Raw genomic sequence first — 69421 nt, 5'->3', positions numbered from 1 at the left:
ACATTTTTCTTCGTCCACGCTGTTTGCTAATGTTAAGATTAGAATATGAACTGTTGATCAGTGAGTAGCCTCTACTCTGGAAGCTGAAATGCAACAATATTCTATCTAGCTATCTAGCTATTTGAATTGCTCGAAACGATATAAACTCGCTCAGCAATGCTAGGTATACTATCAAATTTGGTATGTCTTCTTAGTACGCTAAGGAGATTATTCTAGGTAGAAATATTTATGTGCTACCATACCTGTGGAGAATTTTGTCTTAATGATCTTGCCCTCGGCCAGGCAAATCTGAATATCTCCATTGATTTGCCAATGTCTTGAATCTCTTTAAAAATTGTCCTTGATATTATTAGAGAATGCCATATTAGGGTTATTATTTTCTCCAAATCTCATTAATTAGAGGAAATTTTGTCCAACTCAACTTTTGATTCTGTAGCCTTGTGCCATCCACATGTAACTATTGTTTTTAAAAACAGGTCAAGTGCATAAATAAGACTTAACTTGCTTGTGGTCGTCTGGATTTTTAGTCAAAATAAGACTCGATAAGATAGGATATTATATGAAATCCGTGGATATTTAATCCACTGTTTGATGAATTGCAGTAATAAAACGGGAAAATTTCATTTTGGTACCCAAAGTGGGGGTCTTTTCTCAATTTGATACCCAGAGTGGACATAGTCTCAAATTGGTACCCAAAGTGCCCATTCAGTCTCAAATTGGTACCTGGGTTCGCTGGCCAGTCAAATGCTCATCGGCCGGCAAGAAATTTACTGTTCCGGCTACCGGAATAGTATTTTTTTTACTTTTTAATTTTTTTTTCTTTTTTTCCTTTTTCTGTTTTTTTTCTTTTCCTTTTCCTTTTCCTTTTCTTTTTTTTCCTTTCTTCCCTCCACCGGCCACTGTGGCCGACGTCGGGTGAGGGCCGCCCTCGCCTGGGCGAGCGAGGGCCGACCCTCGCCGGATCTGGCAAGGGTCGCCCTCGCCGGCGTCGGGCGAGGGCCGACCCTCGCCTGATCTGGCGAGGGTCGCCCTCGCCTGCGTCGGGCGAGGGCCGACCCTTGCCGGACCTTCTTCCTCCGTTCCAAACCCTCGGAAGGAAACCAATGTGCAGAAGGAGAAGTCATCGTTCCGGTGCGAACATGGACTCGTACTTCGTCGACCGCAAGGCCGTCCAGGTCGAGGATGTCTTCCTCGACTTCCTCAAGAGGTAACCCCTTCCCCTTCCCCATCTCCCTTCCGATGGAAACGGTTTCTGCTTGCGTCTGTCGATTCACGATGAGGGAACAACATTGCGCAGCTTTACGCTGGATTCGAACTCGAGGAGACCTCCTTACTACTCGGCGGAGATCGATGCGATGAAGGCTAGCGAGTCCAGCACCATCTTCATCGACTTCTCCCTCGCCCTCGCCTGACGACGGCGAGGGCAACCCTCGCCCTCGCCGGATCTGACGAGGGTCGGCCCTCACCCACCCAGGCAAGGGCGGCCCTCGCCCGACACAGGCGAGGGCGACCCTCGCCAGTCCAGGCGAGGACCGCCCTCGCCCGACACAGACGAGGGCGACCCTCGCAAGATCCGGCGTGGGCAACCCTCGCCCTCGCCCTCGCCGGATCTGGCAAGGGTTGGCCCTCGCCTGGGCAGGCGAGGGCGGCCCTTGCCCGACGCCGGCGACCTCCGCCGGCCACGGCTATGGCCGGCGGAGGGAAGAGAGGAAAAAAAAAAAGAAAAGGAAAAGGAAAAGAAAAAAAACAGAAAAAGGAAAAAAGAAAGAAAAAAATTAAAAAGTAAAAAAAAATACTGTTTCGGTAGCCGGAACAGTAAATTTCTTGCCGACCGGTGAGCATTTGACCGGCCGGCGAGCTCAGGTACCAAATTGAGACTGAATGGGCACTTTGGGTACCAAATTGAGACTAAATGAGCACTTTGGGTACCAATTTGAGACTATGTCCACTTTGGGTACCAAATTGAGAAAATGCCCCCACTTTGGGTACCAAAATGAAATTTTCCCGTAATAAAACCATACATTTTTACATCCTATCATGTCCATTGTTTGGTATGAATGTCAGATCAGTGTAAATGAGCCTAAAAATTGCACAAACAGAAATGGTAAAAATCTCTCACAGTACTCTTGCCTACTTCATTTTTAGTTGCTTGTTTTTTATTATTTCTCCCTCTCTCTTTTTTATTTCTTTTCTTCTTCCTTTTCTTTTCGCCCTTCCATCATTCTCTAATAAAATTTTATTAAATAGTAAACTATACTAATATACCTAAAATACTAAAATACCTAAAATATGTACTAAATATAAATACTAGATATATATTTATATATTGAATTTATATTATATTTATTTTTCATATTTTTATTTTTTATATTAAAATTCAAATAATTTTATATTCAAATATTGTGTTAATTTTATTAATTTGAGAAGTTTGTTATTTGAGAAAAAAATAACTTTTATATTATGTATTTTAAAAATCCTCTTCACCTTTATCCCACCTCTGCCATGAGATAATTTTATCAGGGCTATATCTCTATCTCTCTTGTATCCAATTTTATCCTATCTTGGACAGGAACCAAACATAAGATAGGATAAATTTTATGTTGACTACCAAATGCAGCTGGTCAATTGAAGATTTGAGATTTTATTTTTGTCATCAATTGAGAATTAAGCTTTAAAGGCCCTAATCAAGGCTCAAGCTCACCCATGGTGAAATTCAGGTGTCGGAAATTCAACGTGACTCCCACGTGGAGTGTTCGATCAAACGTGGACTCGCTCTTTAATTTTGATGCGGACAAACGAGCCATACAACACTAAAGAATACAAATGAAAGCATTTTAAATGAGGAACGGTGAAATAAAACCTACTAGGATTTATGCGGCTCGATCAATATATCATACTTCTACAGGAAAAGCACTAACAAAGTTCCACTATAGCTGATGGAGAATTATACACCTCAATGTTTCGTCAAGTATTCTTCACGACCAGTTACAACTAAAATCATTTAGCTTATCTTACAATTTCTTATATAGAACTCTCCATAACTCGTAATGTGAAGCCATAAGCACTCTTGAAAGTAATATGTAGTAAAACAGAACCCTCTAAAAATTGCCTAAGAGTCAATCGGGCCACAGCCCCCACACTTCTTGTTTTCTTTAATAATACAAGGAGATCAATGGACCAACAATATAGTTCAGTCAATAGATCATTATGAAAAATGTAGGATTCATAGTTGAATGTAATTTTATTGGGACAATTTCACCCGGAGTTTTAAAACTCGTCATGATAGTATATTTAAATTCTGAAATTTTCATTTAGTTATTTGAGTAAGCTTACATAAGAAAATGTGATTGAAGAATTCTCTTGACTTCTTCAATCTTCTTTGGGCTAAAAATGTATGTGACATTTTTATTTTTATTTTTTGCTTTTTCCGTCCGACATGACGCCATGTCAAAGTTAGAGTAAAAACTAACACGATTGAAGACTTAAAAAATTAAAAAAGAGACTGAAAATTAGAACAAAGCCAGAATGAGATCACAGGGCATAATATGGAGCGGCGGTGTTGCACTTTAGAGGGTGAGGGCGGACGACCCTTGTCGAGGTCATAGCAAAGGCAACCACAAGCCGGCAAGGGTTAGGACTCTCACGCCATGTCAATGTAAATGAACCTAAAAATGGCACAAACGGAGATAGTTAGAATCTCTCATGACACTCTTTCCTACTTCATTTTATTTGCTTATTTTTTATTATTTTTCCCTCAGTTTTTTTTTTCTTTTTTCCTTTTCTTTTCTCCCCTTCCATCATTCTCTAATAAAATTTTATTAAATAATAAACTATACAAGTATACCTAAAATATGTAATAACTATAAATACTAAATATATATAAATATATATTGAATTTATATTATAAGATAGAAAGAAATTCGAATATATAAACAAAAATAGGAATAAATAAATAAAAATGTTGTTATTTTGAATATTTAATATTAAAATTCAACTATTATTTTAATTTTATTAGTTTAAGAAGTTTGTTATTCGAGAAAATAACTTTTATAGTATGGATCAACCCACATTTATCCCACCTCTCCAATGAGATAATTTTATCATTTATATATCTCTTATATCCGACTTTATCCTGTCTTGGGCGGAAAGCAAACACAAGATATGATAAATTTTATCATATCATGAATTTTATCCCTACTACCAAATGTAGATGGTCAATTGAGGATTTGAGGTTTATTTTTGTCATCAACTGAGGATTTAAGATTTAAAGGGCCTAATCCGGGCTTGAGCTCACCCATAGTGAAATTCAGGTGTCGGAAATTCAATGTGACTCCCACGTGGAATGTTCGATCAAACATGAACTCGCTCTTTAATTTTGATGCGGACAAACCAGCCATCCAACGATAAAGAACTACAAATGAAAGCATTTTAAATGAGAAATGGTAAAATTATACACCTCAATGTTTTGTCGAGTATTCTTCACCACCAGTAACAACTAAAATCAGTTAGTTTATCTCACAGTCTCTTATAAAGAACTCTCCGTAACTCATAAAGTGAGGCCATAAGTACTCTTGAAAGTAATATGTAGTAAAACGGAACCCTCTAAAAATTGCCTGAGTCGAACGGGCCACAGCCCCCCACTTCTTATTTTCTTTAATATTAGAAGGAGATCAAAGGACCAACAATATAGTTTAGTCAATAGATCATTGTGAAAAATGTAGGATTAACATTTGAATGTAATTTTTATTGGAACAATTTCACCCGGAGTTTTAAAACTTGTCGCGATAGTATATTTAAAATCTGAAATTTTCATTTATTTATTTGAGTAAGCTTGCATAAGAAAATGTGATTGAAGAATCTCTCGACTTTGTCAATTTTCTTTGGGCTAAAAGCGTACGTGAGATTTTGTTTTCTTTTTTCTGTCTGACGTGACGCCATATCAGACTTAGATGAAAAACTAACATGATTGAAGATTTAAAAAATCAAATAAATAAATAAATAAATAAAGAGATTGAAAATTAGAACAAATCCAGAATGAGAATTCTGGTGTAACGACCGCCTACCATCACATCACTATCACTTGATGTCCCGCGAACGAAAAAGAAAACAGATTAAAAAACATCAATCAGAATTTTCGTCATGGAAAAAGTCACTCATGAAACAAGCCCTCGCGCACATTCACCTTCCATTTGCATGCATGTTTAACAATCATCTAACCAAACGAAAGGAAAAGAAGAAGAGAAAAAAAGAAAAAATCAAAGCTAGGGCTCTCTTCTCTAAATCGATCCGTAGAGAATATTCACCGAGGGATCTTCACGACGTGAACGAGCACGGTGATTGAAGGCAAAGAAAATATATACGAATTATCTCGGACGGCACATCTCGCTTTCGCCTAAGTAGGCATGTGCCCCCCACTAAGGGCTTTTCGCATCATCGCGGAGCAATATCGAGTGACAATATAAAAAAATAATTAAATAAAGACAGTGTTTTGATTTTGTTTTTTTTTTTTCGCGAAAAATGAATAATTTGAAAAATAGCATCCTAAAAACGATTGCTTGTATCGAAATGAATGAACCAAAAAATATTTCCATCGTGCACGAAAACATATACACACAAGTTGTTGCAAATAATGCAAATATTTTTGCATCAACTAATTATTACGAGCGATAAAACCGATCATTTTCAAGAATATACTTTCTGGATCATTTATTTCCCGTGTAACAAACGGAGCCTTTGTAGGGGGGACTCATTTCAGTTGCCGACGCATGAATTTGAAACAATCGTGCGTAAGGAAATATAGCTGTGGGGTTACTCGCGATCTTTTATGTTGGTCCTAGCCGGGATCGATCTTCCACTTTTTCAGAACTGGTATCGAATTTGGTGTGCCTACTACGATATGTCCTAGGCAACGTAGGCCTAATGAGTCCCGGTGCCCAAATCCGCTAGCCGGGATTTGGTTGCCGGTATCTTATGATGTTCGAGACAAGATGGTACATGCGCGTACGTGGAATTGGGGCGAGGTTGATTGGATTGACTAGGACTTACACTCGAAGCAAAATTTCAACTCGGGCATTGATTTCCTTCGAGAGATTCCACACTAGGGTTTGGATACCTTCATGATTTCCCGTTTGCATGGGAGGATCTCCCTGACGTCATAAAAAAAAAACTTTAGTAGGCAATCGGTTAACCTTATAAACAAATCGAGCTTATAAGAGCTTAATCGAATTTTTCAAAATTCAAATGTAAGATTTTACGCGGATTGTGTAGACCACAAACCTTTAAGAAAAGAGACGGGAGAAATTGTCCGATCAGTCCTGAATATATTATACGGATGCCGATTTAATCCTAAATTTTTCAATTTCTTCAATTTTGTTATAAATCTCCACGGGAAAATTTCAATGTAGACCTTCCGACCAATTTCTGCCGGAAATCGTGGCAGTGTGCCACAGAGGAAGGTTAACGATTTTCCGGTGAATTAAACGGAAGGGCTACATTGGAATTTCGTGCAATGGTTGAGGACTAAATTGTTAAAATTGAAAAGTGTAAAACTAAATTGGCATTTGTACGATAAGAGTGTGTTTGGTAACATTTCTGTTCTCGGGAACAATTTCTTCTCAAAAATAGCTTTTTTCTATTTGTATTCCCTGGACGAGTTTTTGAGCAGAAGAACGCGTTTGATAACTACACAAAATTTCTATTTTCTGAATAGAAAAGGAATTAAAAAGTGTTTGATATGACCCTAAAAAAATTTTGTGACATAGAATTTTTTTTAGTTTTTCGATAATTTTCTGAGATTTTTCTAATATTTTGATTTCTTTTCTTTTCTTTTTTTCCTCCCTTCTTCTTCCTCCTCTAGCCAGTTGCCAAGCCTCAGTGATGGCAAGTGACTAGCTAGAGACAAGGACCTCGCCGGCCTCAGGTGAGCCTTAAGTTGACCTCGCGATGGCTAAGCGAGGTGCCTCGCCAACCATCGCCAAGGCCGAGCGACTAGTTAGAGGAGGAAGAAGAAGGAAGGAAGGAAGAAAAGAAAAGAAAAGAAATGACTTTGTTTTGAGAAATTGTTCCCGGAGATAAAGAAGTCGATTGTTTTTTTACTTCTTATTTCTGTTCTAAATCTATTATGTGGCCACTTTTCTGTTCCGGAGAATAGAAAAATTAACCAAAGTTACCAAACAGGTTTCTGTTTCGGGGAACAAAATAACAAAAAAATGGAGAATTAGGAGTGTTACCAAACAGGCCCTACGACTTCGTGCGAAGAAGTTTCTTATCGACAAGTTGTTTTTTTTTTTTTTTTCTTCCTTTTCATTTTGTGAAAATCGGAAAGAAAATAGCGGGGGGGTGGGGGGCGGTGCATGTGCATGTGCATGTCCACAACACCATCCCCCATCAGTTAAAACGCTAAAAACACCAACGAATGGCCGGCCAAACTCCACGATCCGACTCTGGCCTCCTCTTTTCGAGGAATGTTTTACCCACCATCATGTGATGGCCCATGTAACATGTAACCAACCAGTGCGCGGTGTGCTCTGTCTTTCAAAAAATGTCCTTTCTCCCATAGTTCTCACGAGGGTCCCCTCCCCTTCTCTTGATATTCACTTTTCACCCCCCCAACAAATCCCAATATTTATCTTTCTGTCACGTCCTGACATTGAGCATCCATACTGAACGTGATGTACTCGTGCAAGTTGGGATCGACCGGAGGAAATTCAGGTGAGAATTAAGAACGTGATTTACTCGTGCAAGTAATAATCTAGATTTAACACTTGATGAGGGATGATTAATTTGACGATAAGCATAGGCCGCGGCAGTCGCCCAACCGCCGCCGCCGCCATCTTCATTGCTCCAACGATGCCTCGTCGTCGTCGTTGTCGATCCACTGTCTTTGTCGCTCCCCCATCTTTGTTGTCGGGACGCGCTAAGGTCGCTCGAGGGCCACGACATCGGACCTACTCGGTTGGAGGTGGGGTTGCAATGCTGCTCGAACAGAGAGAGAGATATATGTCTGTTGCCTAAATGGACGAAGAGGACAAGCGTTAAAGACAGCAATCGACGGGCGATACTGCCGGATACGACAGCCACGGTAGAGGGGCAGTGCTGAGAGAGAGAAAGGCAGAGAGAATAGGGAGAGGGTGAGTTCGATTCTCTCGCGTGCTTAAGCTAAGTTTACGTGCGCATGATGCATATCTTTGTTACTCCCATACTGAAGGCTTATTCGGAGAGAATTCTCCGTTCAGCGGACCGGAGGAAGATACGATACATTAACACGGTGATTACCGACACCCGATTCACAAAGAGATCACGTCGAGTCCGCGCTCGACAACCATTCATCGATTCCTAAGCCCGGAATGGCAAAACAGGAAAAAGAAATCGACAGAAAAGATTGATGAGAGGAGGAGGGAGGGGGCAGGTTTTGCAATTTCCAAGAAGTAGAGGGATCAGATTCTCAAGAACCGGGTAAGAATATAGATCACCTCATCCTCGCGTGCTTTCAAGAATCTGGGGAGGACTGGGGTAAAAGAAAAGCAGTCACATGGCGGATGAAATCGGCGATGAGGTCAGTCTCAGTGGATGATGCCCCCTTCGTGCGTGGGCCTCCGACCTGATCGTTACCAGACGTTCGTTCGTACCGTCCCTGCTCCGTTGCCCGATGGGAATTCTTCCCCACCCCTTCCCTTTTCCTACACGTGAGGCGTTTCTGTCTCAGATCAAGGACATCATCTCTCAGCTTTTGTTTACGTCCAACGTTACGGCATGGACCTTTGTCTCGGCGCAGTTTGTACGTCTGTTTTGCGAATTCGAACCGAGCGAGCGACCTCCGGTCCCCGAGCTGCGCGGGCAAACCGATCATGTCGAGCTTTGTTTTGAAGCTCACTTTCAAGTTTTCGTTTTGGTTCTGGTTTGGGAGGATGGAGGGAGGACCACTGAGGCGAATACCTCTGTAGTTATACACGTCCTGATAGTAGTAAAGTAGCTAGGTCCTCAGAGCAAATGCAGTTTTTGATGCCTCATGCACATTTAAACTCCCCCTGTCGTCCAGGAAAATGGTCGAGTTCATAAAGGACGCGGTTCAAAGGAATTCAACATGTCAAATGGAGTCGTGGTCGAAATATTAGTTGAGATCAATGTTCGCCATCTGTTTCATTGTTGCAGTCATTAAGCCTGAAGAGAAATTGCGCACGGCCCTATAAGAACCGGCAAAAACGTTCGAATTAACATATCCATAGCAGAGGCATCTCATGAAAGCGACTCGATAGCAGAACCTCTAAGGGGACATAACTAATGTTATTATTGACGACAAGGCACATCGCACCGTCGAGCCAGTAAACGAGTGCATCCCTAATCCTTAGCAAATCGCCGTAGTCGACTACAACCGCCCCGAACCTCACATTACACATAAGAAGGTCGCAACATGGAAGCGAGAGAGAGAGAGAGAGAATGAGCTTAGTTAGGATAGTGATTGGTGTCTGATAGGGAGAGAGGTCTCTTAAGTAGCCACCCAACATGGCTTGGGCTTCCAATTCATGGCTGCACCTTCCTTGCACCTCACCATGCTTGGCCTCAAGCACTTTCCGTTTCCGATTTCACCCCCGGCAAACCCGCCATTTCCCTCCATGCCCTTACCTTCCTCCTCCTCCTCCTCCTCCTCAAACTCTTCATAGTCAAAGTCTTCTCCTTCCACCGTCACATTCACTTCTTCTTCTTCTTCTTCCTCTGCCTCCTCACTCTCTGCCTCCACTTCCTCTTCTTCCTCGTCCTCGTCCTCCTCCTCTTCTTCAGCTTCGGTTTCGGGGGCATCACTCTCCTCCGAGAAGCGAACCCTGAGACGGCCGTGGCTCCTCTCCACTTGGAAGAAGTTGCAGGGGGACGACACCACCACCGCCTCCACCACCAGCCTCCCCCCCTCCCGGCGGGACCGCACCTCGACCCCCATGGAGCCGCTGACAGACGTGAGTGGGGGCGGGAACGAGCGGCTCTGGCTAGGCTTCTTCCTCGCCGGCTGAATTGCCGGGCGATGGTAGCCGTCCCTGCCTCCTCCGGGCGAGAGGAGCGGGGCATCGCCATCGCTGACGTCGCTGCCGGTCTCGCTTCCAAGCGACTCGGTGCACATCTCGAGGCTCCGGTCGCTGAGGAACGAGGAGGAGCATTTCACGAGCGGGTGGACGTAGACGGCGCCTTGCTCGCCCTCGCCCTCGCCCTTCTCATCCGCGTTGGCGAAAGCGTGCAGGAAGCTCCGGTCCGCGGCATCAGCGCCCGGCTGGGCCTCCGCCGCCGCCGCCGCCTTCATCTTGGCCGCGGCGTCGGAGTCGGCGGACGGTCTGCGCGGGGCGAGCTTGAGCCTGAGAACGCGCGGCTCGACGCGCCTTGACTCGAGGCATGATTGCAGGCCCTGGCACACGCTTGAGGACATTTGTTCTTGTTTTTTTAGAGGCTCTGTTTTCTCCTTATCCACAAAATTACTTAGTCTGGTTAACTGATGGAAAACTAGAGCGCGAGAGAAACAGGGGAGATGCAGAGCAGGCCTTGTGGTTGGAATCGGGTTGAAAAAAAAAAGGGGTTCTTTGGACTTATGTGATGGAAATTGAAGTAAGACAGCAGGGCATTCTTTAGAGAGAGAGAGAGAGAGAGAGAGAAGAGGTGGGTTGGGGAAAGTGAGGAAGGAGTGAACATGAGAGAGGAGTGAAAGGGGGTGGAGGCTGAATTTATAGGGTAAAAGACGGGGAGGGAGAAGGGCGGTTGCAATGGAGCTCCCTTTTTGTCCTGTTGCCTCTCCAGCTCTCTTACCATGGTCCATGGTGAATGGAGGAGGAGAGAGGCTGAACATTTCATGGTAGCATTCATCTATGTGTTCTAGCCTATGCTGTCGAGTAATCACGACGACCAAACAGCTCATAAAGCGAGTATCTCTCCACTAGATTTGCCACGGCTCGAACCGATCCTTGCTTGTTAATCGACCCGAAGTGAGTATCGAGGATCGCGACCTTTGCAAGTATGATTCGTTGCGGGAATCGGTAGATATGTCAAGTGAATTTAAAGAGTTCGCGCAATATGAAATTATCGTAAAGGTAAAAGGGTAACTCTAACAGTATACAGGTTTTGATCTACCACCTTAGACCGGGAGTAGTGCTACAATTGCTCAGAGCATTGTTTGGTAATTGGGTTTGTGCGGTGGTAAAGCGGGAACATGATGAAGGTGGGATCAGTTCTTTTCTTTTCTTGGAAAGAAGTGGGGTTAAGAAAATCAAAAGGAAAACAAAACCAGCCTTCGACAGAACTTGCCGCTTGTTGAAAATAACTTCGAGGATTCCACATCAATTCATCTATCAAACCCAAATAGTTACCATGAGAAAAATTCTAGCAGTGGTGAAATTGTCTGCTGTTTTATTCTTCTGAAGGTGGCAGAAAAGTTAAAACTAAGCACACCGATTAATTAATGAAGTTTGAAACTTTATAAAGTGAACCTCTTTTGCTTTTTGGTTAACTTAAGAAGTAAAAAAAAGGACATCGCGAGAATGAGCAGTGAGGTAGGAATCTCTTTGGTACGGATCTAAGGGAGTGAATTGACCCACCTCTTTTGACCGTTGTAGAATAAGGGTCCGTTTGGTAAGTTGCCAAATAGTGAAAATTTCTGTTCTTTTATTTCCAAAATCAGTTTGGGAACATAAAACTGTTTGTTAAATTTTTTGTGCCCGGGCACAAATTTGCAAAAAATTATTCCCAAAATCAGTTTTGAAACAAAATCAAGAAGCAAAAAAAAGTAGCTTCTTGATTTTGGAACAATTTTTCCATTTCTGATTCTTCTTGGTTTTCTTCTTTCTTCTTGGTTTGTTCTTCTTCTTCTTTTTGGCCTGCCGCCGGCCGCTGGCCACCGACGACCAGCCACAAACCAGGGCCGGCGAGGGCGTCGCGGCCCTCGCCACCTGGGCAAGGGCGGCTTGCGGCCGTGACGCCCTCGCCGGCCCTGGCGTGTGGCCGGTCGCTTGCGCTGTCGACTAGCCATGGCCAAGGAACGGAAGGGAAAGAAAGAAAAAAAAAAGGAAAAAAAAAAAAAGAAAGAACTATTTAAAAATTCAAAATATTATTAATAATTAATAAAAAGAAATTTTGTGTAGTTACCAAACACATTTCTTTTCTTTTTCTATTCTAAGAATAGAAATTTTGGGCAGTTACCAAACCCCTTCAAATGCTTAGAAATTGTTCCCGGGCACGGAATAAAAAGGAATCATTTTTTAGCAGAATCAGTTCCCGGGCACAGAAACGTCGCCATGAGCACCCTAAACCACCTCTCTCTTAGCCGCTCTCTTAGATGGGTGATCCATAGAAATGATCACAGGACAGGCTCGAACGAGGCTCGAAGGTTGTGCCTAACGTGTTGCCCAATCCTGCCCGCTACATAAAATTTACATAGAAGTTTGCACGCTAGGTCGGGCTAGGCCTTGGCCAAAGTTGGGCAGCCAAGGCTTTCTCATGTAAGAACGTTGCTTGAGCGTGTCCATTTACCTCTAAGGCTTCGGAGGGCCAACCCCTCGTCAACCACCTCTTGTACACAAACTTTACCCATATACTAGTTATTTATACCGTGTTTTACTTGGGGTCATGCTCCCATTTCCTATTTTTTCCTCAATATCTTAGACGAGAAAAAGGTGGATGTTATTCATATATTGATCCATGCAATGGCTAGATTAAGCATGGAGAATTGAAAACTTTGACTAAGGCTTATCATTTTCCACGTACAATCTTGGTAAGAATGCCTGTTTCGGAATTCAAGTGTTTTATGGTTATGAAAAATTGTATGTACAACTGAATCGGCAATCAGGGCAATAGGCTGATAACAATTTTAGAAAAACAAAATTTTATCTTAGGCTATAAAGTTTTTTTTTTTTTTTTTTGGTAATCGAGATGTCCGGGCCAGCTTGCGCGCACCTCGACTATTCCTCGCGGGAGATTAGCACAGCAACCCACCGCCATGGCCCCCCACTTAAATCACAAGTGCTTAGCTGGGGAATCGAACTTGGGACCAGTGCGCCTAACCACACAATCGCAAGTACGCCCTAACCAACTGAGCTACCCATAGGTGGATTCTTAGGCTATAAAGTTTGTAAGTCGATAAGGTAATAAATTTTTTATTAGCCTAATAATTTTATGCATGTAAGTGCATTCCGGGTACAATTGAATACTCTAAAATTTGGCAGCAAAGCCAAAAAGTATATTTTGTTTATTTTTAATTATAAACAAAGAACCCCTTAAGTTGATTAACATCTACTGTATCTTCATTAAAATCATTCATGTGATTAATTAATGTATCGTTTATTATACTAAACAATGAAACTTCCTGGCCAGTACCATCGGTATCATTCTTTTAGAAAAATTAACCATTTCGTCCCTTTATCAGCCAAAATAATTGTAATAAAAATGCATCACACCATAGAGGGATGATTTCTAATTATGCAGCTATAGGTTTGCATTCTTACCCAATATCGAAAGCGACATCTCAACCGCCTCATGACATCCAAGTTAGAGGGATATAAATTGAACAGGGCAATCGATATACATCTTTTCCCCATAGCCCCGAGGCCGTGCCTAACGTATATTACAAAGATAAATATCTTTGACTCGAACGAAAGATAATAGGTTAAAACCATAGAGATTATTATGTTGCCGAGAATTTGTTTCGAAGGACTCTTGGACATCCACAGCTCAATCATATATTTCATACTGCCTCGAGAACCGACATTAAATGTTTTTGTCATGTCAATGAGGGCCGATGAAGCATAAATTATAAGGAGAAACTTCCAAACCCTAATTACTATACCCATCACTGAACCCTCATCTAAATTAACTCTCTATTTTTTTTGTCAACTTATGTTGGGTCGCTATCTCATGGTCCTATGGATCGAAACATCAGATTAAATTAGCCTTCCAAATTTAGTCAAAGACAAAACATTAATTAACGTAGGGACCAGAAGAATTACTTTCTTGATCCTACACACCTGATCATAGGTCTGACCACATGCCTAGGGGTCGAAAACCGTACTTAGAGGGGGCAAGCAAAGCCAACTAGCAACGCGAATGACAATGGGGAAAAAAACTTAGATTTGGGCAACGAGTCCTATGTCGGAAAGAAGACAAGAATCTCTCTCCCCCCCTCTCTCCTTTAAACCAAACATCATGTCATACACCCTCTAAACCTTCTCGTTTCCTAGCATGAAATAAGAACTTCAGCTCAAAATCTATGTACCGTATATACTGTCTGCTGCATTGGGAGCTAATGCACTGATAATGGACTAGCTTAGCTCTTTGGCCCGACAAGACTGCCATGTGAAGGTAGCAAAAACTCCCTGACAGATTTCTAAGTATAAGAAAGTGGTTGCACCCCCATTGAGCCAATGAGCACTTTAATTTCCATCTTCGTATGTAACTAAAAATGGGTCAGGTTAATACGTCTGCTGGATTACCGATATCGTATCGAATCTCGGCCATACATCATTGACATGTGAAACTTTAAAACCGTGATCCAACATTGTTAAACTATAAAGACATGATGTCGTCGGGGAATGATAGACTGTCAATTTAAAAACATCCACAATAGAACGTTTAAAAGCACCGACCATATGCAAAGCGAGCCATAAGTGCACTCCAATGTCTAAGAATATCTCTTGCTTTTTGGATGAGCCAGTGCATGAAGTTTCGCCACATTCTTTAAATAATGATGGGTCTTATGAGGGCATAATGTAACTTAAATTCCAAAACTTGCACAGCATTCTATTAAGAGCAAAAGTTATGAGCATGCCCTCGTTCTTTAGCTTTATTGATGTCTTTTTTGAAATAGAAAATTTCTGTCACCTGATGTCTTAATAGAATGCTGTGCAAGTTTTGGAATTTAAGCTAAATTATGCCCTCATAAGACCCATCATTATTTAAAGAATGTGGCGAAACTTCATGCACTGGCTCATCCAAAAAGCAAAAGATATTCCAAAACTTGCACAGCATTCTATTAAGAGCAAAAATTATCAGCATGCCCTTGTTCTTTAGCTTTATTGATGTCTCTTTTGAAATAGAAAATTTCTGTCACCTGATGCAGAATGGCTAACTAAATGCCAAATGTGTACAGAACAGCTCATTAGTTGAAGATATTCAAAGCTTTGTTTATCTAATTTATGGATGCCAATGGTTATTAAAGAACATAAATTTCCCACTAACAATGTTGGGCACATGGAAAGTGCATTTTGTTCCCACTTCCAAGCAGCTATGCAGCTAGTTTGATATTCCCAATTTTCAAAACCAAAAAAGTTCAAGAATTGCTTGGACTACACACGTGTCAGCGTTATGAAATAATCTCAATCGAGTTTGGTCGTGAGCATGACTTGGCCACGGTACACCTGACACTATTTCACGGTCCAAATCATCAAAGATATATGTAATCCACATTGGGATTGCCCTTGCCCTTGTGGTAAAGCTGTTCTCATGCTTTTGACGAACGAACTGATGGCTGTCGTTTCGATTCTTGCCTTGGCTAACTGATATTAAAGTAGGGGGTCATGCTGATGGATTGTTTTTTATCAAAATCAACTGCATAGATCAAAGACCTAAACTTAACTAGTACCTAGAGTTTATAAGACGTTTCATGAGCCTCCAAATAACTGAATCTCTGTGCCGGTACCCCTAGCTTATAAAAAACAATCAGCATCTAACTTCTCAAACCATCTAATATCGCATTCGAATTCCGAAAGCCGAGGGGAAAGTACAAAATTATACATGAAACGAGTGGAAGTTGCAAGTTCGATCATACACTTCCTAGTGCATTTAGTTTTGCTCTCCCATTTTTGTTCTTGTCTTGATTCTACCAAAAACAGATGGTGCTTCGTTTGTTTATGTTTCCTATGCTGCCCATGGTGTATAGTGCAGGAAACAAAACACAGGTGTTTACTCTCTTTTGTCTTATTTTAAACGAGGTATAAAGAAAATATGCAGCCCCAGCAGATATATAGTTGCACCGAAGTAACTGGAGGGACCTGTCGAAGGAAGTATCATTATACAGGAGAAAAAATAATTTCTATAGATGATGTAGTGAAATTGAACTAGCCATTTTGTAGGAAATATATTGGAATTTAGTTTTACGAATTCTGATGTAGGCCTCTTTTTTTTTTTAACATGATTGGTGTTATTTAATAGAAAAATAAGAAGTTAAGATATATATGATCAACGTTATACACGTTCAAGCAAAATGGTTCTTCAAGTTTATGTATTGTTCTCTCGGAACTCAAGTTCGAGTTCGAGGTCTACTAAGCACGAGCTCAAATTATAGCTTGAGTTCCGCGCAAACTTAGAGCAGAATTTACATTCTGGTGATCAAATGGAGTCGAGTCAAGCTTTAGCGGATCATATATAGTTTAATCGAGCTCGACTTTTCAAGCTTACATAGGGTATCCAGCTTTGAACGTTCGAGTCGAACCAAGGGCGATCAGCGAACTACATCGCGTCAGCGCGACTGAGCTCGATTACGCCCATTGGTGGGAATTAAAGGGCATGCATGTAGTGTTGAAGAAAGTGAAAGGAGATTGGGTGCTTTTGGAGGGTGAAAACAGTGCAGACAGGAATATGTGCCTCTCCCTCTCAGCCCAGCCCTGGCCACCAATGGTGCTTTCACAATCCACCTTTTGCTTCTTTGCTTTTGTCATGAAAATTAGCCCAACCATTGGAAAAGGGAGACCCTTATAGACTAAGGAAAAGGGACCTTTTTCCTCTCTTGCCACCGTCTCCCCCTCTTTGGTCCAAGATAATGTGACTAAAGTTGGGTCTGATAACTCATTCCATCTTCTCCTTTTCTTTTTCTGTTCCCTTTTTTTTTTTTTACCCTTATAGTCCATCTATGAAGAAAGAAGAATATCTACAAAGGCCTGCATCGATACCTAATTGCATACAGACCCCATTTGGATTTTGTTCAAAGAACCTGCAAAATTTTGCAAGTTAGTACACTGTTGATCCCAATCTTCTATTTTGATAGAGTCCAATTACCAAGAGAAACGGACTGACAAGAGCACCTCTCACCAAAATGGCAAAGCATCATCTAACAATAATATAATATATAAATAATAACGGTATTAACAATTATAATGATACTGATGATAACAACACGAACAACAATTATTAATTATTTTTATCATTGCTGTTGTCATTAACTATGTGAAGTGGTCAAAGTGCTTGCTTGCAGTTCTCTCTCTCTTCTTTTTCCATGTTTTTTATTGTCTGTTCCCGAGTTGCAATGTTCGGGGAGAAAGGTGGTGGCATCAAATTCATGGCCTACACAGCCTACAGGACATGTCGAGAATGCAGCATTTTTTTCTGTTTAGCTTTTGACCACCATAGCTTAGCTTCAACCTTTTCCTTTCGTGTTTTTCTACTGATATGAATATGAGGGATTCATTGAGAGCTCTACGTTATTATGCAGACATGTCGTGACATCAACGGTCGCTCCCTTTTAATTGCAAAAGGTAAAGGAGGGACACAAAGAGACCAAGCACAAAGTGACCTTTATGGACGGTACATACAAATTTTTCGCAACCTCCGCTTTTCCGAATGGCGTCCGGACGTGGAGAAGAGAATCTCTCCATCGTGTCCCTTGTTTGTTTACGATAGCGATACGCTAAATGATGGGATAAACTATTATCGGTATTTGAACATGAGCGAGAGAATGTCTCTCTCGGTGACTACAAATTTCGAGAGACGGGCCGCCATGTTCTCTGTTTTTTGCATGCTGACGATTACATCTTCACGTAATTGTTTTGGTTTATAACCCAAGAAGAGGCCTAATTACAAAAAAAAAAAAACACCAATTTTAGCTTGAGTGACATGTCTAGCCCGAAATTTTTTTTGTCTCGTTAAAAATCACTAACTTTCACTTAAATTCCAAATCTTGCCCCTTTGATTTGAGAATCGTTAATTGTCCAACGTGATTATTAGGGATGAGCATGGTTTCAAGGTAAAATCTAGAACCAGAGAATCGGACAAGTGGGTCCAAATTATATAGGGTAAGTTCCAAGTTCCAAAAATTGATAAACTTGTTTCAACGAGTAGGTTCTAGTATCTAGGTAAGTAGAACTTAGAACCTAAAACAAGTATTTGTGTTTTTCCTGGTCTATGTCTTCGTGTGATCCTGCAATATTTTATGATATCTGATGATGAGTGTATAATTTAAAACTGCTAGTCTGTTCTTCCAATTTATGACTAGGACTCTTACTTTGTTAATGTTTTATATTTTTTGTGTCTAAATATAAATTGTGATCAGTGCATTGTAGCAGCAAGTGATGGTCATTGAAAGTGAATTCACTCCAATCGTTCAAATTATAATACAAGTGGAACCTAGGTAGACCCTGAAATCGACCTTAGAATTTATGACAGGTGAGTACTAGGTTTCAAAAAATGAAGAACCTGTTTTAACGGGTAAGTTTCGGGTTCCAAGTAGAACTTATACGGAACTTGGAACCGTTCACCCCTAGTGACTATTCCACCTCAATAATAATTTCACGTTGCTTGTAAGCTAGATTTAAAGCAATATTTATTATCTTTTTTTCTAAGCCACTCCTTCACTTCACTGGCAAGTAAAAAATATCTCCAGATTGAATCTCTCCGGCCGGCCTCCACCGTTTTGCCATAATCCAAAGTTGTAAACCACCACCCATCGAGAGACGCCATGTATGAGATTTGCCAAGCTCATGAGTAAGAACTTTTTTCCTGAAATTTCAAAGTCTTTGTCAAATAGACATTAGCATTTAATATATCGGGCTCTAACGATTGACATTAATAAATGGATTTGTTGGGAAGTATAGTGAAGGAGATTTTAAAGTCGTATCTTGCCAAAGTGCTTGTAACAATCTACAAGATCCCAAGCTTCAATTAATGGGAGCCAGATTTGGGACTCGAGTAAAAGTTAGTTATTTTTATTGAGACAAAAAATAGTTCGGACCAGAATTATTGCTCAAAATAAAATCGGTGCTTTTTTTTTGAATTAGCCCCCCAAGAGGGACATAAATCGTTAGGAAGCAAAAATAGGGTGTAAACAATTCAAGCCAAGCCTACGTTATTAGTCCTAAGAAAGAGTCGATGAAGTGCCAAGCAATAGCTCGATTGGACAAGTTACTGGTGTAGCTCGAGCTCGACTTCCCTCGAGCTTCACGTAAAATTAGGGAAGTCGAACTTAAGTAATCATCAAGTCGAACCCGAGCTACTAGCAAGTAGGGTTTCGACCCTGCGCAGGATTTACTCAGCTCGTACAAATAACCTGATGCAGCTTCAGGTTTGATGCATCAAGGAAAGGCTCGTGTAGAAAGGAAGACCGACAGTGAATTTGTGTCCTGCCAATCACTACAATGATTCAAACGTCTCATGCTGGTCGATAACTCCCTCTCACTAGTAATGACGACGTAACAAAAACGAGTGTTTTGCTGTTTTATTTATGCAAATATTCAGAAACCACAATGTCCAAAACCAATTTCCTTGAACATTTCAATATATTACATGAATATGCTGATCTTCATACATTCAGAAGGAAAAAAAATTACACAGCGGAGTAGTTCTTGAATGCAATGCTCAAATACACTGGCCTAACTTCACTTCACTCCTGTAAAAAGAAAATCTACATCTTCGTTGCAAATCGTGCCCCCCTCTCGTGTCTCGAAATGTGGCAAACAAAACCCGGAAAAATCTCATGATGTGTGAAGATTTTGAATTTCTACTTGCAGCATGCGAAGTCTATCCTGAACAGCCGACAGTTCATCCTGCATTTTTAATATCTTATCCAGTCTACTTTGTGCTGCCTCTTGATGAGGCTTGCTGATGTTGTTTATGAAGTTCTCCATATTCATGACGGTATCGAGGAGATCCTTCTGCATGGCCTCTTCAAGATCGCATGCCAAAGCATCAACAGTCTTGTTCACCTTATTCACCACCGCTTGCCTGCGGGCCGGGAAGTTTGAAATTGCTAATAGCCTGTCATTGAAAAATAAGATTAGATAGAAGATAAAAAAAGGAATAGAGGACTACAATAATTTCAGAACTTCTGTTTCAGCCAAGAAAAGATGAGTTGCAGACACACGACAACAACACCCAGATGATACAGAATTCAAAGGCAGGGACATCATTTTCACGCTATCCAATTCAACATCACCCCTCTTTATCAGTCCATGAGGAACTACCCCCAACTCATTGATACTTAAATACCAAAGTCCCACATTACCACTTTTCTGAAAGAAGGCATTGATTTTTCAAGTAACGTCGCAATCATCCATACTTTGTAGTTCAAGAGCTTTATGAGCTGGGCATGAGTCAATAGGAATGCCTCGCATTGAGTAAACGTTACTTCATCTCATATGCAAAAAAAATATATATAAAAGTAAAATATAACTAACATGTGTATCCGCAATGGAAAGTCCTAATAGAACACAAAATTTTCTAAATGCGGGAGTGGCAAGGAACTTAATCTACGTATGCCTTTCTGAGATTAGGTGGAAAGGAACTTCCAAAGCCACATTACAGACAAAAAATGAGGTGCAAGTGATATTTTAATGTTCGTGGCCGAGTATATAAGAGGGACAAGAGTGGAACATGAACTGTCAATCACAACAAGGTGCCGCCCACATTGAGAAGAGAGTCAAATGGAACTTTGAAAAAGAAAGACTCAGATTTTGAAGACAATATATAAATGATGTGGTTCAAATTGGAAGGAGATCCATTACCCGCCAGCTGAGCAAAGGCCAAGTGCCAGAAGATCTTCCAGAGTTGTAGGTAACACAGATGTCAACAGGGAAGCAGACAACCCTGCTGCTCCTAGCCCACCAAAAGTCCCCAGAAACTGAATCAAAGGCATATCCCACATCAGCTTAAGTGTATGGCAATGTCAAATAAAATGAAGAAAATGTTCTTTCTTACGGTCAAAAAATGAAGAGAAACAAATGTTAAATCACTAATTTTGTGACATATCTAGTCAATTAACAGGTATTAAATGTCAAAAAGTTTTTAGGAGAGGAAAGGAATCCCAGTTTAATTAGAGGGTATTTGCATCTGAATCAGGGAGGTTCTCCAATAGGAGAAAGAAAGGTTCAGCAAACTGATTATGGCGGAACTGCCATAACAAACTGATTACTAGGGAAACTTTGAGATATGCTTCCCTGACTCTGCATATCCGAGAATAGTACATACCTATGCAGAAATACTAATTACATAGATTCTGAACAGTCAGTGATTAGATATGAATGAATTGAGTACCAATTACACCGCATTTTTTCAGGTGATTCATAAGAACATATAGCACTTGAACAAAAGGAATTGCCCACCAAATCTAGCAGTCCAGTAGAAAAAACGATCCTTAAAAAAGGGCATTGGCATAGATGAATAGCACAACACATCTAACTATTGACGTGATCCAAGCTAAATTTCCATTTGCTTGGCAAAAGAATGTAATACGAGTAGTCGCAACAACCCATTCATGCAGGTGTTGAGCTCAAGAATAGTGGGAAACAGAACTCACCACTTCTCGAATTTCTTGGTCGAACGTCTTAGAAGCAGAACTGGCACTGAAATTTTCTATGACTTCCAGACACTGTTCATCTAACTTCCGCGGCAAGTCAAACCTCTCCAATGTCATCTGAGTGTTCGAATATACTAACGATGGCCATCTTTTTTCAAAAGATTCCCTGTAAAGCCTGCCTTGACTGTCATTGCTCGAGTGTAACCAACTCACATAGTCTATTAGAAGTTTCTACACAGTAAAACATCCAAAGCACACCAATAAATGCTAATTTGAACCAGCTACTCCTACATAAATAAGTAGAAACAACGGCAGGATATATGTATGCTTTACTTCATCGTTAAAATAGTACATTAGTTAAATTACATGAGATCAAGCTGAAAAGCCGGCACCTAGATCTTCTTAGACTAAAGAATTTAGAATAATTAAAAAACTAAAAGATAGATGATCCTAACAAAGAGCTGAAATGTATTCTGTGATCTAAAGGGATCCTCAGCAGAGAAGATTTAACTTACATTTGCATCGAGTAGAGCAGGGCCGAGTATGTCATTTTGCACCCTAGAAGTTGCTGGCATTGTAGCTGATTTTTCTCCCTTAAAAACATATGTTGCGACAAGATCTAAATTTGATAACCGTAGGCTAGATTCAGTCAGCTCCACAACACGTGCTTTTGTTGTGTCAACCTGCAATGTGACATACGGTACTTATAACAGAAGGAATAACATGATAGGGTAATAAGAAAGATGGGTTTCTGTGGGGGTACCAGTGATAAGATTTTTCTTCTCCAAGAGATGCTATCTCTTTCCATTTTCATTGCATACTCTTTGACACTACTAACTATGCCAAGTACGGTGTTCATATCCTGGTTGGCATCTTCAAAGTCTTGTCTCAGAACAGTTTCACATGAAGAAACTAACCGCTCAGCAATTCCAATTGGTGTTTCTAGTTTAAGCTTTATTCTTTCCATTCCCATGCTTGTTGAACCATCTAAGAAACTGTACAAGAAATTCTCGAATTTGTAAAAGCTACCGACTCTCCATCGAGAATCAGAGACCAACAAATTTGTATACTCTTTGGCACTCTCATAGGAAGCCGAAAGCTTTGATTCAAGAGCAGATCGTGCAGATATAGGATATAATGCCACATTCTCTGCATTAAGTAACTTCTGCACATTTTCACTGATGAAAGACATAGCTTCCTGAAGCTGCTCCAGTAGCATAGTAAAAGTAGTCCTCAATTAGAGAAGCATAGATTTTACTAAAGTGTCACTGAAATTAAAATAAATAAATGCATAACAAAAAGTCAAGGCATTGAATGGACATTTATACCTCAAGATCATTCTGATAAATGTCAGATTTATTCAGAACAAAGACAACTTTCTTCCTCCATTGCTGAGTGTACCGGAGGAAAGTTACCTAAAAAACATGAACAAAGCATCAAGTCAGTTATTGTTGCAGACTAACATTATAAATAAGTATCTAGCTGTTAAAGTTGCTAAGAAAGCCATTACAAAAGACTTATGAGAAAATGGATGTGCATATTACAAAGAATGACAATGACTAGAGAAATGATTATCAAAAGCTGAAATGGCTAACATAAGGATCTATCAACCGACCAGAAAATTAGATATATAGAAAATAAATGGGCACCTTAGTGCGATAAACCTTGGTTTGTTGTTGTTTCGTTGTTACATAGACAATAAATGATCAAGTAGTAAGTTAAGGATGCTGAGAACAGTACACACAGTACAGAAAACTAATTTTCTTACAAAGATCTATCCCAACACTCTCATTGACTTCATTCCTGAAAAGCTAACAGATCCAAATGACACATGCTATTTTCCACACTGCAAGGAGGAGGAGGTTTACTTGACCCTTCAAAGAGCTTGTTGCTTTCATAAGATGCTATAATACCATGATCAGAATTTAGAGTGACTATCGTCTCCTACATGACTCACAGACACATCAGAAAATTAATTCTAGAACCAAAGTTCAAACTCATCAAAGACAATCATGACATCTTTTTTCAATGCAATGATGAACTGTACGAAGAAAATTACTTTATCTTGAACTTACCTCACTTTCAGTCAATGGACGATCAGCAGAGATTACGAAAATTAGCAAATCTGCACGAGGTATAAATTCCTCAGTGAGGCGTTGCTGTCTTTGGAGAATCACATTTGTTCCAGGAGTATCCACAATAATCATCTGCACACAAAATACATGGATAAATTAGTTTAATGAGGTAAATAATAACAACTGTGAATTATTTGATGAGATAAATAAATCACAATTGTGTGAATTTCTAATTAAATCACATGTCCGGCATGGTAATGAGAAAAAATACACCAGAAAATTGTGGACTTTTGGTGGGTGGAGGGGGGTTCGGGTAGCACTGGTGCCCCCTGCCACCAAACTTTCTTTAATTATCAAGAAAAAGTTTCAACTGTATACTTGAAATTTCAGTTGAGATTTTTCATCACACACACACAACCTAAATTCTGCGTCCCTCATTCCACAAGATCTGAGATAGCTGCAACATTAAGCGTTTCTTTCTCAAACAATCAAACCAGCAGCTTTTCCTTTTAATCAACTGCTCTTTATTTCCTGATCATTGACATCTGATATCAGAAAATAGATCTTGATTTCTCTCAGATTTCTTGGAAAAGAAGCTTTATTTTATATAGTTGGATTTTGAAACGATGGCCCAGGGCACTTCGTCAGTATCCAAAGGAGGAAATATTACAGTTTTCGATACCTTAACTTTTCTTGTAAAGTGTGTAATTAGAGTTTTGAAAGTGAAACTTTCTTTACAAAAATATGCTTATTACCTTATTCATTTGGCAGCCACGAAGATGACACTAGCAACCGATGCACTGAACATCAACCCAGCTACCATATTTTCATAAAATACAACACCGAATTAATTTAATAGGCATTAATTGACGACTTTATGGAGTATCATTGGGCGAGAAATTGACTTTTAACTTTGGCTTTCAGGTCTAAAGTTTTACAGCAAAAGATTGGAAAATGACCAGCATAAGTACTTAAAATTTAAGTGGGAGAAAATTAATAAACAATAGAAATCATTTCTCACCATTCGGAGCCACTCAGCAGAAGAATTTTTTAATGAATAACACATAAAAGTATTATAAAAGAAGATGGAATGTTCACATAATGCACAGCATTAAGCATATGATGAAGACAGATTAGACTTGCTTACTTCTTTAAGGATACGAGCAGGAATATAACATATGTACTGACCATCTGGATGCCTCTCGCAACGCTGTGTCTCATCAGAATCAGATTCGGAATACCGTAAAAAGGTGATCTCATTTGTTGTGGGAACAACTCCCTCTTTCAGATATCTCTTCCCAAGAAGTGCATTGATAAAAGTTGATTTACCAGAGTTAAATTCACCCTGGTGATAAAACACGGAATGAAGAAATCAGAACCAAATCCTCAAGAAAGACTCTGATATAGTCTACAGCACAATGGCCAAGCCAACGTATACTATGAGGCTTCTAATTTGGAACATAATGTTATTAATTTTTGTAAGGTAAGCGCTCGTACTTCCAGAAGATCAAGTTTTACAATCACCTTCCTCATCAGGTTTCTTTTTAAATAGTTGTAAATTTTTGTCGTCTTATTTTGTGGAGCCTCCATTGCATGCCACCAGTCTGCTTGCATTCAACTTTATTTGCGTTGCTTACAGAAGTTCTCATTTGCCAAGGAAACAAAAATACAAATTTGAATAGCATTAAAACATATTAAATGTAAGTGCTTTTGGTTGGCACGTTTGCCACTGTAAAACAAGTAAGACTTGGGAAAGACAGAAATGTGGGAGATAAGGGTGCAACACAACCCCGGTATTGAAGATTTTCGTGATAATAATGGAAGTACATTGTCTGCTCCAAGTAAAATTATTCTCAAGATCATGTCATCCGGACAAAAACATCAAATGAAATGTGCAAAAAGACTCTAGAAAAAAAAATAGCATATTGGTCCTACAGAAAGAAAATTACGATATGAGCAGCTTAATCAATTTATAATTGATTGCATGGATATCATATCTCACCATTCCCTTTATTTTGCAATTCACACTACTATTTGCTAAGACAACATCGAATACATTTGGATACAGCAACAGTAAATTACCAAATTCCAACAGATAATGGTAACTTAACTTGGAGTTTAGTATGCACTGATTTAAAATCAGGATTTCCTTTAAAGTGTTGTTATCTTTGTTCATAAGCAAACATTTGTACTTATATCACTCTTATTCTCTTCCAAACTGCAAATTTTAGAGCTAAAAAAAATGCTCAGGCCCCCCAAACCGCAACTGAAAAACAGTGCCCCCATCGGCACCATATAAATCTACTTCAAGTTCAACTTCAACACATCTTATTACTAGCTCAATGCAAAATTAAGGCCAAAAGTAGTGTCACAAAGAGTTCATAGCTAGCCAGACGTATTCACCTCTGTTATATAATATCATTTATAACTCTCCACGAAGAAAAGGCCAACAAAATTCCTCAACCAACCCTGATAATCAGGACAACTTCAGTTGACTTGGTTTGCTTGCATTTTATTCATCAAGCAGCTTTGTCATGCAAAATAAAACATGACCCTGACAAGCCAAGAAACCTTTATGCCCTGTTGCATTTACGTACTTTTATTTAAGTTTAAAAACTTGTAGAGCAAAATGCAGGAAAAACGAAAAACGATATTAAGCAAAAAGTCTTTCAAATAATAAAATAACTTGTTTGAAATTAAGAGCTAATACCAATGTATACCGTGGAACCAGAATTTGTCGAAGTTCAGCACACAATTACCACTATAACCAGCAAAAATGGCTCATCAATTTGAGAAGTTGCATCAACAAGTAGCGAAACCTCCTCCATCTGTCATTGACAACCAGCAGTATTAGCTTTAGGCAGATACTGGAAAACTGTAAGAACTGATTATGGCTGTGATTATTTAAAGAGTGATATCAATGACTTTGTTCATGTTTTGGCCATAAGCTTCCTTCTAATTATCAAGAACCTCACCTGCGGAGCAGCTTTCTGGAGAACATTTACTGCTTCCAGCAACACTACTTTCTCGGTTTCTATTAGCTGCTTTTCTTTGTCCTCCAACTTCAAGAAGCCAGCAACTCTCTCATTTCTGAAAAAATCATTCCCCATATCCTCCAATCTGACCTTATTGGGGATACCTCGTTCAACTTTTGTGTCCTTCGTCGATGCACTTACAGTCCTGAATAATTGGTTCAGCAAGCCATCAGTAAACAAGTCCAAATCTTTCAATCCAATCACCAAACCACTGGCACCATATTTGATCCACCTCGATGCCTCATCCAATGTTATGCCATTACCACTAAAACGAAGCTTAACGAATATCGGTATCTTGACATCTTCAAACATGGATGACCCAAGGTTATCCACGTGCTTCCCTTCACCAATGTCACATATAATAAAATCAGCACCGTCAGAAGTAGATGCACTTGATGCAGCACTTGCAGTCTGCACATTCCTTGCCACCAATGGGAGAACCACTGATTCATACTTAGAATCTGCCATCATGCTTCTGGCCACAATAGCAGGAAGTCCTGTAAAAAACGACAGAAACAAAATGGACCTTGTTCTATGATGATTTCCATTAGTATCCATATGTCAAAACACTTTAAAGCATGATGCAGTTAAAGCATAGGTCATAAAAGCACCAGTGTAAATGTCTTCAAAAGATGTGTATATTTATAACAAAGATGTTTCCCAAAAGGCAAAAGTTCAATACAGCCCAAATTATAAAGTAGGTCAACATTTTGTTAGAAGCTGAGTCAATACATGTGGAAAAAGATAAATAATTCTCTGAAATCCCCTTTAAAATCTGGTCAACCTTATTAAAGACCAAAGATCAAAAGAGACCTCTTCGACCTCTTTTTAACCGAATACAATCATCTGCCACGAACATTTTAATGAAGCGAAGGTAAAGAAATAAACCCTACTTCAAAGAATTGCAATAAATTTGTAATAGGCTTCATTAACGTCTCTACCTTCCATTCAAAAAATGATGAATATGCACAATGCAAGTGTAGAAAAGAGAATAACTCCCATCAAACCATATTTTCGTGGCAAAGCAGAACTTTCCTTTGGGCTTTACTGATTGATGTACAGCTTGTGAAGAAAAAGGGAGAGAGAGCGAGAGAGAGAGAGAGAGAATAACTCCCATCAAAACCAAATTTTTATGGCAAAGCAGAACTTTCCTTTGAGCTTTACTAATTGTTGTACAGCTTTTCAAAGGATTAGTATCATAAAAGGCTGAATATTTTTGTCCTTGATAAATATCTTTAAAAGAGCAGTTAATGATCACTGCAGTGCATATCATTGTGCATAGGCCTGTAAGAGTGTGCTTAATAACCTTGCTTTTCCAGTCACCAAAGAGGGCGGTCAATTTACCCACCTTGGCCAAATGCATCGGCCCATCACAGACGCTAACACCGAGGCACTAGAGATACAGAAATCAAATTATCCAGGTTCAATTGCAAAAGAAACAGGTTGCCCAAACACGCTTTGTATAGCCTAGGCTAAGTACAACTTCAAGTATTCTGGCCTTAAATTAACTTCTCTTGAAAAAGCACACAGGAAGAAAGCATAAGGAGGCCCTCATAACCGACCACAGAGCAGGACAGACCATTGCAACTAGCTAACTGCACTAACTCACAGATTAAGCATTTCTCTCAACATTTCCACCTATTAAAAATCCACTTCGTGAGGATCTCCAACCAATAGTACTTCTACAGCGTTCTTACACAAAATTCATTGTCCAAGTCCTAAACCACACTCTAGGACTATGAATTTCAAACACCGACACCATGTTGACCACTTCTACCAAGACCAATTGCTAGGCCAAATCAAATTCAAATGCACAACCTCTTCAGCAACAATTAAAATGGCCTCATCAGTCAATCACTAACCTTGATCAGACAGCAGAACACCGCTGGCATTGATCGCGGAGACGATGTCGACCCGCTCGGCGATCAGCAAGTAAGCCCGGTCCCTCACGACCGACTTCAACAGGCAAGCCGCCTCGTAGAGCCTCTTCCCGGTGCCCTCGCCGCCGCCGAGGACGACGATGCCGACCCTGCCCGACACCGCCTCGTCGATCGAGTCGAGCGCCGCCGCCGCCGCGGCAGAGGAGGCGGAGGAGCCATCGAGGACGTCGTCGGGGTCGAGCTGTAGGACGAGGGTGGGGACCTTGATCTCCGGCCGCTTGTAGCCGCCGGGGAAGAGCGTCCGGGGCTGCGGGAGCTGGGACCGACCGCCGACCGACCGGAACCGGTCGCTCGAGAGCGAGCTGCTCGGGGGGAGGCGGCGGCGTGCCCCGCGGTGCGCGGAGAGGTAGCGAGAGAGGCGCGAGGAGAGAGAGCGGGATCTGGGGAAGAAGAGAGGCGCGGAGGCGGCGGCGGCGGCGGCGGCGGAGGCGGAGGCGGCGTGGATGGAGAGGAGAGGTACCATCGGAGGAGTGAGAGAGAGAGAGAGAGAGAGTGGTGCTCCTCTGCTTCGAGTGTGTGTGGCTTTCAGCCGTTTTATCTTCTTATCCATCGGAAGTCGGACGACGGGACCTGCCGCCGCCGCCGCCGCCGACGCCTCGTCTCCCGCCGGCCGGCGCTGGTAAATATTACGAATTTACAGCACGAGGCGGTGATTTCTTTTCATACGCGGCATGAAGTTAAAACATGAGGTAATTAGTTGATTATTTGACCGATAAACGCGGAAAAAAAACTTGAATTTTGCTAATGTAAAGTCAATCGCCGACTCGCGACCGTAAGAATTTATTCGTACTAACGATCTGCCTGCTGCTACATATGCACGACAAGGTTATCGATTTTCATTCGACTTATGAATGTGCAATTGACAAGTTAGCCTCAGCGGGGGCTATCAACATTTTTTTGGGTATTATTTAAGTTATATCAAAGAATGAATAAAATTTTAAACAATACGAAAAAGAAAAAACAGGCCAAGTCCTCGTCGCCGCCTCCGCCCTACCATCGCCGAGAAGGGTTGATAGACCCTCGCCTACAGTAGGCCCCCGGGGTGGGGCCCACTGACCCCCGGCTACCACTCCCCCAGTATCGTTGGCCTTTCCAGGCGGTTGCCCTCACTTGAGTTTTCCTTTTTTTTTGTGTTTTTTTTTTAAAGGTTGATTAGTTTTAATATAATTTAAATAAATTTTGTATTAAAAAATTAGATTTGGACTAAAATGACATCATTTTACCTTTACATTTCATATTTTAGTCATGTCATAGCCACGTATGAGAGAGAGAGAATAATACAAAAAGTTATGTCGACATTTTTCGTTAACCAAGTCAGATGGAATTAATGGAATAACTTGATTGCACCAATTTGATAAATTTTAGAACTTAATTGTACTTTTTGAAAAAAAAATTAGGATTGGATCGCACTTTCATAAGAAGTTTAAGAACTTAATTACACTTTTTTAAAGTTTTATGATCGAGTCGCACTTTCATAACAAGTTTAAGGATTTTGATTACACTTTTTGAAAGTTTTAGGATCGAATCGCACTTTCATAACAAGTTTTGAGACTTTCTACTTGGAAAGAGAGAGTCAGAGAGTTCGAATCTCCACCTTTTGAGGGAATTAGGGGTAGGGATGTTTAATTTCAGATAAGGGGTTCAATTCTCACACTCTGCAAATAAGCTAAATAAAAGATTGAAAGTAAGATGAGAGTTAGAGTAAGGCAAATAAAAAAGTAAACAAAAACTATCGGAGAAGAAAAGACGAGGGATTTTGGAAATCTTGGCGGTTATTTTGAGTTCATTACAATTTTATCCAAAAAAATCCTAAATTTATTGCAATTGTGTTAATTCAATCCTAAACGTTTTGCATTTATTTCAATTCAGTTCATCCGGCCAATTTTGGCCGATCGACGCTAGCCATTCGGCCAACGTTGACATGACAATTTAAAAAAAAATCCGATTTTTTATTTTTCTTTTCAGTTTATTTCTCTCTTTTTTTTCCTTCTCTTCTTTTTTTTCCCCACGAGCTCGTCAACCACTAGGCGAGACCTAAATGGACCTAATTGGCAAAATTAAAAAGTTTATGATTGAATTGACAAAAGTGTAATAGATTTGTAACTTTCGGGACAATTTTTAATAATATATGAAATGGCTTTTCAAGGAATGGTTTTAGTAAAAGTGTAAAGTTGAAGTGATCGTCCCGTTTATTCAATCATTAGCATAATTTAATAGCATGCGTATAGATTAAGATGCAAATTAGGATAAAGAGAGTATCGAGATATTTTTTCAAAGGGCTCTATTAATAAATATCTCGAAAATACTTGTTAACCAAAATTAATAAAAAAAATATTTCTATGTTTAATGTATAGTAAGACTTGTCAAATGAGTTGGTCGGTTCGAAAATAGTCCAACCCAAATAGACCTATTTAACCCGTTTTGACCTATTTCATGTAATATAAATTTAATGACTCGTATCCTACTTGACCCATACCCGACCCATATCGGACCCATATTACTCAAACACTTCCATATTTAATTCAATCTTGGAAAACTCATACCTAAACTGAAATAAGAGTGCAGAGTAAGTGAGCGTGAGAATGAGTAAGGGCGAGAAAGATGAGTCGAGTTTAAATAAGTTATAAACCATTTACGACCAATTTATGACTCTTTTAATACCCATATGATATTTATTCCCATTTATGACCTATTTAGTGAAAATAACTAATCCATTTATGATCTATTTACTAATATACGGATTAAAAAATAGATTTTAAAAGAGGTCGTTGTTAGTAAAATCTTTTTTTTTTCTAAATTATGATTAAATTTCGTAATTTGATTTTATTTGGACCAAAGCACCGATGGTCAGAGAGAGAGAGAGAGAGAGAGAGAGCGGGAAACAGCCGAGGCCCAATCCAGCCTTCGAACGGAACCAACGGCCGAGATCATCGCTCGCGACCGGACAGCGGCAGCCACGCCGTCCGATCGGGAGAGCGCACGTACGGGGATACGATTAAGGGGACGTATCGAATGCCTGATGCGTCATGTCTGGTCTGGTTTCGTTCGAATAGCGCTCCGATACGTGGACGACCGCGATCGCCGTCGCCGCCGCCGTCGCGGTCTCCGAAGCTCCGCGAACGCCATTAAAGTCCTCCTGGTTTTCGCAGAACGAGAGAGAGAGAGAGAGAGGGCGCCATGAGGAGGAAACCGAAGGTCGCGAAGGCTGGAGAGAAGCCTCAGCTGGTAAAGCGCGCTCCTTTTAGCTCTGTGCTGCCACGTCTTCCCGCCGTGTCGCTCGTCTGGTTCCTCGTCGTCCTCGTCCGTCGACGGACGCTGGCTTCTCTGTTTTCGCTTTTGAATGGGTCGAACGCTCGTCTTCCCGACAAGGGTTTCCGACTCGCGTGTGCCGCCGTCCGTCGATCTTCCTTTACGTTTCGTGATGTGGGATGCGCGTCGCGTCTCTCCGCCGGCGCCTGTCGGATCTGTTCGAGATTGTTAGGCTGCTCTGGCGGCAGCGGTGGGGGGCGAATGTGTGTAGGTTTCGTGGGTCTTGGAAATAGGAAGTGAAGGCGTGAAGTTACTGAAGGAGGACGGGTTCTGTAGGGTGGTTTGTTTGTTTGTTTGTTTACTCGTGGTTGAAAGTCTAGTCTCGCGCGATGCTCGGATGGCTTATGCCTCCAAGGTCCTGTTTTCATGTTCTTTTCTCTCTGCTCACCGTTACTGTGCTAAGTAAGTGTTGGTTTGGATATGGAATGGTGTTAGAGGCTGCTCGCAGAAATGCCCACATTTCAAGGCATGCTAAAATGGTTGTTGAGATTGTGTTTAAGGTAAAATGAGAAAAAAATGTGGGCATTTCAAGAGGTCTCTAGGTAATTCTCTTGTCATCCGCGCATGGGGGAAACACAAATCTTGGAGGATTTTGTGAACAGGTGCCCTCTGGTAACCGAATTTCCGAGCTTATGGGTTTTCTTGTGATATGTGCAATTAGTGCTTCGAAAAGTCGAGTTCTTCTTTATCTAATATGCTTGGCAAGTGCCCTGGAATAATGAACTTAAAAAGTAGTCAACTTGTTAAGTTTTGCAGGTGTTGATTTGCTACAGTATCAGAAATTATCTGGTCATGGTAATCTGGGGCCTGGTCAAGTAAATGTTGTTAATTTATGCCAACTCAACCTCCGAGCTGTTTATCATGACTTGTCAACACTTTTTTTCGCATGCATCAAATAAATTGCAGCACAAATCATATGTTAAGTGGCTTGTTTTTGCGTGGCTTTATTGAAAGCTTGAAAGCAGAATTGTCCCTGAGAGAAAGGAAGAGTTGCCGCCTGAAGGTACAAAATCGCCACCAAATGGACTACAAATGCAGTCTGCAAATCCAAATCCTTTGCTGGAAAAAGCGGAACCAATGCCACCGAGTGCAGATTCTTCTGTGGAAAAAACATCAAAGCCTAAAAGGAAAGCGTCTGCTGGCTTGTCTGCCTATAAGAAGTCGAGAGAGAAGTATGGTTCGGTCCGCCGATCTGGACGTCTTCAAAATGCTGTAGTTCCTGCTAGGAGTAAGGACATAGGACCTGTTTTCGAAGATATAACTGCCACTGACAGTGAGAACGAAGATGGGCCACCTTTACCTGAAGAAGATCCATTGCAAAAGCTAAGTTTGAGTGAAATGAGCTTGGAGGCAAAAGTCAATTACCTGCTCAAACAAGTGGAACTACTAGCAAGTTTCATGGAACCTTCCAATTCTAAGGTCCGATATACCTTTATTTACTTGGTCTAGTAGAAAACTCTTTATACTTTTTATGCTGTCTTGTGGAATGATTTTGATGATATTTGTGAACATCATGTTTATTATAATGGTACAGGTGGCTGGGGAATTTTTTCCGAGTGGAAGTGCTTCCAATGCAGATCCTAAATACAAAATTTTGCATATGGATTGTGATAAGAAGGTTGTTGTGATGGCCGCATTGCCAATTCTCCTGTTTCTAGCAAAACAATAGTTCAACTACACTTTTGCTTTCAGCTTATTTATTTCTTTGACTATGAATGCAGATTGAAGCCCTACTACATGAGAATCATCTCCTTACCGTGAAGCTAGAAAATGCTGTCAGCAAACTTGAAATGGTATGGTTTGTGATCCATGGATCTTGTCCTGTGGCTCGTTTGAATTTCCAAAACCTTGCTGCATATGATAAAATTGCTGTTTCAATTAATAGCTTTTTGAACTGCTGCTATTATTGAACCACGAGCCTTCCGAAGACACTAGCCTGTTTCACTCAAAGAGTCAGGTTTGTTTTTGTTTGCATTTCACTGAAAGACATGAATTTGCATTACGTCATTCCCCTTCTGACCATTTCAAGGTGACCTTAGCTTAAATTTGCATCTACTAAAATACGGAATTAGCATGCTTAATATCACTTGGTGTTTGTTTGCTTTCCATAGTTTGAGTAGCATAGAATCTCGAATTGGGCTTCTGGTTTTTTCTTGCAAAGGCTAGAATTTTCTTGATTTATACGTGCTTTTATGAAGTCTGGAAGCATTTGCTGACAAGTCAGCATGCTTCAGTAAGAACTTTATGACTTTGTACTTTTGATCTATTTTGATTTGAGAGCTTTTACGGTTTCAACTAACTACTTTAATTCTAGCAAAAAAAAACTAACTGCTTTAATTAATATGCATATGAGATCTGCATATGGCATTGTTCTACTCGATCTCACTCGTGGAGTTGCTCTTTTCTTTTTCTTTTTTATAGCGCACTGTTGTTAAGATTTCTCTTGTATCCTTTATATGCTGCATGACTCATGCTCTGACAAAATTGGAGTAATTGAGCATTATGCTGGAAACTTGTCCAGTAATTGATCTTTCTGTTCATTTAATTCAAATTTTGGAATCACCCGAAAACATGGTTCTATGTGTCCTTTACTGATTGTGCTTCTTCTTGCTTGGTACTTAAACTTTTGTTCTTCTATGTGCAGTATGAGCAAGGGAACCGCATATTCAGCGAAGTATTGGATAAACTGAAACAAATGGTCGTGCTATTCGATCTGACTAAACCTGCTGAAACAGTTGCTCATGGAAAGCAAACCACACGGGATGGTTCTTTGTCTCCGGGTGCAGTCGGGAATGCTACTTCTCCTAAGAGGAAGATGCGTGATGGTTCTTTTTCTCCAGATGCAGTTGGAAATACTGCATCTCCCAAGAGGAAGAGAGGAGACCGATAGGTGAAACCAAGAAGAGCTGAGTTTCTCAATGGCATGCCAAGCCAAAAATAAAAGAAGAAAAGAGTTCCTCAATGGCATTAGGTTATTCTTACGTTAGCATGTCGGTTAACTGACTATGATACCTCACATTAGATGCTAACTCTATCTGAGCGCAACTCGGTTTCTAGTTGAGATCTCTTTATGCTTTTTAGCTGGTTTTGTTTATGGTGCGTGCATTGTTAAGACATCTTATGTATCCGCCTTCCCTCAGTTTCTAGTTGAGATCTCTTTTGGCTTTTCACTCAATTTTACTATTATCATCATGTCGACAAGAGTTCAGTACGACCTTACCAATTTGATTGGTCTTTTACGATAATCATAACAGAGACTTGGTCAACGGCTTAGCAAAAGGATAATGCCATTCATGATTTTGAAAGAAATATTCTTCATCATCTTCGCTGGGTTTACAAGTCAAAAACAATCTGAAGAGTCTTTGTAAATGACGTAACGTAGGCTCGGTTAATGAGTTGAGAAACGAAATTTTATTATTAGTTACGGTTTTTTTATTATTTAATTCCAAATTTTATTAGTTTTGTCTAAGAGTGATTATGCGCTTTTAAAATTTTTGGAAGGTTGTGTTTATTCGGACATAATTTCTTCATATAACTTCTTAATCTTTGAGAGATTGTATCCGTTTAAACATATTTATTCACTATTATGTATTCTACATTTAGGTTCAATACTTTTAACTTCCATTTTCGTTTCTTTCAAAAGATATACAGCTTTCTTTCCAATTGTTTCCTTTTTGAGAGTTATTGGAGAAATACCAAAATTGCTATGAGACTTTGTTGTATCCCAAAAGATTTTTACTAGTAAGTATTAGCAACGTTGTGGGGTAGATAATTCCTTAACAGAGAGTATTATCGCACCTCAAAGTCCGACTCAATTCCTCTTCCCGATGGCTTGATTTTTCCCCCAACACTAGATATGCACATTTCCTGCATTTGGATTAGTTGTCAAAGCTGGAGTCCAGAATGCAAGTGCTGATGTTTATCAATCAAAAGATGAAGCAAATGCGCATATGCTTCTTCACATTATGATTGCAGCACTTATAACAGCGTCTTGAATCACCAAAGCTTTGGCGGATATTTAAAAGGTTTTAACAGCGCACGTATCAGAAACAAAACCAACTAAAAAGAAAACAAGAGATGTCGACTAGAAACCAAGTCTGCTCTCATAGAGTTAGCATCTACTGAGAAAGTCAGGTGCTATATCAGTTAAACGATGCGGCAAAGGTCAGTCAGAGAGCTTACATGGAGGTAAGTCAGCTTGGCTCTCATGACTTAACAAATATCCGACTCGCTAACAGTTTGATATCCGGGAGATTCTCGGTCCATCTCCGCATCAAGTTCTACAGGATATAATGTATGGAGGGTACATATTGATGATGAGACACAAATGGCGAAACATTTCGCCTTTAAAATTTTCTGCTTGATTTGCTACGTTCTGTGGTAGTAGATATATCCACCGGCATTTGGATTGGGTGGCAAAACTAGAGTCCGGAATGCAACTGCTGATGTTGATCAATCAAAATATGAAGGATGGTGCATGCGTACACTTCTCGTTCAAGTTCATGAAGAACTTTATTGATATTGCCTAGTACAAAAGTCTGACTTTATCACTTGTGGAAAGGGCGATCCACCAAATTCCCAATTCGAAATCAAAATTAGGCAACAAAAACCATTGTTGCCGCACTTCTGGGACTTCCGATACAATGAACACTTCACTTCCTACAACTGTTCCTGTTGGAAACTCTCGTGGAGAGAAGAAGTGTTAAAACTGAAAACGTCGTTCCCGGGAGTTCCAGGAGTTCCATCATCGCCATCATCTGCCTCATCTTCGGCTATGGGAGGCGGCGGAGACGAGAAGTCTAAACACATGCCCTGCATGACTTGCTCATATGACTCCGAGAGGTCTTGCGAAGTGAGCTGGTGATATGCGACCAGCTGATTGAGGCACTGGTTTTCTCGAATCAGATTCGCGTTTTCGTTTGCCAATCTGGATTTCTCGGCCAGTAGGGTTTCCAGCTGAAGCCTCACCTGCCAAAAGCACAATTCGCCATGTTTAGCATATCAGCAATATCTGCGCTTGCAAATTCTGCTCTTTCTCAGCCTTTTCTTTTTCACCACTCAATGTCGATTGCAGCAACGAGTGCTTAAACTGGGAAGCAGCTCGGAGAATTGGTACATGGCATTTTCTAACTCAAACTCATGTTTATAGTTCTAGCCGGGTCGATTTCCTTTTCTTATGAGTGAAAAGAATCAGAACCGAGCAAGACCAAATCAAACTACATCTCTGTAATTCCCACTTCCATGAGCAGACGCATAATCTTTGGTTTTTGGTCCCAAGATAGAGAGACTCTAGTTGTGTTCAAGAGACTGATTGTGTGTGTTCAAAAACAACAGACAAGACCAAGCACTGTGAGACACTCGCATAATTCGAATTAAGATATGTAATGAAACCCCAAGTACCAGATCATCTTCCTCAGGCCTAATCCCCTTCGAAAATCCGTCTCTGAGCCTTCTGTTCTCCTCCTCAAGCAGAGCACATCGCTCTTGCATGAAGCACAGGTCCGACTTGATCGAGTTCAGTTCTCTCGCGAGCGAAGCTGCTTTTGTTGCCATAGACACCGCAAGCTGAAGAAAAAATCCCAAATCAACAAACAGCTTTAAGTCCAGCTCAAAGCGTACCAACAAATCAGATGGTTCAATTTAAGATAACGTAGGAGAGGGAAAAAATCGACATTTACCGACATTTTTGGCTTTCTTCAGCTTTGCGAGTTTTGGGCTTGGACCATTTTCTTCCTGCGAATCGCCTTCTTCGGAGCAATTGCTCGAATCGAACTTTCTTTTCTCTGCTTTCTTCCTTTCTTCTTCTTCTTCTTCGTCTCGGGAATGTCGTTTTATTTCTCTGCTGTCATCTGAACTCTTCTTCAGATTGCTATGGAAGATGGACGTCAGAGTAGGTGGCTTTGCCAGATCTCTAGCTCCCTGATATAAAACAGAGCAAAAGCAGAGGGAAGAATCAGCCGTGAAAGCCCCCAAAATTCACACAACCGCCATCGTCGAACGCTCTGAAAATGGTCCAAAAATTTCACCTGAAGGGCGTTGTCGATGTTGTCGGAGAGCTGAGACAGAGTGTGGGCGACGGAGTCGAACCCTCTGAGCAGGAGCAACGAGTCTTCCTTCATCCCCTTGCCCCGCCCCGTTTCCCCGGCGGCAGCCCCGCGGTCCCGATCCGCGAGGATGGCGTCGACCCGGCACCGCAGGCTGCTCCAGAAGCGCTTGTCCGAGGAAGGGCTGAACAGGGCGGAAGCGGAGAGGAGGGCAGTAGGAGGAGAAGAGCCGCCCGCGAAGCCCGCGCCCTCCTGCAAAATCAATCAAACCGACACGCCCGGTTCAGCGAAGAGCTCGTAACACGAGACGGGGGGGGGGGGGCGAATCCGCTTTGGGCAAAAGAAAAAATCACGACGAGAAGGACGAGGTGGAGATACGTTGATGCGGGGAGGTGGTGGCGAGTCCACTGAAGCAGCCATGGGAGCGTTAGAGAGACAGAGAGAGAGAGAGTAACGGCTAGTTTCAGCTTGCTTGACTTGAGAGAGAGAGAGAGAGATTGATGGAGAAGGTGGTTTTTAAATTGAGGCCGCGCCGATTTGGGTAACGTTCTGAAATCTGAAATTCCTAAAAAATAAAAAATTATGTTTTCTTTTTTCTCCTTTTATATTAAATTCATCTAACTAAAAGCCCCGTGAATTCCGACCAAAAAAGAAAAAAAGGCCCGTGAATTTGGTTATAAATCAGGCTTCAAAAAAAGAAAAAGAAATTGGTTATAAGAAAATTCGGTCCAAAGTCTCAAAAAGTCTCTGACCAAAAAAAAAAAAAGTCTCAAAAAGTCAAAAAGATGAATGAAGTAAAAGGTTCACTTGTGAGTGCGGCTATGGAGGGAGCCTCGTTGATCCAACGGGCTGCGATCTTCCCGTGTCATAGTTTCGTGGGTTTTTTTTTTTTTGGGTCGATGTCACGAAAATTTTCAAACTAATATATATATGCCACGTATATCCTAAAATAAATTTTCTTGTCATGAAAATTCTAAAATTGGTACATGCGTGCCGCAATTACCTCACTTTTGTCCGAGTACTCATGGTGGCACAGGTGCAATTGTTTTTTTGTCGAGGGCCCCCTCGCCGGATCCGGCGAGGCCCGCCGGACTCGCCTGCCCGCTGGAGGGGGGGCCCTCGCGGAAAGGAAAAAAAAAAAAAAAAAAGAAAAAGCAAAAAGACGAAAATGCCCATGGATTAAATACATTGGGGTAAATGTGTCACAAAAAGTAAAGTTCGGGGTTTTTGGTGTCACAAAAAAAAGTTGGGGTAAATGTGTCACGAGATGGCAAAGTTTGGGGTTTTTGGTGGTTTTCCCTAAAATTTAACTAACGTAGCGTAAATTTGTCACAGGTGTACCGGTTTGGGGTTTTTGGTGGTTAAAAAATTAGTTTATGATAAATTTTTCGTATATGTACCAATTTGAGGATTTTTTGGTGGTATTAATCCTTAATAATGCGGGTGTTCCCATCGAATTTGTTCAAATTAGAGTAATTTCTTGGGTAATGCGGATTCTGAAAACCTTTGATAGGGTGGAGAAAGAAAAGAATGGAGAGAAATTTTAAGATATGCTAAATTTTCCTTTCTCTTTACTCATACGAAATTTTCAAATTTTTTTCAACTTTCCACCCTCATTTGGTTCCCCCACTTTCTCTAGTTTCCCAAACAGAGGGAAAATGGAATTAGTGATTGTGGGCAAAGTTGAAGATATTTTCTATACAGATTTAGGTATAAGTCTAAACCGTAAATCCAACAATATACATTTAAATAAATTCGTCAAACACACACTCAATCTACGCTAACTTGAACCGACAGATTTAGGAATGACTAATGCTCGACTTACTAAAATAGTTGACAAAATCGGTTTACTAAGAGATGTGTCGGACTGCAGGTGACTCTTCAAACTAGTGGGACATGTTCAAGCACCAATAATAACTTATAACACATGACCTGATAAACCGATTTTTGTAAACAAAATTTAATATATGTAGCTTTTTCCTTGAGGAAATATCCCTATATATAAAATTGAGTTTTGACCCAAACTTAACTCGATCCGGACTCGATCTCGTAACTAAAGTGTGAACTTTTTTCTTACGATAGGCAGACTCGGAGTAACAAAATTAGGGCCAATGACAAGCCCCGGCATGACCCGCTCAAACCTAGGCGGGTCTACTTTGAATTTCTTAGTAAAACACGGAATTTACTGTTTTCGAAGAATTTTTTACCCCGTTTGGACAAAAGCGAGTGATGTAGTCTTGGAAAGACAAAACGAGAACGAGGCTAACATTGCCTTTTGGGCCAGGTTTTGCACCTCTCCCCAATGGCAAAACTTGGCTATTTTCACGTTACATCAATGAACCGTGCATTTTGTATTCATTCGACATTTTCGCACTTGGTTACAACAATACGTCGTACAAGCACAGAAGAAAAACAATAGACAAATCGCGGTATTCCTTGTATTTGCACTTTGTACGTCAAAACGGTACATCTGTATACCGACGAAGTGTCCAATGATAATTTTGTCATGCACTAGGAGGCCGGAGCTCCTCAGCCGGAGGTGGTTGTTCCGAGGGGTGTCGATGGGTCTGATCGGATCGGGTTTCCATGCTACCCGACCCGAAACCATAAAGAGATATGTGTTCTCTGAAAGTTTGGAGGAAGGGAAGAAGATTAGCAGAAGTTTCTCTTTGAGTAAATGAGACGAGGTGGGGGTGAATTGGCTCAATCGTTTGTGGACTAATGGTTTCATTTTGGACGGTGCAGTTATGATATTCTAAGAAAGGCAGACATTCGCATTCTATGAGCTATGGTAAAGATCGAGTTCAAGGCCATCTACGAGCTTTGCTCGATCTGTATGTTCGCGCCAGTCTACTTTAAAAAAAAGGTCAGTAGAACACGGGCTTATTGTTTTCAAAGATTTCGACACCACTCGAATAAAGTGTGTATGTAAAAAGATAAAACTATCGGTCCAATCGTTGAGGATACTAAAGTCTCCGAACTCTGTTTAGTCAAATGTCTAATGTCGTCTCCTATATTTTATGTGGGTTCCATTTTGTCCTCTAACTTTTGTAGAATTGTCCAAACTAATCTTTACGAGAAGAACATCGACGCCAACAATTGTCATACAATGCAATAATTGGGTGGTCATGGCCAATTGGTCATGAAGGTAGCTACAACAGCTAGTCAAAGTTGTCAACACAAGGATTTGAATTTGGTCTTGCGAGCCTCTCTTTCTTCATTTTCTTTTTCTCATTGTTTCCTCCTCTTCTTTTGATGCGGTGCGTGAAGCACAATGTTTAGATTTGTCACTATCGCACAACGTTTAAACCTGTCACTCAGATGGTTTTTCCTGCGCAAGTAATCAGGTACCGAAAAACTTGATTGCACAAATCGAAAGGGTGAGAACCGTTGATTGCTTGAACAAAATCGATGAATTGACATTACTAAAATAGAAAAAAATTAGAGGGCTTGAATTAGACGTCGCTCTTTTCGAAAATGGAAAAGCCTACAATTTCCTCAATTTTATGTTATACATAGATAAGGAAAAAAGAAGAAGAAAAGAGTATGACATTCTTTTGTGGGTTAATACTACAAAAAAGCCTAAACTGATACATCTGTGATAAATTTACTCTAAACTAATTATTTGACAACCAAAAACCCCAAATTGGTATACCTGTGATAAATTTACCCTATGTTAGTTTTCGTTAAATTTTACTATCAAATTGCTTTGTCAAATGACATGTGACAGTTGACACATGAACCACTTTTGGATTTTATCCTTCGTTGTCACAGGTGTACCAGTTTAGGATTTTTTGTGATATTAATCCAATTTAACGGAAACTAACGGAGGGTAAATTTATTAGAAACGTACCAGTTTAGGGTTTTTGGTAATCAATAAATTAGTATGGAGTAAATTTATCACATATGTACTAGTTTGAAAATTTTCGTGATATTAACCCTTGTTTGCTGGATTTAATGAAGTCGTTCAATGGGCCTAATTGCCCCAGCTTGAACTGCTCAAGTTTGCCCATGCTCTTTTTTTATTTATTTAAAATTCAATTTTTTTTCTAAACCACAGACAAGCTTGGACAATTATCTTTTCAGATATTACTCTCACATTGATCGATTCTATTTTAACACATTTGATATCATTGCACGTATAATCTTAGTGCAGTGCTGTTTGACAGCTTTTGAATATAAAAAACACAATGCATCTCATCTGTGCTGTCATTCTTATTAGAACTTCCTTTAAGCATATCTAGTCTCGAGGATTGTTCAAGATCTATTTTCCAATGATCAAGAAATAAAGCGCGGTTGATTCAATGGAAAAACTGCAGAGATCTCTTGATGAAGATGGTTGATTTGATTTGCATTGAGAAGGCAACGCGTAATGTTAAGACGTTGCAGCTATCTCGAACGGTATATGGACAGACAAAGTTATCCAAATACTCGTAGTGGCACAAGTGGGATTTTTACTTTAGGGATAAGTATACTGGAAGTCCTAAAATTTATCGCGAAGGTGCAATTGAATACTAAACTTTCAAAAAGTGCAATCGAGTCATACCGTTAATTTTGTCCAACCGGGCTTACAAAAAATATTGACGTGACATTTTTTTTACTTTCTCTCTCCTACATGGCATCTTTATTATTTTATTTTTCAAATTTTACTTAAATTAGATTAAATCAATTAAAAAGGATAAAAAAAATTAAAAACCAAGTACCAAAAAAAAACGGAGGAACAAGCCCTTACCGGTGGCCACTGCCGCATATAGCCCGAAAGGGCCAATGGAGGTCACCTAAGCCTTGCCAGAGCCCGGCAACCCTTGCCGGCCCCAGGCGAGTCCTCGGCAACCCTTAGCGAGACCTCACCTTGGGTTGGGCGAGCATCGCCCATCCCAAGCGAGGTCTTGCCGGCCCCTGCAAGGGCCTTGCTACCCTCGCTTAAATCTAGGGCGAGAATCGCGCCCTCCTTTAGATCTGGACCGCCAAGCCCTCGTCCCTCCTTTAGATCTGGACCGTCAGGCCCTCGTCCGAGGCTGTCGAAGCGTCGCTCGAGGCCGGCGAGGCCCAAGCAACCTCCACCGGCACTTTCCGGCGATGGGTGGTGGCGTTAGTAGGAGAGGACCTCAATTTGTCTTTTTTTAGCTATTTTTTTTAACATTTAGTTTTTTTTGTTTTTTAATCTAATTTAGTTTATATTTATTTTTAATTTTAAAATATTTTCTAATGTGGCGCTTGATGAGCACCACAACGTCACCACTGGTCCTAAGAAAATAATAATAAAAATGTCACGTTAGCATTTTCCGTTAGCCTAGTTGGACGGAATTGACGAAAAGATTTAATTGAATTAACTTAACGAGTTTTAGGATTCAAATACATTTTCGTGATAAGTTTTAGGACTTTCAGTACATTTATCCCTTTATTTTACCACATAATTTAATAATAGATACAGAGGGTCAAAGCTTCTAACACGGTTTTTTGACTGATCCCATTAAATTGCCTAAATTGGAGTGAACTTTTATTCGAGAAGGTAATTCAAGAACCTTTTGATAGGGTGCGGAAAGAAAAGAAAATGGGGAAAAAATTTCGAGAATCTATAAGTCATATTCAATAAAAGGGAGTAGGAGTTAGAGTTTGTGTCATATTGTGATTGACCCTTTAAACAAATGAGTCATGTTTAACAATTTATGACAACCTAATACATTACTTATTAAATCATTATGTAAACAGACATTAATAAATGTACCATTTTCCTTTAGGAAATATCTCTATATGGGCCCAAAGCGAATGAAGTTAACAGAAGGACTTTATTACACTAATTTAACAAGTTTTATGACTCAATTACACATTCGCAACAAATTTTTCGGACTTTTAGTGCACTTATCTCTCTAATTATTTTTTGGGTCGAAACTTATCCATATAATTAAAGGGCTTGAGTAAGATTTTGACTCCGTATGAACAAAGTGAGTAATGTGGTTTTCAAAAGAGAAAATGAGAATGAGGCTAATTGGAACAAAGTTTCTCTTGAGTAAATGAGATGGGATGAGGTGAATTGTCCAGATTGTTTGTGGACTAGTGGTTTCATTTTGGAATAAAGTGTGTTGCATTGTGCTCGAAAGATAAAAGCTGCAATTGTTGATGATACCAAGATCACCGAATTTTCTTTTCTCGAATATCTAATGTCGTCTTTATACTTTACACGAGTTCCATTGTGTCCTCAAATTATTCTAAACTTTTAAATTTGTCACTCAACAGTTTTTTCTGCTGCGCAAGTTATCAAGCGACCGAGAAATTTGATTGCACCGACCGAGAAATTTGATTGCACAAACTGAGCGGTTTAGAAGTGTCGATTGCAAAAGACAAAAATGAGGAATAAACTTACTAAAATACGATGAATGAGAGGACCTGAATTTTCTTCTTTCGGTCGAGTAGAGCACTGAATTGGATGAAATGCATAACTTTTTTTCCTTTTTTGGGCAAATATCTTAGCCTTTGCCCATGCTCTTTTAGTAGAAAATCCAATTTTTCTTTTCTTTTTATAAATCACAGACAAGCTTGGAGAATGATTTTTAGACATAATTCTGTCAAAATATTATTTTTTTAAAACGTAAAATGCATTTTATTCGCGTCGTCATCATCGGAACTTCCTTCGACCATATCTGATATCAAGAATCGGTTAAAAAATACAAGCCTATTCAATCATCGCGGGTTCAAATGGTTGCACTAACTCAATCTCTTGAGGACACTTGCGTATTTAGTAATTAGCAGCCGCCACATGCGCGACTGCATGAAATGTGGCGATCCTCACTTTCGGTGCAGGATTAGCTAATTACTACCCGACATCGAATACCTCAAAAATATACACACACACACATATAAGTTGCCAAAATGCTGAAAGCTTGATGGAGCTAAAAGCTAGCTCACACATTTCTATGTGATTTTCAAACGGCCCAATTCTCTAAAAAACCCCCAACTTTAGCCTTTGTCCCAATTATATTCCAAACTTTTTTTTGTCTCATAAAAAACCCCAAACTTTTACTTTTGTCCCAAATCTACCCCGTTTACTATTCATCCAATTTTTTAATATTATTTTTTATTTTTTTGAATTTTTTTCTTTTTTTTTGTTTCACCATCAACCTCCGGCCGATCGCCGGTCCGGCCGACCGGCCGAGGCGAGGGACCGACGAGGCCGCCTCTGGCAGGATGGCGAGGCCGACCTCGGCCCGCCGGCTTAGCCGGCACGAGGTCGGCCTCGCCCGGCAACGAGGCCGAGCCTCGCCCGGATCTGGTGAGGCTCGGCCCCGCCGGCAGCTGGCGAGGTCGGCCTTGCCCAGCAACGGCGAGGTTCAGCCTCGGTCGGCCTCGCCCAGCAACGGCGAGGTTCAGCCTCGGCCGACCTCGCTAGGTGCCAATGGGGGCCGATGGCGAGGTCGGCCTCGGCTGCTGGCCGGGCGAGCCGAGCCTCGCCATTGCACGGCGGGCCGACCCTCACCAGATTTGGCGAGGCTCGACCCGCCGGCCGCCGGCGAGGTCGGCCCCCGCCGGCAATCGGCGAGGTCTCGCCTCGCCCGGAACGGCGAGGTTCGGCCTCGGCCGACCTTGCCCGACAATGGCGAGGCCGACCTCGCCAGTGCCGGCTGACGGCCGAGCCTCGCCGGATCTGGGCGAGGCTCGGCCCGCCGGCCGTCGGCATGAGGTCGGCCTCGCCTAGCAACGGCGAGGCCGAGCCTCGCCCGGCGGGCGGGGCCGACCTCGCCGGCCCTCGCCTTTGGCCGGTCGCCGGATCGGCGACCAGCCGGAGGTTGAAGGTGAAAAAAAAAAGAAAATAAAAAAATTCGAAAAAATAATATTAAAAAATTGGATGAATAGTAAATGGGGTAGATTTGGGACAAAAGTAAAAGTTTGGGGTTTTTTATGAGACAAAAAAAAGTTTGGGATATATTTGGGACAAAGGCTAAAGTTGGGGGTTTTTTAGGGAATTGGGCCTTTTCAAACTCAAAAAAACAAAAAACAGAAAAGAAAGAGAGAGAGAGAGAGAGATGGGGACAAACCGTATTAACTGAACCGGACAGGGAGTTAGTTAAGTTAGGTTCCGGTCCGGTTCGCCAACCGAATCATTCCTCCTATCCAGAACAAACAGAAACCGCTGGCTCTGAATTCTCCGGAGCAGAGAGAGCGAGAAGCAGGAGGAAGAATCATCATCAATGGCTGCTGCTGCTGCTCTCGCTTCCTCATCCTCGTCTCTCCTCTTGTCCTCTCCACCTTCTCTCTCCTCCTCCTCTCCTCATCCTCCTCCTCCGCGCCTCTTCTCTCTCCCACGCTCCTCTCCTTCTCTCTCCTTCTCCATCTCCATCTCCACCTCCTCCTCCCCTTCTTTCCTCCTCAAGCCTCGCTCCACTCCCCACTCTGCCTCCTCCTCCTCCTTCTCTGTAAATAATGCCGCTGCCGCCACCGAGAAGAAGAAGGTGCTCATCGTCAACGCCAACAGCGGCGGGCATGCCGTCATCGGCTTCTACTTGGCCAAGGAGCTCCTCGCCTCCGGCCACTCCGTCACCGTCCTCACCGTCGGCGAGGAGGGCTCCGACAAGATGAAGAAGCCCCCTTTCACCCGATTCTCGGTCTGGTTCAATTTTCGCAAATTTCGACGCTTTCTTCAATGCCCACTCACTGTCGGGGTCACTTGGTATTTTAGCAATAGCCGGCACTTAGTGCTAGCAATAGCGTTGCACTGCTCCTGCATAACTTTGTGCCAATGTGTGTTGTGCTGCAGTGTCTGTGCTTGCGGGACTTCGTAATGAGTTGTGATCTTTTGGATATTCTTGATTGGGTTTAATCATTCATATGTTGAATCGCAGGAAATTGTGAGTGGAGGGGGGAAAACGGTGTGGGGAGACCCAGGGGATGTGGGGAAAGTGGTGGGAGGAGAAGCATTTGATGTAGTTCTTGACAATAATGGCAAGGACTTGGATGCTGTCAGGTCTGTTCTTGTTATGGTTATGATCTTTCTCTTTTGTAGTTTTCTTTGACATCGAATTAGCGATGTCGAGTGGCTAGATGCCTGACTACTAACTAGTCTTCACCAATCATCACTTACTCATTTATCTCGAACATTGATCAAATAAGTGAAAATGGATGATTGAGAATGACTGATACTTTGAAAATTGCTCGCACACGCTTGTCATGCTTCGTTTCCCTTCTTACTTATCACAATATCTTTGATGAAGTTCGATGCTTTGAATGCTGGAATTTCGGTCTACTGCATTGCTCTGCAAGCATTTGAAAAAGAAGTCGAAGAGGGATACGATATCGCTATAGGCAGACGCTCTTGCACACTCTATAGGACCCAAAGCGGTATTTTCTAAACAGCTCTTCTCGTGTGCTCATATAGGCCGGTAGCAGATTGGGCGAAGAGCATCGGAGTGAAACAATTCCTATTCATCAGCAGCGCTGGAATCTATAAGCCGACTGATGAACCGCCTCATGTTGAAGGGGTATGTTTAAACTTGGGGATGAGGGCATAGATTCACACATGAGACATAGGATATCCCACTGAACTGATTAAAACTGAACCTATTACAGGATGTTGTGAAAGCTGATGCCGGTCATGTTGGAGTAGAGAAGTACATTTCAGAGATTTTCGATAACTGGGCATCATTCCGTCCACAGTACATGACTGGATCAGGCAACAACAAAGATTGCGAGGAGTGGTTCTTCGATCGTAAGCATCTCAAAGTCTTTGTTCAGAAATTTATAAATGACGACATTTCTGTCATATTTGGCCTAAAAAGGAGTTGTATCCATGTACGAAGCATCCAGCAGAATTATTCAGAGACACTTTTTTTAACCACCCCCGCCCTGGTTTCTGTCGTATACTTGATAAAAATACCTTTGTGATATATCTATAATCTAGATGAAGCTAAAACAATTCTCTCTGGTGTTTGACAAACATGAACGTGCCGGGTCTTCAAAAAGACCATGCCTAGACTCACCAATTAGCTCTTCTAGGGGATGGAAATGTAGATTTTGACAGCAAAAGAGTAGAGTCCTGTCACTTAACGGTTCATCCTAGCATCTCGTTTGTCCAGTGCTCATTTTGGTTAGACTATTTTCACGTCCAAACGTCATTAAGACTGGCTAAATTTTGTTAAGACCAATCCTGTTCCAAAAGCTAGCTGTACTCATAGGTTTCAAACACGCGCAGATGAAATCAGAGGCAATGCCGACACAAGTAACCACCTTTTTTTTGGTTGTGCTCGTATACTACGTATTTAGTGAGTGGCGATTCTGCATTGCAGCAAGTGAAATTTATGTCAAGAATCTAACTTTCATGGTGGTAAAACAGGAATTGTCCGAGACAGGCCCGTACCGATCCCCGGTTCAGGGATGCAGCTGACTAACATTTCCCATGTTAGGGATCTCTCATCTATGCTCACTCTAGCCGTTGAGAACCCAACTGCTGCATCTGGAAACATCTTCAACTGTGTCAGCGACCGAGCTGTTACATTGGACGGAATGGCAAGGCTGTGTGCTAAGGCTGCTGGCCGAGAAGTCAAAATCGTGCACTACGATCCCAAGACAATTGGAGCAGATGCCAAGAAAGCCTTCCCCTTCCGTAACATGGTATGTTGCAATAATTATCAGAGTAGCCCCCTTTATGCGATGATAGGAATGTGTGCAATGAATTTTTGGTACGAATTAATTAGCATGTAGTGAGAGAGACCTCGTCCAGTGACGAATATACTTCACATGAAATTGTTTACAGCCTGACAATGTCGCCAGTTCGGAATCGCAGCCTGTTTGTGTCCTTGATTGTGTAATTATCTGACATTGTCTCTCGTTGTGCAGCACTTCTATGCAGAACCAAGAGCAGCGAAAGAGATTCTGGGGTGGAAAGGTACCACAAACCTTCCTGAAGATTTGAGGGAACGGTTTGAGGAGTATGTGAAGATCGGGAGAGACAAGAAGCCAATGGACTTTCCGATAGATGATAAGATACTCGAGTCTCTTAAAGTTCCAGTAGCTGTGTAAAAAGGATGCGTCTCGCGAAATTTTCGCCCTAGATGTCGTATCAATTTGCAGAAAGTACCCCTTTTCGGCTTCGACCACACCTTGTAATTCTTGTATTGGCTTATTGAAGACGTGTGTCACTTGTTAAGGTCGAACTCTGACTTCTTAAAATAGCGCAAGACTCCAAGTGAGAACTAAAAGAACATAGACACTTTATGGTTCGCACTTATTTCTTGCCTAAGGTTCCTGCATGTACACTCTCACAGGTGATAAGACGCTAGTATTTATGCAAATATTATCCCATCCAAATCAACTTCCTAGATTTTTAACATGAAACTACGGTCAATTAGATTTGCACATATAAAGGAATCTACACAGAGAAATGCACATGGATATCCAGTCAATTTAAGCTGCCACAGTTCGACAAAATGATAAAAAGCTGCCACAGTGCCAGTACCACTATCTTTTCTAACTGTCGACCATTTTCACCATAGAGAAATGCACGAGGATATACAAGACTTCAAAACATGCTTGAAAAGTTTCCCGAGTGACCTTATCAAATACCCTTCAGATGCAACTTTGCTATGATGATCTGCTAAACTTGGCAGCAAGAAAAATGATCATCTTACATGTCTCTTAACTTCACATGAAATGACTGACTTGACAAGAATATCGCCTAACTAACCTACAAACAAGCAACTAGACATTGCAAATAGAGCTGAACCAGTTTAAAAATTACTAGGAACTCTCTCACTGGAGCAATCAGAGAATCAACAAAACTATTCCTCATGCTTTATTTCCAGATCCTTGAGCTTGGCCTCCAATTCATCCTCATTACCAGCACCTTCCTCATCAGCCTCCTCATCAAGATCTTCCCCTTCAGGGTCATTCTCATCAAGTGGACCAAGCATATTAGGAGAGCTTTTAAATATATCCTTTACCTCATCAAGCCCTTCTTCAGAAATGAAATTAGAATTTATATTCAGCATTTTAAATCCAGGTTTCTGCACAACAGCCTGGGCTAGGACTCTTGCTCCGACCCTTCTAATTGCATTTGTGCTGAAATCAACTTCAACCAACTGTCCATGGCCCTCTTCCAAAGCCTTACCGATCAATATTGCACCTTCATCCTTCAATTCATTCTCGGACAGATTTAACTTGGTCAAAAACTGCTTTGCTGCAATACAGGCTGCTAAAGTGGCACCAGCTTTTGCAGTAATGTCATTCCCTGCCATTTCCAAAACTTCAAGGGAAGGTGCAGATTCCTTGAGAGCGTGGGCAAGAGCTTCTGTGCCATCATCCTCCAAGTTTAGATAACTAAAATATACCTCTGTTAGGTCAGCAAATGAAGGGATAGCCTTGCTCAAAGCAACTCCAGCTTCAACACCAAACATGTTATCCCGAAGATCAAGCTTCTTGATCCGGGAACACGTGCTAAGTGCCTCACACAGAGAAACTCCACCATCTGAGCCTATCCTTGTAGAAGAACATCGAAAGTCCTCCAAGGCAGGGGAATGCTTCACAATCTCAGAAATGGCAAGTGCTCCCTCATCTCCAGTCATGTTATTATGGAAGTGAAGGATCCTAAGCTTCTCAGTAGAAGGAAGTAACTCACAAACTGCCAAAGCAGCTTCCTCAGAGATACCGTCATTCATCAAATAAAGTTCCTCAAGATTATTTTGAGATTTTAAAAGTGCTCCAAATGCCCTGACGCCCTTTTCTCCCAATGCATTGTTGGATAGGTCCAGACACCTCAATTTGCAACCTTCAAGGGCTGACGAAAAAATATTCATCACTTCAAGAGCTTCTGCTTCCGGTCTTCCTGCAACAAAATCTGATAGATCAACTTCTGTCAATTTATCCTTGACAGACAGTAAAAAAGGCTCGGCAACTCGGGCAGCATCTAAGCCAAAGCTTCTGTTGCTGAAACATACTTTCTTGTAGGAGTTCCCTGGTGCCTTCAATGGCTTAAGAAGCTCCTCAGCTTCTTCCGCATCAATAAAGGCCCGTCGACCACCAGAGATGTCAAAGACAGTTTCACTTGCAGCAATAGCTTTTTCTGGTAAAATGGCCTCGCCATCAACCTTTGTCCTAGGGCCTCTCTTAATGACTTCCAGCATAAGTTTACTTGATTGTGTAGCATAAACTTGTACTGCAGAACTCCCATCACCATCTGGCTCCTTCTCATAGTGTTGATTGGCGATAGCAAATGCACTCTCTTCAATGCGCTTGGAATCCTCCTCGGCCTCTTCCTTACTAAGAAGGCCATACTTTCTAGACAATACAGATGGGGCTGTTAGATTTTTTGTCATACGCTCCATGAGCATAATCCTGGTACTTTGGCTAGGCGGCCAGAGTTTTATCGAGAGTGGTCGACGCTGGAAACTCTGTGTGGTCAAATCCATCCTAAGGAAACCTGCACATTGAGTCACAACATTACTACAATTATGCAAATCTAAGCTTTTCAAGCCAGATGCCATGGAAGAAGATCAACCTGATCTGTTTTACCGGATTTATATGGATCAAAGATTGAAATGACTGTAGATGTCATGATTCTATTATTCTTACCAATTCAAATACAGGCAATTCGACTCAATTGACAATTTCTAATATCATTCAGCAAAACTTTTAGTGCATATAAGTGAAGAAATAGTTAAATTTTGCGGTGTACGCAAATGTTCTCAGATGCCCATGTGCAGTTATCCTTGGAAATTCTCAAACTAACCAGAGGAGTCTCTTGTTGACTAGGCCTACAGCCACCTAACCAAATGAGAATAGCATATCCTGGCTCTCTAAGATGCTAAAGATCATAATCCAATTATTCATTAGTCGAAAAGCAAACAACCCTGACCAGATATCAAGAGCAACATGTCAAATTATTTCCAATGTTAATCCCTTTAGCTACATGAATGGACTCTTCTCAAGAAACCAACTTGGCCAAGAATAGGATCAAGTAGTTTATATTATGAGATATCCTTTATAGATCTTACAGATTCCTAAAGGCCCATTCAATTGATAAATGATTTCCTCTACTCCGCCCGAGGCGAACCAATCCCAATAACACAGGTGGGCAAAAGGCATCTCTTTACAAAAAGCATACACATTACTTTCAAGTATTTGGAAACCAAAGTTACTCTTCCCCGAGCCAAGTAAAATCCAATAGCAAACAACCCCTGCCATACATTCACGCGGAAATGTTCATAATCTTGAAAAACTGCATGTTCCAGTTTCTTTACTAGAAAAGACTGTACAAATGCAATGAGTAGTTCTGAAATTAGAAGACAAAAGCTAACAATAGAAGACTCAACACTCATAGAGCAAACAAATAGAAGGAAAATTCACCTAATTTGCCGGTACACGGGGGACATAGACCAAGTAACCTCTAGAACCCCCCCAAAAAAAACCCTTTTGCCCAAATACCACAAGAACTTCGCACCAGTACCGTAAACGCATCAATGACAACATCAATAGCACCCCCATAATCACGCCACAACGAAAACTCTACTTGAAAAGAAAAAAAAACAAGGTTTATTTGCTCATTCCACTAGCAAACCAGTACCGGAAGCAACCCAGTTGCAAACAACCGACAGATCCGACAAGAACAGCCATGATAACCGCCCCCCAAAGAAAAAGAAAACGAGGAAATGTAAACCCTAAGACCGAGAAAGAGAGAGACAGAGAGAGAGAGAGACCTTGTTGTGTAAAGAACCAAGGCAATTCCAAGGGTTGGTCGGATTCGAAAGAGAGGGGACGCCCCTGCGCTCGGAATGGTGGGTTTTGGGAGAGGGAAATGGAGGGAAGTCAAGAAAGTGGGGGAAGAAGCCAAGCCATTGATTTGCGCTTCATGCCCCTTTCAACTTCAAAAAATTGAAAGATTGGGAGCGAAGCTGCGTGCGTTGTCCGTTTCCTCGAAACAGTAACGAAAGCATTGTCAATGGGCTCTCTCCTGGGCTGGAGCTCGGCCCTTCTACTTTGCTTTTCACCTATGATGAGGCTGCCCTAGCTTGGGCAAGGGTCGGCCTCGTCAGATCTGGTGACGGAAGAAGAGGCTAAGGGCCCGTTTGGTAACGTGCCAAATAGTGAAAATTTCTGTTCTTTTGTTCCCAAAAATAGTTTGGGAACAATCGTTATAGAACTTTTTGTTCCTCGGCACATTTTTTCAAAAATTTGTGCCGAGAACGATTTTGGAAGAGAAACAAGAAGTAAAAGTTCCTTCTTGTTTCTAAGGCACAATTTTGAGAATCGGTTTTTTTCTTCTTTTTTTTTTTTTTCATTTCTTATTTTGTGTGTTGTTCCACTGGTTTGGCCGGCCGCCATCGCCGGGCCGGCTGACGTCACAGCCAGTCGGGCCGAGCCCGAGGGCGTCACGGCCTCGCCGTAGCCGGCTGAGAGAGAGGGTCGCCTTCGCGAGGGCGAGGGGCGGACCCTCTCGCCGCGGCGGCGCGATCGGCGAGGCCGTCGCCGCGATCGCCGAAGCGGCTCGCCGCGCCAGGAGCTGCGGCCCGTTAATTTTTGGGTGATTAGGTCCGCCTCGCTCGCGCGAGGCGACTGTCCGGCGGCGGCGAGTCGTGCGTGCGCGGATCGCGCGACGATGCAAGAAGAAATAAAAGAAAAAATTTAAACAATTCAAAATTTATTAAAATATTATTTACGTTTGTTAGTACAAAATTCTTCTTTCTATTGTTTTTGGACATTTATCAACGCCAAATACTGAAATTGTTTCAGATAAAAAAAATCATTTTGTTCAAATACCGAAATGTATTCATCGAAAAAAGTAGCTTAACTTATTTGATTAATTAGATAGAACAATTTTGAGGCACAATTTGTCAAAATTGTTCTTTCGAAAAAAAGTATTCGATTTTTTAATCAATTTTTTTTCTTCATTTTCTTGGTTTTTAATGTAGCTTCTAATGTCCGACCCAAGGACCGCCCTCACCGGATCTGACGAGAATAAAATAATAAAATAAAAAATATTTTACCGGCTATGGCTGGCGACCAGGCTATGGCAAAAAAAAAGAATAAAATATATTTTTAATAAAAAAATATTATTAATAAAAAAAATATTTTACCTGTCATGGCCGGTGACCAGGCCATGGCAAAAAAAAAATATATATTTTTAATAAAAAATATTATTAATAAAAAATATTTTACGCCATGGCACACAGGCCATGGCAAAAAAAAAAAAATGTATATTTTTAATAAAAATATTTTAATAAAAATATTATTAATAAAAAAATATTTTACAGGCCATGTCCAGCGATCAGGCCATGGCCAAAAAAAAGAAAAATATATATTTTTAATAAAAATATTTTAATAAAAAAAATATTTTACCAGCCATTACCGGCGACCAGGCCATGGCAAAAAAAAATAAAAATATATATTTTTAATAAAAATATTTTAATAAAAAATATTATTAATAAAAAAAAATATTTTACCGGCCATGGCCGGCGACCAGGCCATGGCCCAAAAAAATAAAAATGTATATTTTTAATAAAAATATTTTAATAAAAAATATTATTAATAAAAAAAATATTTTACCGGCCATGGCCGGCAACCAGGCCATGGCCAAAAAAATAAAAATATATATTTTTAATAAAACTATTATTAATAAAAAAAATATTTTACCGGTCATGGCCGGTGACCAGGCCATGGCAAAAAAAAAGAAAAAATACTTTTAATAAAAATATTATTAATAAAAAAATATTTTACCGGCAATGGCCGGCGAGCAAGCCATGGCCAAGAAGAAGGAAAAGAAAAAAAGAAAAGAAAAAAAAGAAAGAAATATTAAAATATTTAAAAATATTATTAATAAAAAGAAATTTTGTGGCGTTACCAAACGCATTTCTGTTCTTTTTCTATTCCAAGGATGGAATTTTGGGCCGTTAACAAACGCCTTAAAATGCTCAGAATCAATTCCGGACACAGAATAAAAAAGAATCATTTCTGAGCAGAATCTGTTCCCGGGCACAGAATCGTTGTCATGCGCAGCCTAAACCTCGCCGGAGCTCGCCCTAGCGCCGCTCATGGCCTGTGGCCCATGGTTAGGGTCCATGGCCAGCGACTGGCCATCAGCACCAGCAAAAAGAAAAAGGAAAAATATAGAAAAAAAAATATAAAAGTTATTTAAAAAAATCTAACAAAATTATTAAAATATTTATTAAAAATGTTCACGTCAGCACCGGCTATCGGCCATGTCACGTAAGATGGCCGGTGTCAACATCACCGATTTCCAGCCTAAATTGGCCATATGGATTGAATTGGTATCAATGTGAAAAGGTTTAGGACTAGATTGGTCAAATTGAAAAGTTTATGATTGAAATGATGCTTAGGTTTAGAATTTTTTTGATACTTTTCCCAGTACCATGAGATAAGAGGTAACGAGATGCATTTGTTATCGGCAATTCAACATCCACCGTATACCGTCGCCGTGGTCGCAAATGGCCCTCAACGTCGGGCCCGCTATTTTTTTGTGGTTCGAAGTAGATCATCTGAGCGCTGGAGACCCGGGATGAGATATCCGAGCCCTTATAGAACCTAACTCGGGCATATGCGATTCGAGGCGGGATAACAAACACGAGATGGAATAAATTATAATCGATCTTAATGCAAAGGATAGGATGAATTATATCCTATCTATTATTATAGGTCATCATCCTTGCTACCAAAACGAGGTCGTAGACAGTGTTTCTAAATGGAAAAAAAAAAAACGTTACGTAAATAGGAAGGAAAAATGGGCATCTGTGATGGGGAAGCGGAATGAGTGAAAAGCTAAAATGTCAAAATCTGTTTGTAAAAAACGTATATTCATCTAACCTCATTTTGCACTTATATCAATTGGGAAAATTGTCCAAAAAATCCTAAACCTATTGCACTTTTACCAATTCAGTCCTAAACTTTTTAAGTTTGCCAATTAAGTCATAAACCTTTACACTTCTTGCCAATTGAGTCCATCCGGTCAATTTTGACCAGAAATCGCTGACGTGAACGCCGGCCGGCCACATGGTGTCGGCGTGGACATTTTTAAACAATATTTTAATAATTTTTTTGAATTTTGTATGGTTTTTTTCTTTCTTTTTTTTTTTTTTCCTTTTCTCTGTTTTTTATGGGTGTTTTGGAGTTGGCCGGCGAGGGTGGCCAGCCAACCGTCGCCAGCTTTGGGCGATGGCCGCAACGCCCTCGCCGGCCAAAGCGAGGGCGCGCGAGCCCTCGCCCAGATCCGACGAGGGCCGCAATGCCCTCTCCAGATCTGGCTAGGCGAGGGCCGGCAGCCCTCGCCGAATCTGGGCGAGGGCTCGCGTGCCCTCGCTTTGGCCGGCGAGGGTGTCACAGCCCTCGCCCAAAGCCTGTGAGGGTCAACCGGCCACCCTCGTTGGCCAACTCTAAAACCCAAAAAAATAAAATAGAGAAAAGGAAAAAAAGAAGAAGAAAAAAACCATAAAAATTGAAAATAGTATTTAAATATTATTTAAAAATATCCACGTCAGCACCACATGGTCGCCCGACGTCCACGTCAGCAATTTCTGGCCAAAATTGACCGGATGAACTCAATTGGCAGGAAATGTAAAGATTTAGGACTCAATTGGCAAAAGTGCAATAGGCTGATGACTTTTTGAACAATTTTCCCTATATCAATTACCATCCCTAATTTTGAATCCTACAACATTCAATCATTTTGCTACTATTCGACTAAGTCCGTCGCTTATCAATTATCACCAAAAGTTGGTCATTTTTTGGTGCGGCACTTTTCAAGTTTTGCACTTCCATTATTCCGTTCCATAACTCACTCGCCTCTCCTCCTTGTCTATGCTGCCTTTCCTTAGTTTATGTCATGAACCTCTATCTCTACATCCCTCTCTCTCTTCGTCTTCCCTACCAAGCAGCTCGATAGTGGTGTAGCCGAGAGAGAGGTCGTTCCCCTCAATCGCGGCATTGGGGTCGTCGTGTCGTCGTCGGAGATGGCGGCGTTAGTTGGAAGCTACACTAGTAGTGGTTGAAGAGAGATAGAGAGGTGTTTAGAATTTGGAAGTGGTTGATAGTAGTTTGGTTTTTTCATTTCTTGGGGTTCTTTTCTGAAGATGCATTACTATAGATTTCAGAATTGGGGCATACAAGGAAGCTTGAACTCTTGCTCATTTCTTCTTTATACAACAGATGGAGCTTAACATCCATTTTCAGCACAGGACAAGAAGTGAGTAGTTGGGTCCATCAAGCTTTCAAATGAAATGCATTTTTTGTTATTTTATGTGCACGTTCAGAATATTTTAGGAGCATGTAATAATTTATTAAACCTTAGACATTCATGTTGCACACTCGCGCACGATGATCCTGTACATTTGCCCCTTTTCCCAATGTATGTCGAAATTGCCCTTTAAGGTCTCCACGATTGGATCGCACTCGCTTGCATTAAACTAAACTTTGGAAATTGATCTTGAATGTCTACCAGGAAAAATGTCCTCGATGGCCTGCGGTGGATGCACTAACTACATAGTTTGATACTTGTTAGTGCATGGATCGTGTGGATCTGGCATGGAAGCCACATAAAGCTTTAGTGCACGGGACTTTTGCTCGCCCGATATACCTAATAATAGTTTTAGAAGACAGCAACCTTGCTAGATGCCCCATGGAAAGACGAGGTGGTGGCCAGAGGGCGGTCCAAGCATCAAGCAATTGGAGTCGACCGGGCTAGTCATTCCAACATGTCTTGAGATTTCACATGATTTACGCGTTGTCATGTTGTTTCTAAGGGGAAACAAAGAGGATGGCCACCCTCTTTGATTGAAAGATATCAATAAAAATTTGGGAAAACTATCCAAAATATGTTAAATTTATTGTACTTTTACCAATTCAATCCTTAACGTTTCAATTTTGCCAATTGAGTTTCTAAACATTTTTACGTTTTTCCAATTAAGTCCATTCAATCCATTTTAATTAGAAATCGCTGACGTGAATAATTTTTTAAAATTTGATTTTTATTATTTTTATTATTTTCTTTCCCTTTTTCTTTCTCTTTCTTTTTTTCCTTTTTTTTTATCATGTCCGGTGAGGGTCGCCGGCTGACCCTTGTCGACCACAGGCAAGGACCGCTAGGCCCTTGTCAACCACAAGCAAGTATCGTGGCCTTGCCCATACCACATGATCCCTAGTGAGCTTGGAAGAAGAAAATGAAGAAAACAATAATAATTAAAAAATTCGGAAAATATTAAAATATTATTAAAAATTGTCCACAAAAGAACCGGTCGTGCCACGTAGGATGGCTGGCGTCCACGTCATCAATTTTCAGTTAAAATTGACCGGATTGACTCAATTGGCAAAACGTGAAAAAGTTTAAGATTCAATTAGCACAATTAAAAGGTTTAAAACTGAATTGACAAAAGTACAATTTATTTAAGACTTTTCGAACAATTTTCCCCAATAAATTTACATGACTTTTTATTTTAGCAATCAATAAATGCTATCCTCCTGATGTATATACATAATCATATCTTTATTTATTGGTTCGCCCCATAAAATATTGATGGACAAATGACCTCACTTAGGGTTGAGTCTTCCCAAAGCTCTGCCGACATAAATTAAGTCTCAAAATGCTTAGTGGCACGTTCTCTTGTTGCGGTGGAATGGGAGAATTGTAAGGATGCAATGTCTAACCTACCATAAAGTCCGGGAGATATCTTATATGCCATTAAACATATGTTTATACATGTATTTCTTCTAATAAATCGAATTAGTGCAATCCTATGACAGGCCACCGCCAGGGGAGGGGGACAGAAAAATGGTCCACCTCATCATGCACACCAAACACGTCCATCCTCTCATGTTTGGTGGAATAAAGCTTTCATTTGGGTGGCAAATGATTGGACCATGATGGTGAAATTAAGCTTATATATTCACAGCGGATTACTATAATCTCTCTCAAAAGACCATTCGCCGTGACTCATAATGGGTAGATCTCGGAGTAACAAATCTTATCTCCTTGAAAACTTTTGAATTGCGAGAAACTGTCATGTTATTACGATAAATTATCCCTTAAAGGATCGTGAAAGTCTCCTGGATTCATAATTCCATTTCTATGAAGTATGTTTATCTGATCTGTAGTTCATGGAATTGATCCTTTCCCCCTTATTAGAAGTTCAGTAAACATCGCTTTCAAAGAAAAGATGGGACGAGTTGGATTTGAATGCATCGTGGCACAACATCGGGGCGTTAATTAGTGAAGTCACATGGGGGTGCTTCAGGATCACGCGGAAGTAGCATTATAAATCTTCTATCTTCACTAAATTTAATATCTAAGGATCGGCGTAATATACCACTTGATTGTAATATGTTCAAGTAAAAGCTCAAAATCCCGTCGCGCCTATGAACTTCATAATCTACCATGGTCATTTATATATCAAATGCGGTTGACTTTCGCATCTTTGGCTCGCTCGTGCCAGAGCTCCCATGGCCTCGAGCCACAGGCTCTGGTGAGTGACAAGAGAGGGGGCCTGGCAGCGGTGACGATGGTGGCCGAGAGAGAGATAGCTCTTGTTGAGGACATAGTAGCCTAACCCGTACAATCTCAAAACTAGAAAGAATATCTTGCTTCATTTGACCAAGAGATCCTCGGAGGCGCACGAGTTTAGCAAGTTGGTAAAGCTTCTTCTCAAGATATGTGATTTAGTGCCTCTACTGATTGTCCTCGATAGTCCATCTATTGTACCATATGCAGAGCGTACATCTAGCTATTATTATTATTTTTGTTTTGGCAAAAAGCTATTATTATTTACTAATAGTCTATTTACGTGAGAGACCATAATTGCCATGAAGTCGAAAGCTCTTTGCAGATAATTTACATGGCATTTGATGGCACATTTCCGAATTAATCATCCTATTTGGGATGATCTTCTTTCTTGCATGTCCCTATTTAGTTACATGTTATGAAGAATTAGAACACTTGTAGCATCATAAATGGCCCGCCGGCCATTTCTTTGTGCACCCGAAACATATGAGCTCGAACCGATGAATTTTATGGGTCCTATATGAGGTTTGCATTATCTGACGATTGAAATTTAGTAGACTCACCATTGTTGAGAATAGTTCCGAAACTATCACGCTGTCTTTTCCTCGGCATAAATTTCTTCATTCGCATAATCGACAAAAGGTGCGTGTCTAGTAAAATCAGGGTTATCTGCGAAAAGCTCTAAAAGCCCGTACATTTGTGACAATTTTACTCCAAACTATTTTTTACCATAAAAAATCAAGGCTGGTACATTGTGACAAATCTACCCCGCTATTTTTGGCCTTAAAACTCCATTATCATGTGACAATTTTATCCCAAACTAATTTTTAATATTATTTTCGAATTTTTTATTAATTTTTTTATTTTTCTTTACTTTTTTTCCTTTCTCTTCAACCTCCGGCGGTTGTCGGACTAACGGCCAGGCGGGCGGAAGGCTGGTGTCCGCTGCGGCCAGCCATTGGTGGCTCGACCTCGCAGACGTTAGCGAGTCGGCTCGCCACCCAGCGGCAGTCGAGCCTCGCCCCGTTGCGAGCACGACCTCGCCGGCGTTAGCGAGTCGGCCTCGCTTGAGCGAGGTCGGCCTCGCCTTGGCGCCAGCGAGCCGGTGCCCGTCTGAGCGCTCGACCTCGCCAACCGATCAGCGAGGTCGAGCCTCGCCGTTACTGTAACGGCGAGGCCGGCTCATTGGCATAATCGACAAAAGGTGCGTGTCTAGTAAAATCAATTACCTCTCCAAATGCTCGGCCTGTCCGCATTCGAGGGGTGAGAAAGGAAAAAAGAAAGAAAAAAAAAAAAAAAATTAAAAAAATAATAAAAAATAATTGGAAATGTATCTCTGGAAAATCTTGAAAAATTATCAGTGTGTTTGTTTTGTATTAACCTAAAATCAATTACCTCTCCAAATGCTCAGCCTGTCATTCTTGGAAAATCTTGAAAGAAGGTAGGAAACTAGGAGTAGATTACGCAAGTTCATTGCTTTATTGACCTTAAAAGAAGCAAATCAGGGAAACTTCTTTGTCTTCGCCAGTGAAAGATTGGAGAAGAGAGGGATCCCAATCTTGCACCGCAACACCAGTGAGGAGGGTGTTTTCGTGGGACCCTGTGTTGAACCACCAAGAAAGCCAAGGATCCAAGAATTCCACCCCACCAAGAATTACAAGCAAGTGTTGCTTCCGCTGCCGACACTATCTTCTACATAAAGTAACTGGAGGTTGACACACATAGAGAGAGAGAGAGAGAGAGAGAGAGGGAGAGAAGGGAAATGTTGAAAAGCAAAATAGCAGAACAGTAGGAGCTTCCATGTGAAGGGAGAGGGTGAGACACATGTGAAGGGATAGATAAAAGAGAAAGCAATCTCTCTCTCTCTCTCTCTCTCGATCTCTGGGCGGGTGGCAAGCTAGTGCAGAAGAGACATGACCGAGAAATGGGGGTGAAAGATGTGAGTCTGATGGAATACGAATGATCTATCCAGGTGCTCTGTATCTTGTTCTTGCTCGCCTCCATATATGCTTGTGCAGGTAGAGGATGAAGCAACGAGATACAGAGCCCTCAAGAACAAGTAAGACCCTCGAACTTCTTTCTCTTCTTTTTCGCTCCCAGCCCTCTTTTCTGTGGTTTAGATGGGTTATGTTAGCCTTCTGGGTTAGGTTTGATCTTGCCGAACCTGGCGTTTGCTCGGCTGCTGTCTCGGAATTTGATCTTCGCGATGGGAAGATCGATCTTGGTTAGCTGAGTTTCTGGTATGAAGTAGTGCGAAATGTCTCTGCTTTTCGCTTCTATTGTCAAGTGGGCAATTCGGGTGTGGGCGTTCTTAGACAGATCTAGTCAATTTCATTTTCTTGAATTGGGGATTTTGGATTTCTTGATATCCTGTTTTGATGTCTTGAGAATTTTCTTGTTTCGGCTTTTTAAGGTTTTCTTTAACTACTTATTTGGACAACTTAATCAAGCTTGTTGGGTAAAAACCCATTTCTTTTGTGGAGCATTTTAGTACCTTTTGAAGTACTCCGGAGAATGAGCGATGTGGGTATGAATTCTATGCATAGCGAGGTAGCAAAGTTGAATTTTCAAAATGGTCATGGTAAGTCTTGTTTTTGCGTAAGTTTCCAAGTTTGTCGTGCAAAACTTCGGGGAGATCCTTGGGCATTTATCAGGAAAAGCATAGCGATATGATTTAGACTTAAGTAATGTCAAATGGCTTCATCTTGTCTAGAGGAGGAAACTTCATCTTTGCCATGTCAAGTTCTGTAGAAGGGACGGAATGTAAAGTTCTGTTAAGCCAGGTTAGACTCTGCTCCTAGAGTGCTGGCTAGGTGGATTCTCCAGTCACATAATGGTGAAATACACTCTTTTTAAGTGTTATTGACAAAAAAAAAAAACCATTAATTAGGTCATAAGCATGGCATGGGTATTTTATAATCTATCTGTTCCATATTGAGCTTTTGATTGTATGCTTAGCCCAAGCAGCTTCATTCCTTCTGAAATTTTTTGAATCCTGAGAAAGTTTTTCTGTGGTTTTTCCGAATCATTGTACCCCAAGCAAAATTCGAATACCTACATTAATTAATGTAAGTATGTGTTTGTGTATGTTGGTGCTTCTAACTGCATTTGTATCTTGTCAGCATCTTTATAGGGATGCCATTCTTGCCCTTTATACGGAACTGAGAGTCTGAGATTGATCTTTGAAAATTCGTTTAAGCAACAATCCCAAGCACGTCTATCAAACATGATAGTAATGTGAATTTGTTATGCATATTTGACTGTACTGCAACAGCAGTACACAAGTTGGGGAGCATTAATGCATAATTATGGCTGAATCAGTCGTTGAGATCTTAAGAGTATGAGAGGATTGACATAAGTGTGAATCTCTCCGTATGGACATTCCGAAGAGTATCCTTTTGGAATATTGGCCAGTCTTGATCGATGTTTCACACTGATCGTTGCTGATGATGCACTGTAATTATGCGGCACAGTCTTGCTAGTTTCGTAAATTGAAGTTGCACCTGAGGGCAACGTAGTATCATCTCTCTCTTATTTGCTTGTTCAAAATTCAAGTTGCTGCCTTGAATAGCAGGGTTCTGTGAATGCAATTAAATTGATTGCAACTAATCATATGATGGTTTCCAATATTTTGGTCATTAGTATTGGGAAAGTTGTGGTGCAAGCCCTACAGAAAAAGCCAATGTTTTGCATCTCATCAGTGATATACTCTGTGTGTGTGTGTGTGGGTGGCGGGTGCTGGTTTGAGGGGGCGCAATGGGAGCTCGTGTGCATGTGTTGATTCAGTCTAGTGAGCTAACACTAGAACTCGTTCTATTTGCTTTCTGACTGGAATGCATATGGATTCCGCAAGCATGAATTGGTAATGAGGAACATCTTACAAAGGAGGCGAAGTTCGGAATTTTACTATGAGGGACTTATATTTGATTTAAACAAATAGGGGGTGTGCCTCCTATAGTAGATTGATAAATCGAGTCAATCAGACTGAGTTTAATAGGGGGCGTGCATGTTCATTGAAGCTTTGCCAGTCATGGGGGGAGAGAGACTCAAAAGTGAATGAAGGACATTCTAAGATTCTGAAGAGTGCCTTTTGTATTAGTTATCAGTTCCTTGAGATGCTTATTTTGTAGAATGTGTTCCGGATTATGTTCAATTTGAATTCTTGGAAATAATTCGTTCATAACACTTATAATTTGCAGGAACCCCTGACATGGAAACCTCGTCACCCAATAGCGAGATTTGTAGCGTGGACACGTACCTTTCTCTGGGTCTCAGAGAACAGGGCAAAAAAGTTTTGGGCTTTCCTCAAGTTTTGACGCTCCTTTCTTCAGCGCTTGATAGATCTGTCCAGAAGAACGAGAGGCTTCTGGAGACATCACAATCTAAAGATGTAGTCACCATTTTCCACGGTGTAAGACCACCCTCTCTGACCATTCGCCAATATATAGAACGCATCTTCAAGTATTCGGGTTGCAGTCCGTCCTGTTTCGTCATCGCTCAGATTTACATGGATAGATTCGTACAGAACACGGACGTTCACTTGACTTCTCTAAACGTTCATCGCCTTCTGATAACGAGTCTCACAGTAGCAGCGAAATTCATTGACGATGCGTAAGTACCTGCCTCAAGAATCGATTCCTAATGTGCTGGGCGAAGCTTTAGCTGTCTTGAAATGCGAATTCTTGTCCCGTCCTCTTAGCTTTGCAGAGAGAATCCTTGGTCGCGCGCTTTGCCGGTTTCTGAAGTGGTTATTTCTTATGTTCTCTGCAGGTTCTTTAACAATGCGTACTACGCCAAGGTCGGCGGAGTGAGCACGTCGGAGCTGAACCAGCTGGAGATGAAGTTCCTGTTCTGCATAGATTTCCGATTACATGTGAACATCGACACATTCCAGCAATACTGCTTGCTGCTGGAGAAGGAAGTGGCGGTGTCCGAAGGAGCACAAATCGAGCGGTTGATTCAGTCCTGCAGGATCACAGAAAGCTGGTCTAATAAAGATGATTCCACTTGGTACTCCCACAGTTGCTAGATGGTGATCTTGAAGATAGAAAGAGATTGTATTTGTCACTGGTTAGATAAGAAAGAGCAAAATGTTCGTAGTTGAATTTGATGTTGAAACTGAAACCTGCATTGGATGATGATTTGTGTGGTGAAAGCATGCTTTGCTTCCCCTATGGCAGTATAGTGTGGATTCATTTTCTCTTTTTGGAGTTTGTCATATTTTATTTCTTTTATTCTCACCAAAATTTAAAATATTATTCGACTTTAAAAGGATTATGTAAAAATTATACGTGAATTTGCATGTCGACATTTGTCTATCGTGAAAATTTTGGACGTTTCGGATTAAAAAAAAAAATCAAAATGTGGCTGTCGCAAATTTTGCATCATAAAGTATACGTTTATCTAGACACGCCTCTAGAAACTTGATGCCTCTAGAAACTTCAATCGAGCCTTTTGTACTATATCATAGTAATCACTTGGTATTTCCACATTCCGATAAAAAAAAAATATTTCCACTCCTATTTTGAATAACGCACGTCATTTTACCCTACTTTTAGTATTACCATAGATTTATTTGTTATTGAATGAAAACAAACTAATAATATACTAGATTATAATAGAATAAGATATTTATAATTAGATTAAGATTCAAAGGATTTTCTCTCAAGCTTTTACTTCTGGTAACACATTTAAAAACTTCTATTCTTTTGGAATTTAAATGACTACTCGCATGAAGTGAATTGACAAACTGGCAATAAACTCGTTCCAAAGATTATTGGGTCTTCATGGATCGATTTTTTTTTGTCTTTTCTTAATTTAAATCTTTTAATTGATGCATTCTGATTTTGTTTTAATCCGAACCTCTTTTGATACATAAATATATACATAATTTTTAATTTTTTTAAGAAATTAAATAATGTTCTAAATTTCGACAAAAAAGCTAAAAAATCATTCTCTTTTTCTTTTATGCAAATGTAAAAAAACAGGCCTTAATGAAAAGTATTTGAACTCGTTTGTGGCTTCATAAACCACTATATATGTCATATTTGGGCCACTATTTTGAGAATACAAGGTTTTTGACCACTTAGTTATTTTGAATTTTATTTCAATATACTTAATTTTAGAAAAATACCGAAGGACTCTTCAGTTTTTACAATTCAAAATCTACAAGTATACATATTGGTTTTTGCTATTAAATACCAAATTGCATCTGGCATGGGTACACATTGAATTTTATTTGCAAGATAGCAATTTCCTTACCCAAAACACTCTTGTCCATGAGAAAGATCCATCCCCACCAACCTCTGCCTCTGCTGCAGATTACGACGGCCGCTAGTGGTGTTGTAACATTCCAAAGTATCGGATGCCAGAGAGGTTATATCGAGTGATTCGAAAGTAAGATTTAATTTTAAATGGTCACGATAGCACTTATGTTGGGGCTCGGGTCACATGGCATGGGCCGGGTCATGATGGAAGCATGATGGGCCCATAACCCACGAGTCCTGACATCATAATCCGGTTACAGTTTCATGCGGGCCAAGCTTTTGAACGGAGTACTCTAAGCGACCGAAAGGGATACAGATCATATGAGAGCGGTGCCGACCATTTCAGAGTGGATCTTACTTATTGTTGACACCTATTTTTAATTTGCCCAAAATTAATTACACAAAATTTAGGAGTTAATTTTCATTAATTCCTAAAATAAAAAATATTTCTATTTAAATGCATTGCATATAGGAATTAGGCATATTTGCATTAATAGGGCCTATTTGAGCATATTTTCTTAATTAATCCTTAAAAAAAAAAAAAAGTCGGGTCGGGTGAGATTGGTGACCCGGCCCTTTCTTTTTCTTCCTTTCCCCGCGTGGGCTCGGCCCACTTTTCTTTTTCTTTTTCTTCCTGCGCGAGCTGGGCCCGGCCCCTTCCTTCTTCCCCCTCGCCAAGCCGTCGTTCTCCTTTCCCCTGTTCTCCTTTGTTGCTGACGCAGAGGCGACGAGCGGCTGAGCGCGGCCGCCCCGTCCCCATCCGGCCAGAGCAGGATCGGGGCAGCACGCCATAGGGACTGGCCATTAAGGCTAGTCCCTTCTCCCCCCCGTTTCCCGATCTCTCTCTTTCTCTCTCTCTCTCTCTCTCTCTCTCTCCTTCTCCTCTCTGTCTCTGCACATTGAACGGCCCCCCTGCTCTGCACCGGCCTGCCATAGCCACGAAAGTCGTGGAGTGGCGTAGGCCGGTGCAGGCCATCGTCACGCCGACGCGGCCGAGCCCAGACTCGTCGTCGTCAGCTATGAAAGACAGAAAGAGAGAGAGGGAGACGGTCGGTCATTTTTGAGAAAAAACACAGAGAGAGCGTGAGAGTGGAGCCGAGAGAGAAAGGGAGCTTCCGGCGGCCACCGCGCCTCAGCTTCAGCCATCCATCCCCGCCGCCGAGCCGACGGCGGCGACACAGAGAGCCAGAGAGCCTAGGTCGGCCGTTTTGAACAAAAACAGGGAAAGAGAGAAAAACCGAGAGAATGAGAGATTGGGTGTGCTTTTTCCCGTTCTTTTGGCTCACGGGTAGGAGAGTATAGTCGCAGGAGTCCCCCCCGGCGAGCTAGAGCCGCCGGTGATCCGCCGAACCGACGTCGCCGACCGGATCGGATTCCCGGCCATTTGAGAGAGAAAAACAGAGCAGAGAGAGACAGAGAGAGAAAAGAGAGAGAAAGAGTGAGTTTAGAGCGTACCGAGATCACGCCGGAGTACGAACGAGAACCAGCAGCGTTGCCGTCGCCCCCCCGACCAGTCGGAAGCCTCCCAGACGCGCCGTCGACCGGTGAGTCGTCCCCCGGCCCGAACTGCTCTGTTCTCCCCTGTTTTTGCTCCCGGTTTGGCGGGACCCGCGCCGGCCGTTTCGCGCGAGTCCCAGCCCATACCGCCGTCCCCCGCCGTCCGTGCATCATCGTTAAAGGTAAGAACAGGTTTCCCGAGGACGGCGGGGCCTCGAAACAGGTCGGAATCTCCTGTTTTTGGTCGCGCACGCCCGGTGTTCGACAAAATGCCTCAAAGAGGCCGGTTTTTAATTCGGTCGCCGACCGGCGAGCGGCGGTCAAACGGCGACCCAGGTGGACAGCGAGCGGCGGTCAAACGGCAACCCAGGTGGACGGCGAGGCTTGGCGGTGTTCCTAGAAGCCGATTTGGGGGCGGCGCTGGCCTGGGTCAGCCGGCGGACGGCCAATTTTGGCCTCTCCGGCGCCCCCTCCCCGCGGGTCTGTATATTCGGGTCGGTTCCAACCGACTCGGATTAACAGATCCGACCCGAGTCGGTTCCGACCTGATCCGGATTGACCGATCCGACCCGGGTCAACGCCCAGGTCGGATCCGTTGACCCGGGTCGGTTCCGACCTGGCCCGGATCCGCAACCCGACCCGGTTTAATATTATATTAATATTTTTATTTTATTTAAAAAAAAGAAAATTAAAAAAAAATTATTTTTTTTCTTCTGTACTATTATTTATATATGTATATATATATATATATTTTTTTTTTTTTTTCGAAAAAAAAAAATTTCAAATTTTTTTTTTAAAAGTTTTTTTAAAATTATGTTATATCTAAGTGTTTTAATTTATTGTTGTATTATTATGCATGTTATTGTCTTGTTTAAATTAGACAATTCTGAGGTTGTGCGGTAGTATTTTGCATGTTAATTTTATTACTGTTATGCATGTTTTTAATACAATTCCATGAGCTATTGTGTTTTTGAATGTCATCTGACTTAGTTAAGGTTAGAACCTTAGGCTGCATGAATTTTTTGTGTTCCTGACTGCTAATCGTTTCTGATTATGCACTCGCTTGATCACCTCACATGTTAGGAGAAATGTCCTAAAATCAATCCAAATTGCCTGACAATTGTTTTCAGAAATGAACAGGGTAAAATGGTACCGAAAGGGCATTAGTTATCCAACTAGTGTAACCAAGTCCCCGAACTCATTTAATCTCTGGTTCGTAGGAATAGGGTGATTCTCTCATCACCCTATGTGGGTTTCTAATCGACCCACCCCAAATCGATTAGTGGCGACTCCTTGATATAAACCACTTGCATGTTAAACACTTAAACCCTAAGTCGCGATATGGTATGGGCTTGGGAGAGCCCGAGTTAAGTCCCGAACCTAGACTTAGCACGTACCAGGCGAGCCCCCCTTTTTTGCATGTTGTTTAAAAAGGGCTCGGGAGTTCGGTCGCGACACTTATGAATCACTCAAGACCGACCTCTCCTTTCCTTTTTCTTTTTATGTGGCACTCTGGGTTGTCACGAATTCCCTCACTTAAAAAACCGATGTCTTGTTATAAAGACAACCATGATAGCGGGTTTGAGATCCAGAGCTCGATCTTCATTTGCTTAGGGCTTGAGACAAACCGCCAGACCCAAGCACCCGAGCTTCTTGACCCTTTGGACAACTCCAGTGGGAGAATTGGGAAACAAGGTTTGACCAAAGATCAAACCGGACGGCTTGGACTAAAGAAATTGAAAGCTCGCTTCTCAATTATGCTCCGAGACTTCTTTTCTAGCATCCCTACGTGTATACTACACATTTAGATAGCCTCAATCATGTCTCCATCTTGCCGTCGGTGGAATTCCGACGTCGGAAATCCGACGCGGCTCCCCCACCAAATGCTTTGGACATTTGCCTCGTCTGATTTCTGACGCCTGAGTTCCACCGCAAGACCTGATTATGACTTTTTTGAAATACGCTCAAGCTTGAGAAATATATGACTGAATATCTTCCGAGCCTATGACTTCCGAGTTTATAAATTTAGATTTGCGTACGCATTTGCAAATACAAATAAATAGATAAACAGTTTGATTTTTCCATTCTAGATTATACTTCCTTTTCGAGTGTCTGAGCTTCACTCGTGTTTAGACCAAAATTTGCCAAGATAGCATGGCAAAGTCTCGCCAAGCTCGAGGTTAATCCGACTTAATCAGTTCGAACTTGAGTTTGAGTATCGAGCATTGCATATTCAAGTTGAATCGAGCGT

General features: G+C 41.2%; 7 protein-coding genes across 10 annotated transcripts; 3 read left to right on the top strand and 4 right to left on the bottom strand.

Moving 5' to 3' along the window:
- Positions 1–9251: 9251 nt before the first annotated feature.
- Positions 9252–10672, bottom strand: LOC115665374 (protein FANTASTIC FOUR 1-like). The gene has a single exon (XM_030587251.2). It carries the CDS (start codon positions 10406–10408, stop codon positions 9485–9487), a length of 924 nt encoding a protein of 307 aa, XP_030443111.2. The 5' UTR covers positions 10409–10672; the 3' UTR covers positions 9252–9484.
- Positions 10673–19475: 8803 nt separating this feature from the next.
- LOC115681420 (probable transmembrane GTPase FZO-like, chloroplastic) lies at positions 19476–29090 on the bottom strand. 3 transcript variants are annotated; one of them, XM_030605367.2, is made up of 11 exons: positions 28493–29086; positions 26571–27127; positions 26355–26423; positions 24743–24940; positions 23596–23727; positions 22849–22935; positions 22284–22724; positions 22036–22203; positions 21521–21751; positions 20730–20845; positions 19476–19983 (listed from the first exon to the last, which is right to left on the bottom strand). In XM_030605367.2, the coding sequence occupies exons 1-11, from the start codon at positions 29031–29033 to the stop codon at positions 19701–19703; spliced, it is 2823 nt and encodes a 940-aa protein (XP_030461227.2). In that variant the 5' UTR covers positions 29034–29086; the 3' UTR covers positions 19476–19700. The 3 variants fall into 3 exon arrangements, with proteins under 3 accessions (XP_030461227.2, XP_030461243.2, XP_056170899.1); XM_030605383.2 differs by lacking the exons at positions 19476–19983; positions 20730–20845 and having other exon boundaries at positions 21532–21695; positions 28493–29090; XM_056314924.1 differs by lacking the exons at positions 19476–19983; positions 20730–20845 and having other exon boundaries at positions 21532–21686; positions 28493–29090.
- Positions 29091–31589: 2499 nt separating this feature from the next.
- Positions 31590–35049, top strand: LOC115678807 (uncharacterized). The gene is made up of 5 exons (XM_030602252.2): positions 31590–31795; positions 32834–33298; positions 33414–33497; positions 33601–33672; positions 34524–35049. Exons 1-5 carry the CDS (start codon positions 31748–31750, stop codon positions 34767–34769), a joined length of 915 nt encoding a protein of 304 aa, XP_030458112.1. The 5' UTR covers positions 31590–31747; the 3' UTR covers positions 34770–35049.
- A 1257-nt stretch (positions 35050–36306) lies between these two features.
- Positions 36307–38420, bottom strand: LOC115679089 (uncharacterized). The gene is made up of 5 exons (XM_030602650.2): positions 38302–38420; positions 37906–38175; positions 37562–37798; positions 37280–37444; positions 36307–36847 (listed from the first exon to the last, which is right to left on the bottom strand). Exons 1-5 carry the CDS (start codon positions 38341–38343, stop codon positions 36539–36541), a joined length of 1023 nt encoding a protein of 340 aa, XP_030458510.1. The 5' UTR covers positions 38344–38420; the 3' UTR covers positions 36307–36538.
- A 7599-nt stretch (positions 38421–46019) lies between these two features.
- LOC115666526 (chloroplast stem-loop binding protein of 41 kDa a, chloroplastic) lies at positions 46020–49137 on the top strand. The gene is made up of 6 exons (XM_030588236.2): positions 46020–46523; positions 46761–46882; positions 47294–47396; positions 47485–47623; positions 48248–48525; positions 48751–49137. Exons 1-6 carry the CDS (start codon positions 46110–46112, stop codon positions 48931–48933), a joined length of 1239 nt encoding a protein of 412 aa, XP_030444096.2. The 5' UTR covers positions 46020–46109; the 3' UTR covers positions 48934–49137.
- Positions 49138–49473: 336 nt separating this feature from the next.
- Positions 49474–52809, bottom strand: LOC115666525 (RAN GTPase-activating protein 1). Of its 2 annotated transcripts, none has more exons than XM_030588235.2 (2): positions 52605–52809; positions 49474–51328 (listed from the first exon to the last, which is right to left on the bottom strand). In XM_030588235.2, exon 2 carries the CDS (start codon positions 51315–51317, stop codon positions 49692–49694), a length of 1626 nt encoding a protein of 541 aa, XP_030444095.1. In that variant the 5' UTR covers positions 51318–51328; positions 52605–52809; the 3' UTR covers positions 49474–49691. The 2 variants fall into 2 exon arrangements, with proteins under 2 accessions (XP_030444095.1, XP_056169814.1); XM_056313839.1 differs by lacking the exon at positions 52605–52809 and adding an exon at positions 52255–52565.
- Positions 52810–60935: 8126 nt separating this feature from the next.
- Positions 60936–64607, top strand: LOC115665259 (cyclin-P3-1). Its single transcript, XM_030587133.2, has 3 exons — positions 60936–61466; positions 63607–64018; positions 64178–64607. Exons 1-3 carry the CDS (start codon positions 61433–61435, stop codon positions 64434–64436), a joined length of 705 nt encoding a protein of 234 aa, XP_030442993.1. The 5' UTR covers positions 60936–61432; the 3' UTR covers positions 64437–64607.
- Positions 64608–69421: the final 4814 nt, after the last annotated feature.

Source organism: Syzygium oleosum, unplaced genomic scaffold (genome assembly GCF_021117445.2).
Source record: "Syzygium oleosum isolate NSW1041296 unplaced genomic scaffold, Sole_v2.1 Sole_v2.01, whole genome shotgun sequence".
NCBI lineage: Eukaryota > Viridiplantae > Streptophyta > Magnoliopsida > Myrtales > Myrtaceae > Syzygium > Syzygium oleosum.
The sequence above is the reverse complement of the archived record's forward strand: the minus strand, read 5'-3'. Positions and strand labels throughout refer to the sequence as shown.

Bases quoted from the DNA above. Each gene is read 5' to 3' on its own strand.
- LOC115665374 (XM_030587251.2), bottom strand. From the start codon at position 10,408: ATGTCCTCAAGCGTGTGCCAGGGCCTGCAATCATGCCTCGAGTCAAGG.
- LOC115681420 (XM_030605367.2), bottom strand. From the start codon at position 29,033: ATGGTACCTCTCCTCTCCATCCACGCCGCCTCCGCCTCCGCCGCCGCC. The intron at 22,936-23,595 runs GTAAGTTCAAGA...CATGTTTTTTAG, and splicing joins GTCCATTGACTGAAAGTGAG to GTAACTTTCCTCCGGTACAC. The intron at 22,725-22,848 runs GTATAAATGTCC...CTACTGGAGCAG, and splicing joins TTTATCAGAATGATCTTGAG to CTTCAGGAAGCTATGTCTTT.
- LOC115678807 (XM_030602252.2), top strand. From the start codon at position 31,748: ATGAGGAGGAAACCGAAGGTCGCGAAGGCTGGAGAGAAGCCTCAGCTG. The intron at 33,498-33,600 runs GTTGTTGTGATG...CTATGAATGCAG, and splicing joins ATATGGATTGTGATAAGAAG to ATTGAAGCCCTACTACATGA. The intron at 33,673-34,523 runs GTATGGTTTGTG...TTCTATGTGCAG, and splicing joins CTGTCAGCAAACTTGAAATG to TATGAGCAAGGGAACCGCAT.
- LOC115679089 (XM_030602650.2), bottom strand. From the start codon at position 38,343: ATGGCTGCTTCAGTGGACTCGCCACCACCTCCCCGCATCAAC. The intron at 37,799-37,905 runs GTGAAATTTTTG...GTTTTATATCAG, and splicing joins ACATCGACAACGCCCTTCAG to GGAGCTAGAGATCTGGCAAA. The intron at 36,848-37,279 runs GTACTTGGGGTT...TGCTTTTGGCAG, and splicing joins GGCCTGAGGAAGATGATCTG to GTGAGGCTTCAGCTGGAAAC.
- LOC115666526 (XM_030588236.2), top strand. From the start codon at position 46,110: ATGGCTGCTGCTGCTGCTCTCGCTTCCTCATCCTCGTCTCTCCTCTTG. The intron at 47,397-47,484 runs GTATGTTTAAAC...AACCTATTACAG, and splicing joins AACCGCCTCATGTTGAAGGG to GATGTTGTGAAAGCTGATGC. The intron at 47,624-48,247 runs GTAAGCATCTCA...GTGGTAAAACAG, and splicing joins CGAGGAGTGGTTCTTCGATC to GAATTGTCCGAGACAGGCCC.
- LOC115666525 (XM_030588235.2), bottom strand. From the start codon at position 51,317: ATGGATTTGACCACACAGAGTTTCCAGCGTCGACCACTCTCGATAAAA.
- LOC115665259 (XM_030587133.2), top strand. From the start codon at position 61,433: ATGAAGCAACGAGATACAGAGCCCTCAAGAACAA. The intron at 61,467-63,606 runs GTAAGACCCTCG...TATAATTTGCAG, and splicing joins TACAGAGCCCTCAAGAACAA to GAACCCCTGACATGGAAACC. The intron at 64,019-64,177 runs GTAAGTACCTGC...TGTTCTCTGCAG, and splicing joins GCGAAATTCATTGACGATGC to GTTCTTTAACAATGCGTACT.